At 34.7% G+C, this 58,723-nt stretch overlaps 2 protein-coding genes across 2 annotated transcripts; one reads left to right on the forward strand and one right to left on the reverse strand.

Moving 5' to 3' along the window:
- Positions 1-27,152: 27,152 nt before the first annotated feature.
- On the forward strand, positions 27,153-30,719 carry LOC132056991 (chlorophyll a-b binding protein CP29.1, chloroplastic-like). The gene is made up of 3 exons (XM_059449410.1): positions 27,153-27,365; positions 28,052-28,380; positions 30,223-30,719. Exons 1-3 carry the CDS (start codon positions 27,203-27,205, stop codon positions 30,586-30,588), a joined length of 858 nt encoding a protein of 285 aa, XP_059305393.1. The 5' UTR covers positions 27,153-27,202; the 3' UTR covers positions 30,589-30,719.
- A 2,737-nt stretch (positions 30,720-33,456) lies between these two features.
- LOC132057884 (UPF0481 protein At3g47200-like) lies at positions 33,457-35,960 on the reverse strand. Its single transcript, XM_059450474.1, has 3 exons — positions 35,366-35,960; positions 35,190-35,313; positions 33,457-34,057 (listed from the first exon to the last, which is right to left on the reverse strand). Exons 1-3 carry the CDS (start codon positions 35,958-35,960, stop codon positions 33,457-33,459), a joined length of 1,320 nt encoding a protein of 439 aa, XP_059306457.1.
- Positions 35,961-58,723: the final 22,763 nt, after the last annotated feature.

The raw sequence follows: 58,723 nt of genomic DNA on the forward strand, positions 1-58,723 counted from the left end.
TGCCCTTTAATCTCAAACCCCTTTTTTTCCAAAAACCCCACTCGACATCGACTAAATCCTTCTCCCCCCCAATTTTCCTCTCACAAAAAATTGAAAATGATAGGGAAGGGTACAAGTCAAGACAAAGGCATTAAAGTTATAGGGTCCAACGAGGGTGATGATACAACTAAAGAAAGGGTTGCGGAAAAAGCTGAACACCCCAAATATCGGTAATCCCGGTCCTTCACTTCGCATCAAAAAGTAGTAAGTGCTTTTGAAATAGATGCTATGGAGTAGTTGTGAAAAAGAAATGAATTTGTCTGGTAAGAGTGTCATTTTAGACTCTGAAAATAAATCTATAAAGGGTATGTGTCACGACCTAACCCCGTAGGCCGCGACTAGTGCCCGAACTGGGCACCCGTACACACCCATTAATCAGAAATAGCGCACGAATAACTTATACAAAATACAAATAACATACATCTACGAGAAAGGTGGAACGTACGCCCCGAAGGCCACAAAATATACATATACATAACGCCGTCATAACTTCCGGACAATATCATATAAGTAGGAAGGTTATCATAATATAGGGAGATGTCCAAATGACAAATCCATGGAACCACAAGCCCCGATCGATGAATTACCCATAACCCACACATAGGTGTCTACGGACCTGCAAGAGTATTAACAAAAATCATGGGACGGGACGGGGGTCCCGGCCCATGAACAAACATATAGTATATACATATGCATCGGAAGACGCAGAACATAGGCTCCGAATAAAGGAGCGCTCCTAAGATACTGAACAAAAAATCTGAGTTCGGTGGGATCACCCAACAAGTGTACGTACCACGCGGCATGAAACGCGACCCCGAAGAAAGGGGTCGGTCTTTAAATATGTACCTCGAGTATGGCAAAATACGACAAGAATAGGATCATAATCGAACAAATGCAGTAAATGCAATATTCCGAATACCAAATGCTTACTTATTAAAAACACAAATCATGTGGGGCTCTTGGAATATGGCCGCCGCCGTCGTTGGCGCCATAACACGCCATCACACCGAAGGTTTCATATCTCCGTATCCCCGTCACACAACATAACACATCATAACACCGGAACACGTATAACACCCAAATATACACGGTGCCGAACCCTCTAACGAGGGGGCTCGGCGGCCGGACACATCATACTCCGGAATATAACATAGTGCGCACGATAACATAGCCGGCCCGGGACTCGGCGAAAGAGGTAACAACCATATGCACAAGCAGAGTCGTGAGCAACTATATGCAGTTTAAAACATTTTCAAAGACTCGATAGAATAATCGAATGAGCCGTCGTTTAAAAAACCAAGGCGATAGTCAAATAAAGTTTCTTCCGAATGTCGCTCGAGAACATATCAAGTAGAACTTTAGGAATCACGGATACGTATCAAACCATACGAAATAACTTATGGAATTTAGGGCATAATCGTCATTACAAACTTGATAAGGAAGTAATCGACGCTCGGGGTTAAGACGATAGTCACGCTAAATCCCTTCAAAAGTCGTTAGCATTACACAAAGGAAAGCCTCGGGGCCACGGACGAGTATCAAACCAATCCGAGTCCATCTATAAAAGTTGGAGACCTTATTCATTATAGAATCTCCTACGAACGTTTCAAAGCGATCCGAGCTCGCCTATGAAAGTTATGATCGTTCGTAGTTACGGAACCCTTTAGGAATAAAAGTCTTTATGAAACATTTGAAATCAATTCATATAAAAACATAAGGATCATGGTTCGACTACGTTAAGAGAGCCAACATTAAGAAATGAATAAGAATCGCATACAAGCTCGGATCTTGAGAATGGAGTTACCGAGGCTCGTATCTGACCCTACTTACCACTAAGACATGCCAAAAGAAAGAAGGTTAGCTTTACATACCTCCGGGTCTTAGCTCAACGACTCAAGAGCTCAACTCGTATACCGCCCACAATCTATATCTAAAAACAATGATACTATCGTTAATTACACAAAACGATTCTCTTAATCATATAATGAAACTTTGACTTATCCTAAAATAAAATGGACAGCACCTCCCAGCTCTTCTCATTTTCCCAAACTCCATATATCATGACAACAACCAAAACAATCCAAAGCAAGACTAACAATAACAACTATAATCCCTTTCATTCCTTCTGGACCCAAATCAGCAACAACACAAGAGCATAATACATCCCAATATACGCTCATATACAATGTCTTTATACATTCACTTCTTTTCCTATTCATGAAGTATAACCACAATAACATCAACTAATATCTGAATACAAAGAAAATCCACCAACAACACATTAATAATATGCCCTACACGAGCTACTAAACCGCCTCCGATCTCCATGTCATAAGAAAACAACCCATAATCTACTTATGTACATCTACTATGACTTGAACTCACGGCTTCGGTCAACGTCCGTGAGTTCTACAAATTCAATATATCGATAAAATCCTTATGGTTATCTCTACAACGTTAACAATTACATACCTCGATCTACTTGTCTCCTTAATACTTTCAAAGCAGCCCACAATACAACTCGGTCTCGGATGTTTCTAAGTTGCCGAAGTCACGCGAGTATCATGACCCTAAGAATGCTAATTTCTTTCTGAGTTAAAGGCCGATGCCGAACTTGCTGTTCACAAACTACCGTAGTTACTTGAGTTGGGAGCTAAGAGATTGAGCAATATTCGAATATTATTGCCCAGCATGTTATGTATGAGGATATAAATATATTGATCTGTAAAATTGATCTTGTAAGATGGTGAAAGAAAGCCTGCAATAGGTATTTATAAAACGTTTTTGTTTTCCACTACATCATCTATCAAGTCTTATACTTATCCTTTGTCTTTTAGGCGGTTCGGATGTCCCATTGTTTTTTTTTTTTTAAATATACTTTTTACCGACTTAGCATTTAAGAAACCACAATTAAAAATAGGAATGTAATGATAGTGGGAATCTTTTGACGGTGGAAGCTATTAACATAAGTTAGAATCATACCAAACATATCTGTTAGATCATATACAATATTTAGTACTTTAATACTTAATAATTTTCGTACATAGATATCTCCACTAAAATATTAACAAATCATAAATATACTATAATTTGAAATATACACGGACACTACCTAAAATTTTAACATTTAGAAAATATAATACCATGAGTCCAAATTTTTGTACTATTAATTCTAAAAACGGTAAAAAGATAACTTTCTTTTCTTATGAGAAAATAATCTCTATCTTTATAAAAAGAGAAAAAAAAAATCTCATTTATAAACTCTCTCATATCATGTATATAATTTAATGCATATCCAAAAAGTAGTGACAATTATAACTATATAAAATCATATTTATCAAATCTTTTTGTCCAACAATTTCACTTAAAAGAAAAGACAATATCAAGACTATGTATAATGGTTTCGAAATTCGTGGTTTCGAAATTCGTCAATCTTATGGGTCTTACATCTATAACCTCACGTCAACCTTAATTTATTCCAACTCATATGAATTTACTATGGCATATCTTAACGGCCAAGGTACGAGGTGTTACATCCTTCCCCCCTTAGGAACATTCGTCCTCGAATGTTAAACTAGTCCTGTATAAGTACGTTGGTTATGGTGATCTTATAACGGATCAATTCTAACTAGAACTCGTCTATCATGTTGTGCCTCTCTTTGCTTAACTTAATACCATTCTCCACATGACTTCAGTTAATATTGAATTTCCAATGAAGTAGTCATAATTTAGCTACTTTAATTGACTACAACTTACTATATCCATCTATAGTTGAAGCTTAAGTCAAGTTTTTCTTGTTTTGGAGTCATCTTTCCAGTAAAACTATCGAATATGAGCTGTCTTTACCTTGTTAGGTTTACCATCGCATTTTGGTTCCTCTTGTTCTCTCTTCTAATCCTTATAGATCTACTTCCACTCTTTATTTAGGTCGCATCGTCTGCAGCGTATATCCTTCTTGGAGTCATCATTTCAATCCTCTATAATGCACTATCTATAACTTTCCCTTCGAATAGTTGAAAATGAGTTTCCTTCTTATAATGACTCTCCATTGCAATACTCCCTTGACACCTTAGGAATATGCTTTCAAGATATATAAGTGAGTCACTCTCCGGATATGATCCTCCTTGATACTTGAACTCGTCGAACCTTTCTCTTGCTCAGTTAGTCTAGATAGCTTTTGTCCTCATCGTTACTTCTTCTCATAATCTTATTTGTATAGTCATTAACTCTATACCCGCATTATTAAATCAACCATGCGAATCCTTTGTGACATACTGATACCATGTCATCTCTTAACCTCTCGTGATTACGTAATAATCAGGAAACTTCCTCTTATCTTTGGAATCCTATTCGGATATGTCTCTTCTCGCTTAACTTACATCTAAACAGGTTACAATACATGATGTATCATCTTAAAGGGTTCTAAATCCCATGTTAATCATGTCCCGTAATGAATCTCTCGAGAGCACTCTTTTGAAGTAAATACTCGCATCACATTTGAGTGACACTTATATAGGTAGTTTTCCCTATAGCACCCTTATCATCACATTGAGGTGAATACCTCTCTTCTATCACAGGCCCATTTTTCAAATCTATTTCACAGTTTGCATTCTGTACGAAGTATTATCTTGAACTTTCTGTCCCTCTTTCGTCCTTTGGTCCATACCTTTTACCACTTCATCCTTACGTCTCTGATTGACATATCACCTCATAATGCTGAAGGTCAATTTCCCTTTGTTGTCTAATGTCTATAACTCTTCCACCGTAGGATAGATCTTTGTCATACTCTTTTCTTTCCTTTATTTGTCCTTTGATTATCTCATATCCTACTATAGGAGATTTTCTATCCCTTCTCCTTTGTTACTTATATGTCGCAGTATCATCAGCGAGCAACTCTATTGCCAACATCTTAGCCTTTAATCCAGCATGGCATTGCTATCTGTTACAATATCTCTTAAGTTACTCGTTACCATTCTCTTGTCGTATTCTTTATTTTTCTATAAGCACCCACCTTCTAATGTCATATTATTCAAGATCTTTACAAAAAATTTCTCAACACCGTCTCAAGTACCATCCTGACTTCTATCCATTTATTGTTGGCTTCCAGATCTTACTAACTTGTTTCAGCAAGGAATCTCGCTTAAAGTTTTGGCATCCATATCAGATACATTGCAGTGTCAATTGTTTCCATCTTACACTTGCATTTTTCTCACCCGCTTCCCCCCTTAAGGGTGTACCTATACCATTGTCCGTTTATATTCTGCTCCATGTCTCTAATTCCAATCTCAAATTCATCTGATCCTTTTTCCAATTCACTTGGTACACTATACCATATCCATGTCTTTCTTTATAATTTATAACTCTGATTATTCACGTACGAAGCCTTAATAAAATCACGAAGCAACAAGAACCTTTCTATATATAGTACAAAATCTCATCTGATAACCTGTACTCGAGTAATGCGACTAATGTAACAACTCATCCAAGGCCACATTCCACTTACTCCAATCAATAATTAATTAGTACTTGTAGTCGTTCCAAATTCTCAATTAGATAACACTTATATTCCGACGATAAGTGTCCAAAGTTCTCTTGTAATATTATCTTTATCCCAACCTATATCATCTGTTTCCTTTGATAAATTTACAATACCCTATTTTTTTTTCTCAAGCCTACAGCCTTTGTCCTTTAAGGATTCCACTATTTCCGAGGTGAAATCGTGTACACGCAGTACTCCTTTATGCCTTATGCCCTTTTTCCCTTGTTGTGTGCTCAGTATTGACTTCTAACTTACTCAAAATCATATCAAGTTCGTCTTAATGGTAATCTTATTTTATAACCTTGTCGTTGTACTATACCTTTAAGTTCGTAGCTATATATTTCCCTTTCGTTCCATACTCGTACTCAATTAATTACGTCTATCTTGGGTGCTTCATTTAGAATTCCCTTACCATTTGTCAAATCTATGTCCATCCCTTTTTTTTTTTAGTACTCGGGAATCTTATGCTACCTCTCGTATCCTTCGTAAAACATTACTTCGCATAATCCCTTCCTTATTTTCAAAACGTGTTCTGTTCATCCATGTTTATTCTTAATAAACCAGTCATTTTCTAGCACTTATTCTACCTCGTTGCTCATCTTTTCGTAGTTTGGTCTTTCACCATTCCGTCACTTATATTACTCGTATCCTTGGCTTTACATGTCTGACCTATTACCGCACCGTTATCTCGCTTTCTCCTTATTTCCTTCTTTCAATTACTCTTTCTTTTCTTGTACTCGCTATCATTTTCGTTATTATATAACCTTTATTCTAAACTTTTCCTACAGAACTTGATAAGTCGTTCTTATTCGTTCTATAGCTCGCTTTTCCATTTCACACTTACCTTTATATTCTAGTCACATAGATCACGTCATATCTTTGGCCACTTCCTCGCTAGGCTTTACTTACTTTCATAGCAATCCTCGTTATATTACATTATATCGTTTCCGTATTCAATCCTAGTGTAACACCTCTTAACCTTATTCACGATTCTTACTATGGGTTAATTACCTCGTAGGTAAACGTATAACCTTTTACCCCTTCCAAGTAAATCTTATCCTTAATACCTCCTGGTTCTTATCAATACACTCATATCATCACAATTCTTTTCCTCCGTACTCTTGTCTTAATCATACTATTACTTCTTTTAACTATAAACTCATCATAATTTATCCACCTTATCAATTACTGTAAGATCTTAATATAACACTCTATCGAGGTTTGTCACCCCTTTTTTTCAATCATCTCTTAGTATCACAAGCCCTTCCAATTTATTTTTCATATCGATATCGACCTCCTAATTGCTACTACCATCAATTCAGAGATTAACTTATTTCTCGAGGTGGTAGTACTGTAACTTAGTCAAATCCTATCATTATTGTTGGCACGACCTTTCAAGACATATTACAAACCTATATCTCATTCTCTTTTTTATTTCTAGGAAAATTTTGGCGTAGTTTCCTCAGAATTCTTACTATCTCAAAACAGAAATACCAACAATGCCTCTTATACGTGGCCAACATATATATACATATATCATATCATATCACAGCCCAAGGCTCGATATCCCGATGCAACATTATGAAAATGATGAACTTACCTCGTATGTCCAACTCAACCGCACCCGTTATACTTTCTGTTTACTTTCCCTTTCAATCTTCAACTTTACATTTCAATCATACTTCAAATACCTTGCCCGACATACATCCGTTCGTACCGTTGCTTACCCGCGTACTTTGTAACTTCTAATATCATCGGTCGTTTTCTTCATCGATGCCGTTCTTCTGTTAAATCAAGGATTAGTATAAGGAATCTCATTTCGGCTCGGCTCTATCGCACGAAATTAGATATGAAAAAAGGTAACATCTAAATGTCCCGTAGCTTCGTTTATAGATGTGGTGCACAACACATCGATAAACAAGACTCTACTAGACACGGTCGTAGACACTCAGGATTTAACGTTCGATACCATTTTTGTCACGACCTAACCCCGCGACTAGTGCCCGAATCCCGGGCACCCGCACACACCCATTAATCGAAATAGCGCACGAATAACTTATACAAAATACAAATAACATACATCTATGTAAAAGGTGGAACGTCGCCCCGAAGCGGCCACAAATATACATATACATAACGCCGTCATAACTTCTGTACAGACAATATCACATATAGGCGGTGAAGGCTATCATAATATGATGAGATGTCCAAATGACAAATCTCACGAACCTGGTGATCATGTAATTACCCATAACCCACACATAGGTGTCCTACGGCACCCAAGAGTATTAACAAAATCATAGGACGGACGGTCCCGCCGTGCCCATGAACAAACATATAGTATATGTATACGTATCGGAAGAATGCGCATTCTAACATAGGCTCGAGAACAAAGGAGCGCTCCAAGACAACGGTCCGAACAAAAATCCTAAGTCGGTGGATCACCCAACAAGTGTACCGTACACGCTTGGCGCATAGAAACGCAACGACCCCAAGAAAGGGGTCGATGCGAAATATGTACCGAGTATGCAAAGCATGAAATACAAGTAAATACAGATCATAATCGAACAAGAAATACGTAAAGTAAATGCAATATTCGAATACCAAAATGCTTACTTATTAAAAAAACACAAATCATGCGTACGGGGCTCTTAGAATATGGCCGCCCGCCCGTCGTTGGCGCCATAACACAAGATCACACCGAAGGTTTCATATCTCCGTATCCCCGTCACACAACATAACACATCATAACACTGTAACACAAGATAACACCAAATATACACGGTACAGCCCTCCCTCTGTGGTGGCTCGCGAACTGGACACATCATACTCCGAATATAACATAGTGCGCACGATAACATAGCGGCCGGGGACTGCGAAAAGAGGTAACAACCGTATGCACGAGCGAGTCGTGAGCAACTATATGCAGTTTTTAAAACATTTTCAAAGACTCGATAGAATAATCGAATGAACCGTCATTTAAAAACCAAGGCGATAGTCAAATAAAGTTTCTTCCGAATGTCGCTTTCGAGAACATATCAAGTAGAACTTTAGGAATCAGATACGTATCAAACCATACGAAATAACTTATGGAATTTAGGGGCATAATCGTCATTACAAACTTGATAAGGAAGTAATCGACGCTCGGTGGTTGCGCACGATAGTCACACTAAATCCCTTCAAAAGTCGTTAGCATTACACAAAGGAAAGCCTCGGGGCCCACTCGATTGTATCAAACCAATCCGAGTCCATCTAAAAAGTTGGAGACCTTATTCATTATAGAATCTCCTACGAACGTTTCAAAGCGATCCGAGCTCGCCATGAAAGTTATGATCGTTTGTAGTTACGGAACCCTAGAATAAAAGTCTTTAAGAAACATTTGAAATCAATTCATATAAAAACATAAGGATCATGGTTCGACTACGTTAAGAGAGCCAACATTAAGAAATGAATAAGAATCGCATACAAGCTCGGATCTTGAGAATGGAGTTACCTCCCCGAGGCTCGTATCACGGCCTACTTACCACTAAGACATGCCAAAAGAAAGAGGGTTAGCTTATACATACCCTGTCTTAGCTCAACGACTCAAGAGCTCAACTCGTATCGCTCCACAATCTATATCTAAAAAACAATGATACTATCAAGTTAATTACACAAACGATTCTCTTAATCATATAATAAAACTTTGACTTATCCTAAAATAAAACGGACAAGACCGCCCCAGCTTCTTCTCATTTTCCCAAACTCCGTATATCAACAAGAACAACCAAAACAATCCAAATAAGACTAACAATAACAACTATAATCCCTTTCATTCCTTCGACCCAAATCGCAACAACACAAGAGCATAATACATCCCAATATACGCTCATATACAATGTCTTTATACATTCACTTTTTTCCTATTCATGAAGTATAACCACAATAACATCAACTAATATCCGAATACAAAGAAAATCCACCAACAACACATTAATAATATGCCCTACACGAGCTACTAAACCGCCTCCGATCTCCATGTCATAAGAAAACAACCCATAATCTACTTATGTACATCTACTATGACTTGAACTCACGGCTTCTGGTCAACGTCCCGTGAGTTCTACAAATTCAATATATCGATAAAATCCTTATGGTTATCTCTACAACGTTAAGAAGCAATTACATACCTCGATCTACTTGTCTCCTTAATATTTTCAAAGCAGCCCACAATACAACTCAGTCTCAGATGTTTCTAAGTTGCCGAAGTCACGCGAGTATCATGACCCTAAGAATGCTAATTTCTTTTCTGAGTTAAAGGCCCGATGCCGAACTTGCTGTTCACTAACTACCGTAGTTACTTGCGTTGGGAGCTAAGAGATTGAGCAATATTCGAATATTATTGCCCAGCACGTTATGTATGAGGATATAAATATATTGATCTGTAAAATTGATCTTGTAAGATGGTGAAAGAAAGCTTGCAATAGGTATTTATAAAACGTTTTTGTTTTCCACTACATCATCTATCAAGTCTTATACTTATCCTTTGTCTTTTAGGCGGTTCGGATGTCCCATTGTTTTTTTTTTTTAAATATACTTTTTACCGACTTAGCATTTAAGAAACCACAATTAAAAATAGGAATGTAATGATAGTGGGAATCTTTTGACGGTGGAAGCTATTAACATAAGTTAGAATCATACCAAACATATCTGTTAGATCATATACAATATTTAGTACTTTAATACTTAATAATTTTCGTACATAGATATCTCCACTAAAATATTAACAAATCATAAATATACTATAATTTGAAATATACACGGACACTACCTAAAATTTTAACATTTAGAAAATATAATACCATGAGTCCAAATTTTTGTACTATTAATTCTAAAAACGGTAAAAAAAGATAACTTTCTTTTCTTATGAGAAAATAATCTCATCTTTATAAACGAGAGAAAAAAAAAATCTCATTTATAAACTCTCTCATATCATGTATATAATTTAATGCATATCCAAAAGTAGTGACAATTATAACTATATAAAATCATATTTATCAAATCTTTTTGTCCAACAATTTCACTTAAAAGAAAAGACAATATCAAGACTATGTATAATGGTTTCGAAATTCGTGGTTTGAAATTCGTCAATCTTATGGGTCTTACATCTATAACCTCACGTCAACCTTAATTTATTCCAACTCATATGAATTTACTATGGCATATCTTAACGGCCAAGGTACGAGGTGTTACGGTATGTCTGACTTTGAAACAAATGAGGGTGATCTAGTAGACAAAGTTAGTAAAAACACAGATAATACTGCTGTTAATATTGGTGGTAACACTGTTAAAATGGCGAGTGAAGATGTGGATGTTGGATTAGGAAATGTTGTTGATAACCTCGATGTCTTGATACAAAGTATTGTGAGTGATATTGCTGAGAAAGAAGTTAGTGAATAGCAATTTGAGAAAGTAAGTATGGAAGCACAAGAGATACCTGGAGAAACTGAAAAGGAAATGTTAGAAAAAGAAGTGGAACAAGAAAATTGTGATAAAACAGAGAATGTGAGGAAGGGACCTGGTACTGAGGAAGAATGTGGGAATCTTATGCCCCTGTCCCCTATTACTATGCTTTTGGAAGGAGTCCCAGAAGAGGAACCTGGTTCCTTAAAACTATCTAAGAAGGGAAAAGCTACCAAGACTAAGCATGTTTCCAAGAAGAAAACTTCCTCCAGGCTTAGTAAGAAACCTCTATCTGTCAGACTTGAAACTCAAACACCACGTACTTTCACTCTCCAGTCTGAAAAAGAGAAGAGTACAAAGAAGAAAAGGAAATTAGTGAAAACTGCTGAATTAAGTTAGTCAAAGGACCAAAAGGTAGTGGTGAATGTGGATAAGCTTCAGGAAAAAGAAGAAGAGGAGGCTCCCCTGGAAAGAACAAGCTCTTAAAAAAAAGGTGAAACGAAGTTCTAAGAAAGATGCAAGTAAAGTGAACTTTTCTCCAAAAATTCCTAAGTCCTCAAACAAAAGGAAGAGCAATGAAGTTGAAGGAACAGACTCAGCTAAATAGAGAAATGTGGATGTTAAGAGGGGACCGGGTCCTCCAGTCAGGAGGGACTTATGAAAATAAAGAAAAAATTGAGAGTTGAAACTTTGAGGATGCAAAAGGTGCTGCCTGGTAGAGTGTTTCACCTTGAATTAGTTGGACACCAAGGACTGGATGAACTCATGGAAATCTTGAGAACTCAACAATGGGATCATCTACTTGAAGAGCCTGTTTATATCACGACCCGCCAATCCGTGACGGGCACCCGGGGCTGACCACCGAGCACCACATATCATACTACTATCGTCTTATCCTGCACGTAAATAAGCTCCATAAAGCAAGTACACATATATATGCATAAGCCCTCGCGGCAACAAAAGAATAATATACAAAATATACATCGAGGGTCACATAACCTCTGTTACCCACATACGAGTATCTACGAGCCTCTGACGGAAATACTGGAATCATACTGACGGGATAAGACCCCGCCGTGCCTGAGTATGTACACAAAAGAATATATCAGAGACTGCACCTCCGGTCTATGGAAGTGCTCTGTGTACGAGCCGGCCTAACTCCTAGGAAGCCGGGTCGTCCCCCGTCTACCCTGGGCATGAGCACGGCATCCAAAGGAAAAGGATGTCGCACGAACAATGTGCGAGTATGTAAGGCATGCATCATAAAGTAACAGGAGAACAAGAAGATAAAATAAAGATGAGAAGATAATGACGGTGGCTTGCCTCTTAAGGCGGAGCCATGCGTACGTACGCGTAAAATATCATGTCATGTATTGCTGCGGAACGTGCAGCCCGATCCATATATCATCATATATCAATATATTGCCGTGGAACGTATGGCCCGATCCATCACCCATATAGCCCGCGTCCGGGATAATATCATAATATGCCAGCTGATCAGGTGGCTATGCGTCTATAGCGCCTCACCTTTCCCCATGTCCCCTATATACATATATATATATATATATATATATATATACATATATATATATATATACATATATATATATATATATACGTAGCATGCATGAGAGCCCAAACAAAAGTGCGCTCTCTCGGAGTGACGTAAGGTCGTAAACCTCCGAGCACATTATGGCGACATCATCATTATTGGTCGTGTCTTGGGCGACCCATGACATAAAGCGAGGCCATATGTTATATAGCTCACTCGGACATAGTCTGAAGCCATATGCTTTATAGCACGGGGCCATATGTTATATAGCTCGCTCGGACATAAGCTCGAGGCCATATGCTTTATAGCCCACTGATCAACGTCATGAAATCACTTAGAATTTTAAGCTTGAAAATCTTTCGAATTGGAGTCATCGTAAGATTCTTCCGAAACTATAGACTTCTGGCATTTCTAGGAGTAAAACATGGAGAATGACATGTATGGAATCAAAATACAGGGGGGTCATGCCTTGGAGAGGATAAGGGGATAGCCTTACATACCTCTGTATCTCCTTAGCGACGTCGACTAAAAGCTTTCCTCCCGACTTATGATTCTACATACAAAGGGGTTCGTACGAAGGTTAGATTATTGAAGGTATACTTAAGTTTAAACTAAGGCGGATAAGGCTAATGAAAATTGGGCAGCATTCCGTTTGTTTCGACAACTTTCCCTCATATAACAAAACAACTCCCAAACCATACAACAACATCCATAATATCATAATACGCAAATTCCCTCAAGTTAAATATTATTCAATTTCCAAACTCATTTCCGGAATTCCCCATGACCATAACTATAATACATCTTCATGCTTATTATTTACATAATACTCCCTCAACATCATTAGTACCAGGAAATAATTGCAAAACTCACCTTTGTTTACGTAAAGATGGTCTTTGGATGAGGATACTTCACTTTAAAAGAACTCCACTTCAATACCGAAGAGATTTTTCAACTTCTATTAACCCTTAGGAAGCATTCACACCCTTGATTCTACCAACTTTTGGTGTTTGATTCTTTAATTTCCCTCCTTGGATATGTGTTAGTGTGGTATGGAGAAAATTCTAGAGGTTTAGAGAGTATTTGAGAAGTGGAAAATGAGAAAAAGAAAGAGAAACCGTGCATATATAGAAATTAAGTTCGGACCCGACCCGAAATATACGGTCCACTATACGGACCGTATAATTTATACGGTCCGTACATTGGACCGTATGTTTCCTCCAGAAGACCACCCTTCACTGGAAGGGTTCTACGGCCAGATATACGGGCCGTATAAAATATACGATCCGTATATATGACCGTATAATCCCCAGTTTTTCCGATTTCGTTCTCGTCGCTTCGTTTGATCTCGGATCCTTATGGAACCTTCTTGGTACTTGTGTAACACTTCCTTAATGATATAACGGACATTATAACTCGTCCTCAAGACCTTACTAAATATTCGTTAGTTCGATAACCATGAAATCCTTCCCAAACATAACTTATGCGTCGGTTTCATGACGAGCCTAGTTTCGCCAAGTCCTATGACTTAAAAATCTCATTGCATATATATTAAGACTACCAATAGCCCTCTTTTAGTCGTGAAGGTCTCGTGTCCGACTTGACCGACGCTAGTCCATTCACGACGCAACGACATGAAATTGCCGAGGTGTAACAGTTTATGTCCATGAGAATGAGATAGCTGATTTCTTTGTAAATTTGCAGTACATAGATGATTATACTCTAGTGTGCATGGTTGGAAAGTTTGACTTCACCTTGGATGAAGTCCAACTGGAAAAGATTCTAGTTGTCCCCATTGATGGAATGGAAAGATTGGGAAATAACGAGGATATTAAGGCCTCTGTTGACTTCTAAAGCTTCATAGTCAGGACTGAGGAGGAGCAAGTGACCACCAATACTTTGTACAACAAGAAAAATGAAACCTCAATATTAGCTCCTATTTGAGTTGGTCAACAAGGTGATACTACCCAGGATTGAGAAAAAGTGCATTGCATTTCAGAAGGACTTGTACATGATGGAGGTATTGGATGAAGGACACTTGGTCAGTCTACCCTCCATCATGATTGAACACATGATGAAAGTGGTAAATGTGAAAGATGAAAATTATGGTCTCCTCTATGGTTTCTTCTTGACAAAGTGTTTGAGCACTTCAAAGTTGTCACTGGAAAAGTCACCAAAGGGACTAAGACACAGATATTTTCCTTGGGTACACTAGGGGAGTGTGATTTTGTGAAAAAGAAAGGGTTATCTAGATCTACTTCAACTATCTCTAGTCTCATTGAGCTTAATAAGAAGACCTTGGCCGAGGTGGAGAGGCTACAGGTTGAAAATGCCGTGTTGAAAGCTGAAGTTTCTAAGTTAAAGGCTAAAGGACCTGGTCCCGGCAAGGTACAGATATCAGAGGTTGTTGAGCTGAGGGAAGACATTGCAAATCTGCAAAAAAAGATTGACAAACTACAGGAACAGATCTTGAATAACCACAGAGCTGGAAATGCCAAGGTGGACATGATCCTCAAAACCTTCAACCTCGTGAAACTATGGTTTTAGTCCTCTTGAATCCTTTTTTTAATCCTAGTTCTAGTCTCTTTTTGTGATTTTTTTTTTTTGTGGCTTGTAATGATGACTTTGGCACAAAGGAAACTTTATTTTGTATATTTATCTTTTTCTTGACTGTTACTTCTTAATTTAAATTGCTCTATTTTGTGCATGCATTGTTCCTTCATTCTTTCTGGTTGTTTCTGTAGTTGTTCATTGTGAGTTGGCCATATAGCCTAAGTTAATATTTCGGAACTTTTTTAGGCGTGTTCTAATCTTAATTCAATGATGCCAAAAGGGGGAAGTAAATTTGATGTTGATGATTGAGGGATGGTTGTGCTAACCTTGTTTAGCTGATGCTATGTTATTAACATACTCTTTCTTGTGGCCAAGTGACAAAGTACAAATGTCACATGTTGTCTAAAAGGACAAATCGATAGGGGGAATATAGTCCTAGTTGCTAAAGGATGTGAATGTCAACATAAATGGTTGGGGGTCTAATCCACAGGAGGAACCTGGTCTCTATGCATTGATGAAAGATGCAAAACGTTAACTTGCGGCATCCTATGAAAAGGAACCTCGTTCTTAAGAGGAACATCAATTGCAAGTTTTTCATCATCAAAAAGGGGAAAATTGATGAGTTATTACATATTGTAGTTTTGATGATTTGACAAACATGCCAAGGACCAGGTTCCCCGGGCTGTACGTTCATGACAGCTGTAAAGCTATGTGTACTGTTCCGACAGGCAGTACCACAGCAGCACAACTGCATACATGCCATAAAGCAGAACATCAGTGCAACGTCTCTATCTAGGGTCACATGCCTCTCACATGCTCTCCTTAGGTCACTATTTAAACAACATGATGAGATTGTTTTAACCTAACACTTGAAAATTAAAAAGGTCCAATTCTTTGCAAGTGCAGCCGCCACAAGTTTACTTATTGCTTTTGAAGAACAAAGCTACGACAAGCTCAAGGACCATATCTCACAATGGAAGATTTATTGAGTCTTACAGTTGCTTAGTTGTGTGTGTTTATGAACTTTAAACTGTAAACCTACACTTCTTTAAGAAGAGCCTTTGTAGGTATTTGTTTGATCAAGCTTTTGTTGTAAACACTTGGCTATAGTTAGTCACAGTGAGGTTGGGATTCAGCTATAGTTAGTTGGATCAGTTTGGTGCTTGGCTAGAGTTAGTCAAGGGTGAGCTTACAATAGAGTTATTGTAAGGGGAAGGATTAAGAGTTTGATTGTGTTATAAAAGTTTGTAACCGAAACTTTCGCTTCGCCTTTAGTGGAGTTGGAAATCCCACTCTGGTGGGTCATGGTATTCTATCCCTTGAGCAAGGAATTTTCCACTTAAATATCTAGCCTTATTCACTTTCTGTTTTTATCTGTGAAAGCAGTTCAGGGATCTGGTCCTTTAGACTGTTTGATGGATTCATAGGCTATATCAATATATGTGAACTTAATAAGATCCAAGAGAGGGTCATGGTTAGCCATTTTGTTTCAGTTAGACAAATCATTATAGGGCTGTTCCATTCTACGATAGCTTTAAAGTTTCTTTTGAAATCAGGGTTATTGCAACCCGTACAACTTCATAATAGCACTTTCATTTCTAGGTTTGTAGCAGAGATCGAGCTTCCACCCTGAGCCAGTGACATCTCCAAATGGGCTAAGAGTGGGTGCGATGCTCCTTTTGTCATTGGGATATCCTGTTCTGTAAGGTTGGGATCATTAACAGTGCATATTTGTGTAGCAATGTTAGGGGTAACTCCTGATGTTGAAAGTTACTCTCAATGCCTCCCTCGGAATATTAATAATGAATTTTCTTGCCTCGTTTTCGTGCAGTGACATCGAGAGAGAGCTCCCCAAAGTCAAGTTTTGAGGAACCCGATCTAGAGTGTTTGGCTCCTGCTCGTCGTTAACGAAAAGAGACTCCTTAAATACATAATTATAGGCTAATCCTAAAGTTGTTCAACTATAATTATTCTTACTGCAACATTAAAATTAATCATTGAATACAGTTGAGAAAATATAGTTTGTCTATCAATAACATGTCTTACTCTATTTTTCTGGTCAGAATTGATATGGATAATTTTCAGTATTTAAAGGTCAACTTAATCTGATAATGTATAAAAAGAATTACACAATCAATGCACAAAATACATAACTTCTCGTTAGGAACAATATATATTCCTACGTATGTTCTTCCCTATTAAAGATATGATCTAGTGTATGGTTGTGTCGGTTAAGTGAGAGGACCCAGGATCCTTCAATTATTGGATGTGTCAATGATATTTATTTGATACTCCTTCCAGATCAGAAAAAGTGTCCACTTAGTTATTTGCACACACCTTAAGAAATTACTAACTTCTAGACAAAATAGGTAATTTGATTAAGCTGCCTCTAATTAAATATGTACTGAGATTTGACCACATAACACTTAATAGGGACAAATTTGAAAAAATAAGGTTAATTCTTTCTTGATTTGATAAGTGGACACTCTTTTTGACCAAAAAAAAGAAAAAAAGCTAAGTGAACACTCTTTTTGATCCGGAGAGAATATCGTGTAATAAGCAAATTAAATCCAGCGCAACAATTATATAGGGAATCAAGTTTTTTCAAGCTACTACCCACCTTTTAAAAAGAAGTCATTAATGTCAATAGTATAATGCACGCCTTCAGGACATCGCACTCAAATATTCTTTACGAAGCTTGATAGTTCGTGCTAGAATAAATTCCTAGTTCGAAATGCAATTATTGATATACTTTTGTATCTCACATCTGTTTAATAAACTATTTCAGTGGCATATATAGAAACATTTTTAAAAAAAATAAAAAAGCTATTTCACGAGCATCTTATGAGTGAAATAAGAGGCAATTTTGAAATTCAAAGAGTTGCTCTTGAAACATATCTACTATATAATATAATGTATCTCTTGTTATGCTTTCTTTCTTTGTCCCGTCAAAAGCGAGAAATGGTCAGTGTTATATTCTTCTCTGGATTAAGAACATAATTACAAAATTATTTATCGACGCAGATGAAATAAAACATAAAGTAAAAATAGTAGTATATTTAAGAGAACTTGTCTATGCTTTAAAATTTGGTTCTAGTTGATGTGAAGACCATGAATGACATAGCTGTGAATAGAGGCAAAAAAATATAAGACATTGATAGACACTTAAAATTGATTTTAACGGCTTGATAAACACCTTAACGTTACTTGTGAATGATCGATAGTAAGATAAATTTCATTAGAAAAAGCATGTATCTTAGAATCCCAATGTTGACATGGCTAAATATGTGTGTTATACTTAAATTACACTTAAAATTGATTTCAACGACTCGATAAACACCTTAAAGTTATAGGTGAAAGATAGTAAGATACCCTTTATTGGAAAAAACATGTATCTTAGAACCCCAACATTGACATGGCAATATATGTGTCTTATACTTAAATTAGAGCACGTGAAACCCTTTAAAATGTATTATTTTTTAATATTAATGTCAACCCCACATCCTTCTTCAATTTCTCCATTATCCTGGAAAAATATCCAGTCAAGACAATGTGTCGAAGTAATGTTTAATTGCTGTAGATTAATGTCGCAATGTCATATAAAACAATCAATGGTTGAGATCCATTTCAACTCATATGCTTAACAAAAGAATTAAAAATGACAAAATATACTAACGAAAGTTGTTAACTATAACCCATTTTTCTTACCACTTAAAAAAGATATACTTTCTGGTCAATTGGACTTGACTAGATCTTTTTCCATCTTGGACCTTGACACAATCCTGCGCCCACCTCACCTTAAACCACCACTATTCTGCCACCACCATAAACAACCACTATTTTGCCACCACCTTAAATCACCACATATGGTGTCATCTTCCAACATGACCACTTTTAATCTCTTCACTATTAAAAAAAAACTGCAAAAAAAAAAATGAAAAATTGACACAAATAGCTGTTCACCAAAATAGTAGTCAATAAATGTATATTTTTAATGTATGATATACATAAAATATACATTTTTTATGCAAAATAGTGTGTGTAGTTGGCTAGCGAATGTAATTATTTTTGGCAGATCACCCAAAATGTGTAACTTGCCCAAAAAGGAAAAAGTGAGACCTTTGGTCATTTTCTATGGTCAAGATTACATAGAAGTTAAATATCTGAATATCTTTAGATGGTTATAATACTCAAAAATGATACCTGGTGAGCTACCAGATGAACTGCCATTTAAGAAAGATACATATTCTTTGAAAATTGTAAAATGGGTTTGAATCAAATGCCAAGGAATAACAAAATTGAAAAGGAAAAATAGAGAAAGATTTGAGAATATGAGAATTGAGAATCATTGTGAGAGTGGATGTGTACCATTTTATAAAGAAGATGGGGGAGATCTAGGAGGGGCGGGTGTTTATGTTTCTTTTTATAAATTACTATAAGAGTATTATTTTGTAAAAAATAATACTACTTAGTTATTTAACAAATTAAAAATTATTTTGTTTTTAAAATTACACACATCGTTCATTGATTTGCTTGACAAACATATTTGTGGCAAATGCAATTTACGCATATGGTTTGTTGGGATGAGGGGTTCACGATTCACGAAACACAATATCGCCAAGAAGAGATTGCATCTGATCACTATTAAAGTTAATGTGTCAAATTAGCAATTGATGCCAATTTTGCGAAAAAAATAAACGTACAAGTCACAAAATAAAAACCACATGTCGAGCTTATTCAATTCACTACCACAGAAAGGATTAGGAATAACGATATCAAGTCGTTGACGGCAAATGTTGATATTCGACTAGAAACGCACGTCTTTAGTTATATTTAGCCTCAATTGAGCAATGGAAAATCCCTCTTGGCATGGCGTGTCGGACACCGTGCCATGCATTGTGGTGGTATCGTTTCTAGCCTGACTGACGAGAAAAATAAGCCAGGGACATATCGTCTTGACACGACACATGACACGTGACACGTCGTGCCTTGTGATGATGTGTTGGGCCATTTTTTGGGGCGACTTTAAGGAAAACCAAGATTCTGAAGATCAGACTTGGCACGACGTGTGGGACGTGATGCCATGCGACATGGCTATGCAAAAGTCTCCCAAGCTAGTCAATTTTGATTCATTAAGGGCATTTCGATCCAAGGATATTCCAACACAGTATAAAAACACCCTAACACGTCTTTTGAAGGGACTTTGATCCGGAGATATTGGACAAGGGCTAGAGAGCTTTGGAGCGGAGATTCATAGAGTTATTTCTCACTTCATCTTTTCTTGTAGTTTATGCTATCAACAGTTTGTGATTTGTATGCCATGAGTATGCATGACTAGTTTTCTTGCTTCTCGGATTGTGGAATATTTACAAATGTCGTCGTTGAAACTTGAATTGGTGTTTTGATTATCATATTGGGTATTTATTAATTCAATCTTATTCTTAATTATTTTATGCGTAGCTAATATTGAAATACTATCTAAAAATCTAGAATTGAACTTGGAAAAAGGAATTCTAGATTGCGTATAGAATTGACTAGGGCAAGCTATTGAACTCGGACCGCGGAGAATTAATTCATGGTTAAGGATAGGAATACCTATTCGTCTTGCTTAATCATCATACATGTAATAGAAATGCATTCTTGTTATCTTTTCTACAGGAATATAAGCATTATACCTGAATGGACGAGTAGGAACTCGAAAGATTCCTACGGGCAAAATTAATTTTGTGATCAACAAGAGATAATCAAGCATCATTTTAAGCTAATACTTGCAGGATATGTAATAAACTCATCACCTTGGAACATTAGCTCTCATTGAATTCTCCTTCAAGCGTACAAACATTTTCTAGTGTTCTTGATTAGTTGATATTTAGTTTATAATTTCTGCAATAGGTTCATAAACAACCATCAACTTTGGATAAAGTCGCTCGAATTGATAATGCATATTAGTTTGATCAATAAGATAGCTAATCATAAGTTCTCGTGGTCATACCCTACTCACTATTTTATTACTTGTCGACCACATATACTTGAGTGTGTGGTTGATCCAACCAAAGATCTACTTTTTTGTTTATTTGTCCTTCATCCATAGCAACTAATCCAAAGATCTTGCCATCAGTTAAAGCTATTCCTCTAGCTAAATGTATAGATAGATGAAGTAGTACTCTAAAACCCTATAGCATGGTAATGAGAAAATTCTTGTTGGTGCAATAAGAGTCCAATTGTTTAATTTAATAAATCTCTTGTAAAGTTTAATTTGATCTCCATGATTTACACTTAATACCTAATTTCGTCAATATGCAATTACTAAAGATCGGGCTTATGGCATGGAACAATTATAAAAATGTTGTAATATGTATTGCAACGCTACTACTAGCTGGAAAGTTAAAACTAAACTCTCACCTTCTTCTAATATCTTTCTTCTTAAATTTACATTTTCTATAAATTTATATCTTCCGTCTAGTGCAGAACCAGGCAACATTGCAAAAAGGATCAACTATGAACATATGTAATTTTAGATCTAACCCATCTATAGGATTAATTAAAGTTCCTACTTTTATAATCCTCCTTGGTGCTGGTTATTGGGTTAATACTAATAAAATTACCTTATTTATAAAATTACCTAATTCATGATGATATTGACTTGTTTGCCTGAGTGGATGTTGCTACTTTAACAAACAAAGGTTTAAAGGTTAAGTGTTTGTCTTGTCATGATAAACTGAGTAGCATGGTTCATTTATGGTAAATAATGAAGCTATTCATGATCACCTAAGTATAAGGGAACTTAAGAGGTTGTCACTTGTCTTGTAATGAAGTAAGGAGTGATTTACCTAGGGCTAGGGAGGGTTTAGGAAAGGCTTTGAGTTTCACTCAGCCTAGTACTTCTTATCCCAGTCTGCTGGGGTTCCTTCTTATTGAATTGCAACTCATGGGATCCTATAAGGTCCTAGTAAGTATAAAAGGGGAAACCATGTGTGTTACATGCTAAAATGAAACCTGGGAAGTTTAAATGCAATTTGCCTGTGCAGTTTTGCCATTTAATGTTTTGTAGTGTACCCTGCCTTGAATATTTCCTAAAGCAACCCGGATTCTTCTATGTTCTCTTCAAGTGTGAAAATGACAAATGTGTGATTAACATATAGGATCTCAAAATGCTAGCACATTTTTAATGAGTTTTAAAACTGAAATAGAGATGACATTAGTTTGAATGTCTAAAAGACTTGCCTGGTTCAACTAGACCACACTTCTAGCTTAAATTCACAAGTTAAATTGAAGGAGAATTCCTTGCCCATTGTCTTTTCCTGACTTTGCTCCATCGTGATGATTGCTACATTGTTATTCACTTGTGCATAATCTTTGTTTATACCAGGATTTGTATGGTTTCTTGGGCTTTGGAAAATGCTTTGTTCTTATGCGATTGTCTTATTTCTGAGTTGTTTCAATTGGACCTATAGCACCCTTCACCCTTGCTATACCATGAATTTGCCTGAACATGAACTACAATTTGGATAAAGATTTTTGTTTGTTTCCTTAGGTTTTGAGAGGCTTTGTTTTAAATGATTTATCCCTTGTTGAGTTAAAATGAGTTGTTCACTGTGTGTTGAGTCTCTCTTGATGATCCTCATGATGGTTTCTTTTTGAGTAGTGAACATGTTGAATAAGCTAGTATATATCTTCTGTATATGTGCGTATACATATACGTTTAAGGCTACTTCAAGAGGAGTGATGTGTTCTGTTTGCCTATATTGCCTCTCCTCTTCCCTTTTTTATCCTTGTTGGCATTGTCGCGATTAATTATGACATTGTCGCGATTAAGTATACACCAGATATACATAATATATATACTCCACATACTCTAGTGTATATTGGGTTGTACATCGTGTATACCCATGGTATATGATGTTATTTTTTATAAAATGGGATTGATATGTGTTGAACTGGGTTGGTCCTTTAATACCACATCCTTAATCATTGGTTTGGGATTTTCTCAACAATTATTTGCACTCCACTACATATTGGGCATGTTTTGTTTCCCTTTTCTTTAGGTATATTTGGGCTGTTCCTTTACCACTTGTTTTGTTTTTTTTTTGTTTTTTTCGATTTTCTTTATATTACTACAGTAGATACAACTATGATACATTTGATATATATGTTTGTAAGTGTGATCATGTTTGAATGCCTTTCCTTTAAATTTATGTTGAATTGGTTACTAAGTATAGATGTCTTCCAACCTCAATTCCCCTTTTCCATTCTCCTTATTGCATGAAACCCGCACGACGTGGGCCACTTGGGTTGAAGCTGCATAATTCTCTGCTTGTTGGGCCAGAGGTCCAACCCTTTTTCCTTCTATCAAGTCCGAGCCAAAGTTTGAAGGTCGAACCATGGGTGAAATTGGTTAACTGGTGGGCTCGGTAGGCCCACCCGCCTTCCTCTCTCTTCATTTTCTTACACGTATTTGTGAATGATTGTAAATGAATACTTGTAAAAAATATTGAAACCCTGTTGGTTATGACTTAGTTGAATTAGGCAGATAGTGTGTACATCGTTTAGAACTGATAGGAACTCGGTTACTATTTTCAAACTTAGACCTCCCACAAAAGATAAATGATTATATTCTCAAAGATTTGAACAAGGAAATAGCTTTACAATTTTCCTTTACAAAACTGAAACTGGAAACTAGTAGAGTGTGTGTGTGTATATATATATATATATATATATATATATTTATTATTTTTTGAGAAAAAGATCAACTCCTCCCTTTTACAAAACTGGAACGGGATAACAATTTATCTAACTTCAGAAATTTCAGAAAAATCTGGACATAAACAGTGAATATTTTTCAAAAAAGATATAACTCCTTTTGAAACTGATTTGCAAAAGACAATAATACAAAAATCTGATCCTTAAAGTAAATATCTTTAAAATGAATTTCAAAAAGTTTCCAATGACTTAAAGATTTTTCAAACCCTTTGGGCCAAGCCCACTATAAGTTGAAACAAACAAGAAGACTTATACTTGGGCCTTTGTTTGAGGGAAAGGTTCAAAAAAGGGGATATGATTGACCTCCAATTAAATAAAAATGGAATAAGCATTTGTTGATTTTGAAATATTTGTATAAATCTTGTGGCATTTTGCAAAGTGATATACTTAAAAAAAAAAAAAAAAAAATTCATGAAACATGTAAGGATAAAAAGGACATAACATTTGGACCAAATTTAAGTTGAACTCTACTTAAGAGAATTCTTGAGTGTGTTTTTGGTCGAGAAATGAAATGACCATTTTAAAACCTTATACGCACTTTCCAAAAAGAACTCAACTTCTTTTCTTCAAATATAGAGACTTTTTGCCAAATTATTTCAAAATGATATGCATGACATGATATACAAGATTTTAAACTATTTTAACAAATAATTACAAGTCACACATTGAAGCTCGAAGATTAACCGTATTCCACGGATTCTTAATATTGGGGTGTCTTAAAGCCTTCCCCAAGGAATCACCAGAACTCATACCTCGAACTCTGGTTTTAAAGGATTTTTCTCTTGTTTGAATAAACCCTTTTTACTTGGTTTTTCTAATTGTCCTTAATAAATTAAGTGGTGACTCTAAAAAAATAAATAAATCCAAAGGAGTCCACAAATTCAAAGTAACTTTTATGCCTTGCGTAAAAGTGAACCGTAACAATAATCAAGCATTATCTTAAGCTAATGCTCACAGTATAGATAACAAACTCGTAACCTTGAAATCTTATCTCTCATTGAATTCTCCTTCAAGCGTACAAACATTTTCTAGTGTTCTTGATTAGTTGATATTTAGTTTATGATTTCTGCAGTAGGTTCATAAACAACCATCAACTACTCGCTCGAATTGATAATCCATATCAGTTTGATTTATAAGATAATTAATCACAAGCAGTGTTTTAAAAGATGTGGGCGTAAGGCGAGGCGTTTTACATATCTTACTCGCCCAGGCGTAAGCCACGAGGCACGGGGCGTAAGCCCCATGGGTACTTAATTTTTAATATTTTCTAAATTAATAAAATAAAAATATAAGTAAAAAATATATTAAATTATATAAATAAAAAAGAATTAGTATAAAAATGTATATATTTATTATTAACATGCTAACGTATGCATGAACTATTAAAAAATTCTTGAAAAAGTGAATGTAAAGATGCATTATACAATAACATGACTATGATGAAACATAATTAGAGTTGACAAAACGATATCATGTCTAATAATTCAAAGATAAAATTGACAATAATATAAAGTTATTATTTTAAAACCTAAAACTAGATACAAATTAATACTCATTATAATACAAATAGTCAGAGTAGAGTCTTCGAAACATTATTTAAACTAGAGTGATATCAAAAGAAATTCTAAAACTAAAAACTATCTTGAAAAAGATAAATTGAAGAATGCTAAGAAAATCTTAAAGAAAATAAAGCATAAAGAAGGAAAATGCAAACATGGAAGATAGTAAGAATTGGAGGACAAAACTATTTGCTTTGTAGTTTACTTTACATACAAAGATGTAAAGTGTATATGTTACTCCGTAAACAACAACGAGAAAAACTTACGAAATTAGGATAAATGATTAGAAAAAGCTTTTGACTTTTTGAGATATTTAGTTTGAGAATTTACTATGAGTTAATTACTAGATATTTAACTTTTTTTTAAAAAAATATTAAGCAATTTTGGCTCAAATTTGTAAAAGTTCCCGGGGCTTACGCCCCAAATGAACGCCTCAAATATTGGGCCTTACGCTTAGGCGAACACCCCGAAGGTTGGGGCTTACGCCCCAAGATACTTACGGCCCGCAACATGTACGCCATGCGTTTTCGCCCCCTTTAAAAAACGCCTTTTAAAACACTGTCACAAGCTCTCATATAAACGATACCCTACTCAATATTTTATTATTTATCAATCACATATGCGTGTGCGGTTGGCCCAACCAGAGGTCCAATTTTTTGTTTATTTGTCCTTCATTCATAGCAACTAATCCAACCATCTTGCCATCAGTTAAAGCTATTTCCCTAGCTAAATGTGTAGATAGGTGAAGTACTTTAAAACCATATAGCAGTGTAATTAGAAAATTCTTGTTGGTGCAATAAAAGTCCAATTGCTTGATTTAATAAATTTCTTGTAAAATTTAATTTGATCTCCATGATTTACACTAAGCTAATTTTGTCAGTACGCAATTACTAAAGATCGAGCTTATGGCATGCAATAACTATAAAATTGTTGTAATATGTATTGCAATGCTTCTACTAGAAAGTTAAACTAGCTCTCAACTCTCACCTTCTTCTAATATCTTTCTTCTAAATTTACATTTTCTATAAATTTATTTCTTCCGTCTAGTCCAAAATAAGGCAACATTGCAAAAAGGATCAATTATGAACATATCTAAATGCTAGAATCCATCAACTTGATTAATTGAAGTAATTCCTATTTTTATAATCCTCCTTGGTACTGGTTAATACTAATAAAATTACCTTATTTATAAAAGAAAAAATGTATGAGCAAAGCTAAATACTACATATAAATGAACATAAGGAAAACAAATAAGCAGCAAGCTAACAGATCAAACAACAAAGAATTAAGTTTGAGATCATAGTACTAAGTAGGGTAACAAACTAACTATATGACAAGAATTCTCTCCTTTTCTTTTCTTTTTTAATTTTATTTCGTTTTTCTTTTCCAAGTATATGACAACTCATCAATCTTACTAAGATGAAAAATCAGAAACCCACCAATCCCAAAAGACTGAAAACAATTGAAGATATTCACTAAACTCTAATCTCCAACGTTACATGTCAACCACAAGACTTCAAATCCTACGTGTCCTTCAAACACACCCCTGAAAATCAGCCATGATAAGAATCAGATAAGGCCTTATTCTCTTTCAACCATCAGATCAATTCATCCTCTCATCCAACGGTCAAAATTCCCACCTCCATATATCAAAAAATCAGTGCCTTGTTCACCAATATAATCACTATAGGCTCTACATTTCACCACATCAATTATTTCACAATATTTCCATAACGTACGTAGCTCACATTAGCCATCATGGCCACAGCCGCAGCTACATCCTCCTTCATTGGAACGCGGCTGCCGGAAATTCACTCCGGTGCCGGTAGAGTCCAAGCCCGATTCGGATTCGGATCGAAAAAAGCAGCACCCAAGAAGGCTCCGAAGAAGCAAATCCCAGACAGACCTTTATGGTATCCAGGTAAGGATATCAAATGAGCGAATTGAGCTGAATTTAGTCATGTCAAAACATGCCGAGGTAATAAATGGGCGGGTTACTCGAGCTGAAACGTGTTGGGCTTGCTGAAATGGATTAAAAATCGGATCATAACCCAACCTGCTCAATTTCTAATGTGCTTTAAATTCTTTTTTTTTTTTTTTTAGAATTTATTTAAGTACCTAATAAAACTGTTTTCTTTAGATTATAACTATGTATAAAATATCAAATTAAGAAAACATCTTTTTAAAAATATTTAAACAGTTCTCACGGGTCAATCTAGAAGAAATTGCACCGTTTGCCCTTCAAATGGTCTGGTCTTTAAATTTTGCCTTTAGCAATTGAATTTATATCTAACGGGGTATAAATTCTTTAACAGCACAGACATGTTGTGCTGACATGTGGGATATTATGATGCAAATATACAAACTAATGCTCCGCAAAAAAGCTAGTTTGTTATGAGGGGCAAGATTTATAGACCAGCACAAAATTGGGCATAAGTGCCAATGACCTGTCAATCTATGCTGCATATCAGCCCGGTTTTTCAATGGCTGAATTAAGAGGATCAAATGGGCTGAATTAATAGATAAGCGGGTTATTAACCCGCTCAAACCTAAACAGAGTTGTGCAATCATTATTTTATAGACTGATTTGGCTACCCCTATATCCAGGAGCTAAGGCACCGGAATATCTGGACGGGAGCCTTGTCGGTGACTACGGATTCGATCCGTTTGGTTTGGGGAAACCCGTTGAGTACTTGCAATTCGATTTGGACGAGTTGGACCAGAATTTGGCAAAGAATTTGGCTGGTGATATTATTGGGACAAGGACTGAGGTTGCTGATGTGAAAGCCACACCATTCCAGCCTTACAGTGAAGTGTTTGGGCTACAAAGGTTCAGAGAATGTGAGCTGATTCATGGAAGATGGGCTATGTTGGCTACACTTGGTGCACTCACTGTTGAATGGCTCACTGGTATTACATGGCAAGACGCTGGAAAGGTACTACGTGCTTAACATTCTTTCCTATTGCATGAATAACGTATAAATTAAGATTAACTTACATGTTGCGATAGTCAAGGCGGATTTATGATTTTAAGTTTATGAGTTTCTACGTATAGCTATTTCAACTTATTGGGTTCACGTGAACACATAAGACATAACCATTGTACTAGATCCGTGAGTGATATACATATCGTATACAACTTATAGGTTTTGTATGTTCAGTATAAATATACATATCATTTACATATCATATATAATCAGTATATATATTTTTGTATATTTTGAGCTAGTGCCGTAAATAATTTCAGGCGACGGCCCAAAATAAAAGAAGCCCTATTTTTACTGATAAAATAAAATAATTGTACCGTCACTTAGTGACATAAATTGAATTCGCTTTACAATTTACAATTACTTTCTTTGAATATATGTGTGTTTATTCCATGTTAATGCATACTTCTCACTTTTTTAAAATAATACACTAGGGGAAAATGAGCAAACAGGCTATTAGTGACATAAATTGAATTCGCTTTACAAATTACTTTCTTTGAATATATATATAATCCATACGCTTAGTGGTACTTGAATTATATAATCCATCATGTAATGGAAAAGTTTTAATAGATTATACTTGTTTTATATGAAATTTTTGTAGATTGTCACTAAAGAATAGTAGACGTAGTGGTAATGCACTCCATTAATTTCGAAATCTGGGATTCGTTTTTCAATTTCAACTTTAATTTCTTAAAGTCGTCAGTGCATTTGTGCATATGCTTCATATTTTGTTGTTTCCTCATGCCAATTTGTTGTTTTTTTTTTCCCTTCTCATAAATGGTTTAGCCAATAAGTTCTTCTTCATCGGAGTCATATTGGCAGTTAATTACTGTCACTCGTTTTAGTTGCTTGTTACTATTGCTTCTCTTTTAACAAATAATTACACGATTAAAGGGTATAATTTAGATATATAACGTAATTTAGATCAAGTTTGATGCCTGAATAGTAGGTTAATTACTGCTCATGTTGCTTGTGATTATTCTCTCCTCATTGTCCATGGTTGCCTAGTTTTCAAATTTGAGTTTATTATGTTGCTACATAAGGAATTACAACTCCATTATCATCAAGTACGAATAAGTTTTTACCGAAAGGAACATTTGATTGTGACCTTGTTGCACCTAGAAATATTGTTCTCCTATTTTGTGATAAAATGGTTTGGCCAATAAATCATTAAGGGAAAAAATGAAAGCAAATGCATGGAAAGAAGTTACAATGCTTCTTGGATTTATCTTTTATGCTTCTTGGATTGAAATTATAAGTATAAGATAAAAGGACAAAGAAATTTTACAGTAGCAGTATAATTTTATTTGTGATAGCACGTACGATAGTTATCATCTCTGACTCATTTAACTCTTTCTTGGATCTCCATAGGACGAGTTACAATAACTCGTGCTTTATATGGACATTTAAGCTTGAAATGTGTAGTACAGTTAAGGAACACCTATTTTGTGACTTTGCCCACCTATTTTGCCAATAAAAGGAAGTTCCAATGCTTTTTGGACAAATTTATATTGTAGGATAAGATATCAGTATAATAGTTGAGGTCTAAATGAAAACATTACTATGAGCCTGTTTTGGCCCAAAAAAAACAAATTTAACTTATTTTTTATTGTAGGATAAGATATCAGTATAATAGTTGAGGTGCTAAAACACAGTTATAAGTAACTTATAAGCCAATCCAAACGGGCTCTATATGGATAAACATACTAAGAAATTTTGTACTATCAGTATAATTGTTGTAACACGTTACCTACCATCTCAAATAAAAAAATTGTTGGATTTGCATAGGTTGAGTTGGTTGAGGGATCATCCTACTTGGGGCAACCACTCCCATTCTCCATTACAACATTGATCTGGATTGAGGTCCTTGTTATTGGATACATCGAATTCCAAAGGAACGCTGAGCTTGACCCCGAAAAAAGGCTTTACCCTGGTGGATCATTCTTCGACCCATTGGGCCTTGCCGCTGACCCAGAGAAAAAAGCCACTCTTCAACTCGCTGAGATCAAGCATGCCCGTCTCGCTATGGTTGCCTTTTTGGGCTTTGCTGTCCAAGCTGCTGCTACTGGAAAAGGCCCACTTAACAACTGGGCTACCCACTTAAGTGACCCACTTCACACTACCATTTTGGACACCTTTGGCTTCTTCTCTTAAAGTTGAGGGTTTTTTACGTATATTAATTATTATATTCATCTTCATCTTGTAAAAATTGTAACATTTGACACTTCAAGGGAGAAGGCTATATCAGACTTATTGTCAATCTAAGTTTGAGTTTATCATTAGTATCACTAGCTCGCATATTTCATTATTGTTTTATTTTTCTGGTTGCAATATTCATTTTGAGATATAGGGAATCGGTAGAAACACTTAAAGATGCACATTTGGAGAATTCTATGATATAAGGATCAAACGACGATCTTAATTTTCTTAACATATATATTTCTTTACGAACAAATTAAGCAGTACTACCAACTAACCAAAATGTAAGAACTGCCACAAAAGAGTTACGATATTTTGTGGACTTTGTTGGTTAACGAAACTTTCGATTTTTCTGACATAGTGTCGTGCTTTATGCATAAGGAAAATGATATCAAATGGTAATTGGTTCATCAGAATTCAAAATATTATCCTAAAAAAGATGAATGTTGTAGGGTTCTAAATGGATGATCTAAGCATGTAACAAGTTGATCAACAAAATTTGCACAAAAGAGAACGAATTGTAACTTTTTGTGTGACCAGGTTCCTTGATAACTTCGAATTTGTGGTGAAAGTGATAAAGTTTGATATGGTATTTCGTTGTGCATCGATGAATTTTCCCAGTTCAAGTGATCACCCCGAACAGAGCAAAATTAAAAACTGATTTATTGATTGTTCGCGATGAGCATATGGTTTAGTTTAACATTGAGTCAATAATAATAATAACCTTATAATTTGAATTAGACAACGATAGCTTCGCAAAGCTTGATTCACAGAATCAGCATGGAGATGAAATATAAATTTCGAATTTGGATGACTATGTTTTTATACTTTAGGATTGGGGGTGAAGGTGATAAAGTTGATGTGGTATTTCAATGTAAATTGTAAATCATCTGCCTTGTTCGAGTAATCACCCCAAGCCAAGCAAGATTGTAAACTGGCTTAACGATTGTTCACAATGGGCATATAAACCATCAATTAAGTTCAGTATTAAGTCAACGATCTTATAATTGGAATTAGACAACGATGGCTTCACAAAACTTGAATGAGAAAGATTTACTTTTAGTTCATTTTCTTGTTTCCATTAGACTATATGAGATAACTAATGTAAAGTTAAGAACAAAAATATTAAAATAAATTATTATTAAGTTAAGTTGTAAGGTTCGTAATTAATAATTTGAATAGTAACAAAGTGGGATAATTAGTAAAAATTACTACCATATCGTACTTGAGTTAAATTAAATAAATGTTGTGTTTTAGTAGTTTGAACCGTTAGAGACTAGTGATTCACAAAGTAGACAAATTTACAGATTATATTTAGCTTTTACACCTATACTATGTGTAGTTTGATTTTGAAACTCCAAGTTTTAATTAACCTGCAAATATGTATTTAGGTTGACACTAGTTAGAGTCGTTGTTGAAATTGCAATTTAGTAATTGTTCTCCTGCATCATTTCAATTGTAGAGTTCTAATCTCGCTAAAAGTTTTGCCTCCCTTTAATTTTCTAGGTTTTTAAATGTTATTTATTTTAGTTTGATATTTTACAATACCCACAAATGATATAGTTTGACATTATTACAGTTTAGCTGGGAATTTTTAATTTCTACATTTTTTTGTATTATGTAAAAATAAAAAAATAAAATAAAAAATAAAAAAAGGGTTTAACCTTGCGTAGCTATTGGGCTTGATTTGCTTAATTCAAAAGGTAGAATCACCTATATATACAAAATTAGACCCATATTTATGCGCCCGTAAAGTTACAGTGCTAAAGTGAGTTTTGGGAATATGTTAGAGGGAAGAATTTTATGCATGTTCCCTAAAATCTATATAAATTGTATGTATACTTTGATTTGATAAAGTATATATAAATTGTAAAAAAACTGATAAAGTATGTATAATAATTGTATTGAAATTGTATTCTTCAAACATATGGTTAATTATAGTTTGTTTATCATGCTTCATCCAATATCATACAACTTACATACAATTTACATATAAATTACTTACAAGTATGTCTCGGTATGTATTTTTTATGTAGTTTGTATGTATCTTGAATGTAGTGTATTCTTCTTTTTCTTTCGATTTTCATTTTGAAATTTCAATCAAAATCAAGTCTAATCTTTCACCAAATGTAATGTTGCAGTAAAAGACTGAACTAGAAAGAATTAAATAAGAGACTAGATCAACGGCTAGTGTTCAAAGAAGGGACAAGCGAAGCCACAAAGTACACAAAGAAGGCGGTGAATAGAAATCGCAGATACTATTTCTAAATTTAAGCCCAAATAAAAGAGGTTACGCACAGGAGAAATCTCCTACTATTGGTAAAATCTTGTTATGTTTGGTAAATACGAAAAAATGGCTATACATTTAATACACTAATATAGAGTCTTATTTAATTATGTGGTGTGATTTTCTCAACTCTAATCATGAACTGATTTCGTCACTCATTTTCTCAATATGTTGGGTGTTTTATGTGACCAAAATAAGCTAAGATTCAAATTGATAGATATTATGAACTTTATTCATCACCATGTTGAAGAAAACCACAAGCAACAGGAGCCTTTTAAAACAAATAATACAAAAAAAAAAATAAAAAAATTTCCAAATACACGAGAATAATGGATACATATATTAATAAGTGAAGGGATTTGTAGGAATGGCCTTGGAAGTGGGTGGTCTTGAATTTTTGTCCTCACTTGCCTTAAGGGCAAAACTTCAAGTTGAACAATTTTTTACTTTTGACCTTGAAGTTATCCGTGACGCAAGTGGGGATCAAAAGTTCAAGACCACTGATTTTCAAATTCATTGGGTGGTATTCTTGTATTTTACTTCCTAGGATATATGGTAAAATAGGTTTGGACAACAGTTAAGCCAAGTAGTGCAGTTGCTACAAGCAAACCGGTAAATGACCATGGACTACGTAAATAAGTCCAATACAACTCTGCCAGAAGTATTTTTTTGCTGCCAATATGCTGTTGAATTTTCTCTCTAATATCCAGAAGGTTACCATACGAATACACCATACCAGCGGGAATCTCTTGCAACGCTTTAACGGCTTCCTCATCTGTTCCTATTGTGTTGAAAAGTATCTTTTTCTCTCGTAATTCTTTTACATCCTCAGCGCTTATTACCAGCGATTTCATAAAGTTCACGTAACTTGTTATCTCATAGCTAGATTTTGTGCCAGGGCTCATCTCGTAAGCTATCATGTTTGCGTACCTTGCCATGGCACCGGTGCTGATACGAAAAGAAGGAAGATTGAGCTGCCCAAACAAGTAGTAAGATTTGAATTTGATTCCTCTGAGAGTTTTTAGGCTACTTGGCTTAAATGAAATGCATTTTGATTTTAGGTCTCTAACTGAACGAAACGAGTGGAAAAAATCATTCCCTTCCAAATTACTATTTCTTCTTTGTTTTTTGAAAAGTCTGCATTTGAAAGATGTACGTGACAATATTAAAAAGATGGAAATCGTCATGTTAAAGAATATTAAGGATCTAATATTGTGATTTACTCTAACAGTTAAACGAGACACACTACTAAAAAATCTCTATTTTCCCACTGAAAAATGTTCAGTGGCTATTTTTGAATGTCGGTGGGAAAACCTAAATAATAGTGTTTTCACGCGGAAAAATCATGAAGTTTGCCAACGTTTCGATAGGAATATGTTTCCCACCATGCATTTTCCCATTGAGTTGGTTCGGTGAGAATGAAGTGGGAACATCATGTTTTATAGCACAAATTTCCCACTAAATGTCCGTGGGAAAACATTCTGTTTCTAGTGGTGACAAACATATTGCAATATATATAGATAAGTTTAGAGATCTCTTGTCAAGTTTAATTTAGTAACACGGACTTTTCTTGTGGTTACAATGTTTATCTTACATCCTTGATTTAATGTTAAAAAATAATCATGTTATGTAGGTTTGTTTTTGCTCCATATCACAACAATATTGAAAGCACGATATCATGAATCACGAAGATTGGGATTTAGTTACGCCTAATATCGTAAACCACAAGAAAGATTAGTGTTATAAAACCAAACCTCAAAAAAGATCTCTAAAATTATCCTCTAATAAATACTCCCCGTTTCAATATATGTGGCAGCGTTTAGATTTCGAGAGTCAAACGAGTTTTTCTTTGACCACGATTGTTTCGTATGCCTTTAATTATTTTAAATTGTTAATTATCGTGACCTATAATGGTTTTGACGTAATTTTCAAATAAATAAATTTTATTTCAAAAATAAAGGGCAGTCTGGTGCACTAAGCTCCCGCTATGCGTGGGTCCGGGGAAAGGCCGGACCACAAGGATCTATTGTACGACCTTACCTGCATTATCGCAAGCGCTATGGCTCACGTGACGAATTAATTTAATTTCACATGGAAACAACTTACCAATTACGTCAGATTACCCCTTATAAATTTTATTTCAAAAAAAAAAAAAAGGTTCTATATCTAATTCGAGATTAAGATTTAGAAATATGACTCTCGAAATCCGACACATAAATTGATACCGAGGTTGCATGCATGCACTTGTCTGCCAAATATGAATTCCTACCTGAAACACTTTGGGAAGGTTGATAGGAATTGGTCTGTTGGTCGAACCGGTTCAGTGTTGCATTCAGAGATAATCAGAGTCCGATATAGTTCAAGAAGATCAAGACATTGCTCGTCTCTCATCCCTGTTTCAATTGGCTCATCCATACCCAAAAATCATATATGCGGTATAATTGCCTAGCAATTCCTTCCAGGATTTTTCGCCTTGAATATTTGCTGCATCACCAATATTGCCATACATCGAGGTGGCCAACCTCTTGAGAATCCAGAGTGGAATTTGGTTCTCAAGTAACAGTACATCACTGTAAATCCGAGTGAAAGTTACCAGACCAAGATTTTCCATCATGAAAGAATTTTCAGTGTTGTGTGTAACGGTCTCCATAAAGTTCAAAAGGAAACACGTATCGAGGAACATAATGCGAGCTAACTCAGCATCACTATAATGGTCTGTAGAACCTTCAACATAACTCTCTCTGATATCGCCGATCACATCGAGGAATATCTTATAATATGGAGTTATGTCCCGATTTGTGTACTCAGAAACCAAGAATTGCATCGCTTTATATTTGTATTCCTCCACAAATTGAAACTTCAGGTTTCCATGATGATAAGGCCCAATAGAGACAACCTTTGGATCGTAATAGTGGTCCTTATTCTCATCTCGTAAAATTGGTGGAACTTTATGAAACTTCCCTCTACTCGAGGCAGGAGATAACCTCGGCCTCTCCAAATCTTGAAGGATAACCTCATACGGGTTGACACCGTTTTCCATAGCTAGTCTGCTAGAGAGTGCTGAAGTTTGGTTCACTCTTGTAAAGCCCCGAACTATTTTAACTCTTTCAGAATCCAAGTTGATGACTATATAAGGAAGGAACAGAATTTCCTATGTTCCAAAAAAAAAAAAACTTTGAGCTCAATTTAAGTGTTAAGAAATGAATTGAGATCAAGTCGAGTGAATATAATGGTTTATAAAGTAGTGATTTGGCAAATAAGTGTTTAGCTACATTATTGAATAGAATAAAATATATTTTATTCTTGTACTATAACTATTATATATATACACACATACTCTCTCCGTCCCAAAAAGATTGTCTTACTTTCCTTATTAGTTTGTCCAAAAAAATTGACACATTTCTATATTTAGAACAATTTAACTTTATGAGATGATTTATAGCCATATACAAATATAAGCCCTTGTTTTAACACACACATTTCAAAAGTCTTCCTTTATTTATTAAGTTCCGTGCCAAGTCAAACTAAGACAATCTTTTTGGGACTGAGAGAGTACTACATTTTTAATAAATATTTTATATATAGAGTTAACAAGGTATTATAATTAAATATTTTAGAATCATTTGAAAAAACCCATAAGGGCATTCACGTAGGACAAACTAGAAAAATAAAAGAGAATCACACTTTAAAGATGCCAAGGAAAGAATAGAATAAGCATTCATTTGGCTCTTCTCTGAAGCAAAGGGAGAGACTTCATGTCTCTGCAAACCCGATGCAACAATTCACTCTTTATTAGGATTTTTTTTTTTTTCATATTCAGAGCTCAAATTTAAATTTTTGCTTAAGGATGGAGAAATTTTATCCAACTCACTTCGATTCTTAATTATTACACGGGACATTGTTGCTTCATGGATTACGGAGTAACAATGTTGATTCAAAGGTGATTTAGGATGTATATTTCAATAATTTGTTTTTATAATTCAAGAAAATTTGAAACGGTAGGATCTAAAGAACTGTTTCCAAAGATAAACCTCAATTATCTAGACTGTTAAATTAATGCAATTTAGATACCAGTGACGAATCCAAAATTTTACACAAACAAATTCGATAAACATTAAAAACAATAAGGACACTACCAATCCCGACAAGTGGGTGTCCCAATTTTTTTTTTTTTTTTTGGTTGATAATGCTACTACAAACTGAACAATTTTAGAAATTGCTCAAGAAATTTAAAATGTTTAACAAAATCAATTTACATTAACTAAAAACAGTTAACAATTAATCAATTTAATTTAACAGTCTTATTTCAACGAATTTAACAATTTATTGACCTTTAACAAAAATATATATTTAACCAATTTATAGAAACATTGTCAACTAATATTGAAGCTTCTAATAGGTACAAGGGTCAATTGAGGTGTTAAAATGAAAATGGGAATTAGCTTTAAAATCGGAATTAGCTTTAAGGGGTGTCTATGCATTTGGCTTTTATTTAATGAAGATAACTTAGTAAATTATAACTTGTTTTTATTATTTTCTTAATCGTGAAAAAAAAATTAGGTGACAAGGGAGTACTTATCTTTTGTATTGATAGATTAGTCACTAGTGGAAATGTTCGCGCTTCGCGCCGGTTATATTTCTTTTTCAAAATTCAAATACATATAAAATTAAATTTAATGAAGAATGAGTAAAATTGCAAAAGTATCATAGTTAAGTAGATTTATAATAACACTATAATTTTATCATCATTAAAAGTATTCATATTTTGGAAACTTGATCAAAGAGTTCTTTATCAACCACCATCTAGTTTTGAGAAATTGTACGGTGAGTTTTTTCAAAAGTATCATAGTTAATTAAGTAGATTTATAATTCCTACGTTTAATTTAAAACATTTGTTTTTTTTATCAAAGAAATGAAAATTTACAACATAAATGATCAAAAAATAAAGCTAACATGCTAATAAACATGAAGTTGTGGTTTTACCGAAGATGAAGAAAAAACATGGAAGAAAAAAAAAAGAAGGGAGTAAGAACACAACATGTGTTTGTTATTGTTGAACCTCTCTCTAGGAGCATGAACTTGATATGAAAAATAACGAAAATTAAAATTTCAAAAAATAAATAAAAAAATACAGTGCCGATGATGAAATAAAAATAATTAAGAAAATAATAAAAATTACCTGCGGATTAATTACTAAACGAAAAGGAAAAAAAGGGCATATCATTAAAGTAGTACTACTCCACTATTAACTAACACTATAATTTTATCATCATCTATAAGAACATAGCATTTTGGACTTGTTAATAAGTATCATCAAAAATTTATGACAGAAATTACATCATCGATAGTTTTGATTGGAAATTGTTGAGCAGTTGTTCTTCCAATAACTTTTTGCAGCCTTAAGATGATAATTGAAATCTTAGATTAGTTCTTTGACTAATGAAGAAAAAAAAGAGAATAAAGCAGAATATAAAGGCAAATTGCATTCACTAAACAACTGTGATGTGTTTTCATGATAATTAACCATACAAAGCCATTGAATAGCACAGGAATTAGAAATGTTACATGAGATGCCCTTTTCGGGAAATATAGCTAATAAAATAGGATACTTGCTCTAAATTAATTATCAACCATAAGGATATAACTATGGTGTTTGTTATATACCTTGTAACCTCTTATTGAAAGCACCACCTAGATATGAAAAATTAAAATACCAAAAATTGCAACCTAAAGAATAAAAAAAAGAAATTTAAGAAAAATAATAAAATATCACCTGGCAATTGCCCAACGAAAAGGAAACATTAGGACATTATTAAAGTAATGCTACTCCCGTAATGACTAAAGCCACCATTTTGAATCAATATATCGTAAAAATCCTCTTGATGTTTAACTACACTAAGCATTGAATAGATTTTCTATTGAAATATGTTGTTGAGTCTAGAGAATTTGCGCAGATGCAACAGAGATCCAACAATCACAAGCTTTTTATATTGGCATACCACCATATCTCTCCAACTCTTCATCTTCATTGTCTAGACCATAACAGCAAAATAATTTAATACAAATAAAAGCGTATGTCTGAATATTTGCCTTAACTTCAAATGATAGTGGAACACAATAAATGATTTATTTTTAATATTGAGTAATTGCAAATGTGAGTAACGTAGATTAAGCATTACTTTAAGAAGTGTTTTTTTAATTATTTTTTTTATAGCTCATAGGTGAAGAAAAATAAGAGAAATGCCAAAAATTTGAAAAAAAAGATAAATAAGAAGGTTGGTCACAGAGAGGTGCCACATCACCCTGTCTATACATAACTTTATATTATATATAGATTTTTATGTATGTGTTGACCATAATAAATACCTCAAGTATAATACACTTTCATTTGTGTCATTATTCTTTTCTTTGTTAAAGTTCGTTAATTAATAGATAATAAACACATATCTAACACTTTGGCTCAAATAATGATAAAAACAAATAAGTGACAATTATGGGTATGCATTTGATTTTTCGGTTCGCTTTTACATTATTCGATTTCAATTTTTTGGTGTTCGATTTCTAAAAAGTACAATTATCCAATCCGAACCAAAATAAGTTTGGTTTGGTTAAATTTATCTCTTTTCGGTTCAATTTTTTTCGATTTGATTATTCGGTTGCGTCATATAAGATAATTAATAAAATCAAATAGTAATATTTTAATGACAAAAAAAAATATTATAAATTATGACAAGTAATCATGTCAAGTCTCTTATTTTCTAATATAAGCCACAGATAAAATTTTAAGAACACAATATCTAAAAGTATAGTATGTGTCCATAACCTAACAATTGGAGTAAATTCCCTAAAAGGTCACTCATGTATTGAGAATTGCCTCTTAATATCACTTTTGTTTCTTTTAGGACTAGAATATCATCAACTATCACTATTTTTCTCAGAATATACTAAACACACAAAACCTCCCTCCCCCCTCCTCCTTCTTCTAGTTGGCACTCAAACCCATTTAACTAACCAATCTGTGTCTTATACCCATTTAACCCGATTAGAAAACATCAAACAAGCTAACATAATCTCAGCCGTTCATATTCCACATAGAGGAGAGAAACCATGGTTGTTGCAAGGCTAAAAGTTTCAATTTAAGAGGGTGTTTGGCCAAGCTAATAAGCTGCTAATTTATAAACACTTTTTGGATTTCTGATATTAACATGCATCCAAACAACAAATAGCTTATGAATTTCTATTTTTCTACTACTTCTAGCTAATCTTCACTTTGTTCCTTCCTCTTATTCTTTTCCCCAACTCAATCATTATTAGCTCAATGGATGCCTCAACTACCACACCTACATTATTGAATATAATAAAATATATTTTATTCTTTTACTATAACTATTATATATACACACACATACACATTTTTAATAAATATTTTATAGAGTTAACAAGATATTATAATTAAATATTTTAGAATCATTTGAAAAAACCCATAAGGGCATTCACGTAGGACCAACTAGAAAAGATAACGAGAATCACACCTTAAAGATGTCAAGGAAAGAATAGAATAAGCATTCATTTGGCTCTTCTCTGAAGCAAAGGGAGAGACTTCATGTCTCGGCAAACCCGATGCACCAATTTGCTCTTTATTAGGATTTTTTTTTTCATACTCAGAGCTCAAATTTAAATTTTTGCTTAAGGATGGAGAAATTTTATCCATCTCACTAAGATTCTTAATTATTACGCGGGACATTGTTGCTTCATGGATTATAGAGTAACAACGTCGATTCAAAGGTGATTTAGGATGTATATTTCAACAATTTGTTTTTATAATTCAATGAAAATTTTCTCTCCTCTGTGTAATATGAACAACTGAGATTATGTTAACTTGTTTGATGTTTTCTAATCGGGTTAAATGGGTATAAGACACGGGTTGGTTAGTTAAATGGGTTTGGGTTGGGTTGAGTTAAATGACTTGGATGAGTCAAACAAATTTATTAGTAAGAAAATAAAATTTTACGTGACATGGTTTGCCAACTAGGAGAGAAGTAAGTTTTTGTGTGTTTAGTATATTCTAAGGAAAATAGTGATAGTTGGGTGATATTCTAGTCCTAAAAGAAACAAAGTGATATTAAGAGGCAATTCTCAATAAATTGGTGACCTTTTAGGCAATTTACACTAACAATTGACAATAAATCATTTCAAACTCTAATACAAATAGGTCACTAGTAAGAAAGGTTGAAAGTATGTATAAATATATGTATATATAATGTGTATATATACATATATATTAAAATTCGGTTTTCAAGTTTCTCGATTTTTATTTTTTCAATTCCGAAACCAAACCAAAAAATCGATAAACCAATCCAAATTAAAAATTGATTTGGTTTATCGATTTAATCTGAATTAATGCACACCCCTAGTGACAATAATTGCTTCATAACTCCTATGTTTTGATTTGATCTAACTTGTTGATGCCGAACGCCATAGGTAATCCTACTGTAACACCTCAGACCCTTAACTTAAGCCTTGACCATGATTTTAGACTTAAAAAATCAGCCGGAGAATGTTGGAGTTGGAATTTTAGCAGATGGAGTTTTACGCCTAGAATTACGGGCTGTAAAATAGCTTACGGACCGTATCTCGGTCCGTAAAAGTTCATGGGAGCCAACTTCACTTACTGGAAATTTACATTGTTAATTACGGACCGTAATTGGAATTACAGCCCGTAACTTGTGGACGTAATTAAGGAGGCAGTAAATGCAGTGCACTGTTTTGGGACATTGTTAATTACGGTCCAGTTTTACAGACCGTAATATGAATTACGGACCGTAATTTGGTCCGTAAAACCCAACCCACACTAGAACCTATAAATACCTGGTTTCAGTTCTAATTGTTATTTTTCAAATTCCTGAACCCTAGAACGACCTGCTTTCCTCCTCCATCATCAAGAATACTAAGGTAAGCAATCCTAACCTATTCCAAATGGATTCTAACATATATCTATGAACATTAAGCAAGATCTCAATGTTCCTAACCTAGGGTTTTCAAGAAAACTCATCTAAGGGTTCAAGACTTAGGCTTCTGGGATTCTTCTCAATTTCAGACCAGTAGTTACAAGTTTTGGAGCATATACAGGTATGTGAGGCTAACTATCCACGTTAGGGAATGTTCATGATTCTCCCTAAGCCTCATTCAACATGTTTATCAATAATTTGACTCATAATACAGTCTAGCCCTAGTTTCTTGAATAGTTATAGAACTGCTATCTTCTAAGGTTATAGTTTTATAATTCGTTCATGGTGATCACTTTGAATATCATGAACTCAGTACGTAATCATTATAGACTTGTGCATTGACATCACATGAGTCTCAGTCAGTGTATAATCAGTTATTTGCTTAAGTTCCTGTCACGACCCTAATTACCGATCGTGTGGGCACCTACCTTATTATCACTAGTAGACGAACCCTTACCCGTTAACCCGTTAATTATTAGCCAATACTTCTTTAATCATTTATTGACAGTCAATAGATAAGTGAACAAATAAAGAGTCTAACCAAGTTATCATTAATAAATAATACAAGTGCAGAAGTCTTAACTATTACACCCCCAAAATATGAATGTCATCGTACAAGGACTCTAACCAACAATGTCTAGAGAATGAAAGATATTTCAATTATAATAATAAATAATGTCTGAAATTTGAAGTAGACATTTGGAAAGAGGGATCTTCGGGTGGCATGGCATGGGTAGAAGCTCACCATCCGGATACGATCGAGCAAACTAGCTTAAATCTAGATATGTAGCACGGATGAAATCTACGGAACACAATCTGCACTCAAAAGGGTGCAGCAAGGTAGTATCAGTACAAATACTATGTACTTAGGTAAGCATCATGGGCCGACTAAGATTAGTTCACACATATAAGTATAAAATTAACGGGATAAACGAGATAGACACTTAATACTCAAATCCAAGTCACGAATATCATACTTGATCGCCTAAGATGAAGCTTCTAAACCACAAGTCTGTCGAGTTCAATAATCTCACCTGATAATCACAAGTTCAAGTTCCGTCCCTTGGTAGAGTCACAAATCCACAACTTAACCCAGTCAATGGTCATATTGATATCACAATAGGCATTCAACATCCATATCAAAATCAAAACCAAACGAACATATAATAATGCATAATAAAATGTAATGATGTGCAATGCAAATATGATAATCTGCAATGCAATGCACTGGCCAATCACTCGAACCGTACATACATGCTAACTGATTGCATTTGCTCAGTAGTCATGGCCCGCAGAGGACCCATGGTGTCCATGTACCACTCGTTCCGGATTCACTCCTCGGACCCCAGCATAAACCTCCGCTCCGGAAAGAACATCGGACGCGAGCCACATTAATGTATCCCTCATTTTCAGAACGAACCTCGAACCACGTGCCATAATCTAAGCCACATATTTGTCTTTCCATATATCTGTACATAACGGTATTTCCTGCCCTCTTATTATCCATGCTCAAATCATCAAGTACTATGTATCAAATAGTATCACAAGTTCAACAAGAAGATTATATTAACTTCTTCACTAATTTCACATCACAATGTATGTCTCAACGTATTCCGGTTCATTAGTATGTATGGACTATGAACAATTAGCAATATCAATGTCAAACACAAGGCATCATGCCACAAGTCTTCCAAACCATTTCCATCACATGCATGAGTGTATGAATGCATAAATGAGTGTAAACGTGGTAAATCAATGCAAACCAATAAAGCAACAGTGAAGGTACAAGTCACAAAGCCACAAGTCATAACAAGACTTGGATCAACTCAGCCATGAAATGAATTATGCAATCGTCTCAACCAACATAATAGTCTATGTCCCTCTTTACTTCACATATAGCAAGTACGCCTCACAACTAAGTCTTGTATCACCAAGAAGCTCCACTTTTCTATATATTATCATCAACAGTAAATCATACATCAAGTATTCATCTACGTATTATCATAAATATATAAATGACAATTCGGGTCTAAACTCGGTACTCCTTCCTTCTCTCCGATGATATGTGTCACAAAGAGAGAATTGAGTACAACACGACAATTCAGGTCATAAGTCTAATCACAATAACGGGGCAACGAGCCACCATCAACAACAATCAACCTAATAGAAATCCATCCCGAATCGCCACAGTATGAATACAACTACACCTCATATTTCAGTAGATAAAGTAATGGCGACGAGCCCACAAAATCAGAACCATACCAACCTAACTAATATCCAACCAAAACACCATGTCCGAAGACCTAATCATGCTTTCTCCCGTCAATTCTACATAATACATACGTTTCGCTAATCAAAGTCTAACTAAAGTAAGCCATAACCTACCTCGACTGCAGAACATGAGCCACGAACTACTCCACACGAGCCTTCTATTTCTGAAGTGCCTCATAACGGTCAAAGTCTAACAATATGATGCTAAGCAAGCAACAAACCATGTATTTAAACAAGAACAACAATTTGGGGAAGAAGACCCACTTACTTCTACCCTTTTCAATTGGTGAAACCATCCTTTAATGGTGAATTTATCATAACTTCTATCCTACAATCATTAACCTTCAATCCATGGGTTTCTAATTAATTTACTCTTTCAAACAGATTTTTAGACAAAATTTCCATTTTTATCAGAACCCTAAGTCTCAACATGCAATTTCAACCATAAAAAATCAAATTCCCGTCCTAGAAAGTGATAATCCACACTCCTAGATGATTAATCAACAACAAAATCCACCAATTATTTAAGGGATTAACTAATTCTAGGGTTCTAGGATTTTCACCCACCATTGATGGACCTTAAAATAATTATGGAACTTGAAGAAGAAAGGAAAAGGAACAAAAAAAAAGATGGAGACTTACCCTCCGAGATGCTTTCACCAAAGAATGGAATGAATTTTGCCTCTTTCTGTCTTGAAAACTGACTTTGGGGTCTTGGGGATAATGGTTAGGAGTTGGAATATCAAAATAGGGCATTCTGCCCCCCATCAGCCATTGTAGCGGCCTCCAAACCTGCGGCGGTACCGCTATAGCGGCCTCTTGGTCGCTATAGCGGACCTGCTGGAATAGTCCACACTAAAAAGGGCATAACTCCCTCATCCGGAGGCGAAACGCGACGATTCCTTTGCTATGCCTTTGTAATTTCGATATGGATCTAGTGGTTCAAACCTCACTCAAAACAAAGGTTTTTTGATCAATGTGGAGCCATTTCTATCCACAGACCTACGACGAAGACATCGAATACGAGCGCGACAAAACCCAAACCCATCTGAAACTCTTCGAAACCTCACCAAAACTTATGGACAAGTACAAAATCAACATATTAACATGTTGGAACTTCCAAAACATTGACACAGGGTTATCCTAACCCGGTGTTGACCGTGGTCAACTCTAACTCATCGACTTAACTAGTTCCTCCATGAATGAATCAATTTACATTCGAACCTTGCGGAAACCAACCCAATGACTTCATTAAGTCATAGATCATACTAATGGGACTTGGGGAAGGTTCAACAAGGTTAAATGGGTCAAGACACTATAACGACTAAGCGGGTCGTTACAGTTCCATAATCAGAAACAGTTATCATGCTATCGAGTATAGCCGATCTTAGTTTTGTAAATTGTTTAATGTTGAACACCTGTATCTGTATTTTTGGGCCCTAGGCCACGATTTATGCATACGTATTGCTTGGGCCTGAGGCCACAGTTGTTTTATGCACATTATTTGGGCCCTAGGCCACAATTTATATTTACAGTTATACAGGTGATTCTTCATTCAGGACAGGGAGTACTTCAGATCCTTGCCTTCCTATTTAGTTTAGATTCAGTTTCAGTTTCAGTACTTATATTTCTTCTTTTAGTTACTTTACATACCAGTACAATTCAAATATGCTGATGTTCCTTTTTATTGCTTGGGGGCCTGCCAATCGCGATGCAGGCAACGATATACAAGTTGACGATCCAACTTTCTAGTTTTAGACAGTTATCTTTCCAGTATACTTTAGAGGCTTCATAGACATGGTCCAGTCAGTCAAATGTTAGCAGACTTTGATGTGTTAGCCTTGATTGGCATTTATTTCAGATGTTTTAGAATTTAACAGTATTTTCGCATTTTTAATATATTTCAGTCAGACTTTTAGTAGATCAGTATGTGTTAGTCTTATTTCCTTATTAATGCATGTTTTGATATCACGTTGATTCAGCCAGCCTATGGGTTCGCTCGGTCACATGAATTTAGGCACTGAGTGTCGTGTTACGCCCAGGCCATGGTTCGGGGCGTGACACCTACAACTTGGAAATTACAACCACTTGTGTGTGTGTGTGTGTGTGTGTGTGTGTGTGTGTCTGTGTGTGTAGAACAACAAAATGCTTCTGTTGTGATTGCTATTGGCACTGTTGCAACAGCTATTACTTCATCAAGTCGCACAACACATGCACCAAAGAATGGCTCAAAGCAGAAAAACCTTAAAACTTCTCTAAGATTGACCTAAAATGCGGCAAAGAAAAGATGTTCTTTAATCTGACCCCCTCAGTTTGCAGATATCAATGAGGATGTTCCAGTCTTAACAGAAGGAACTCCTGATAATGAGCGTTTTGTGGTGATTGAAGCGTGAAAACATTCGAATTTTCATTGCTAAAACTATATTCTTAAGGATTTGGAGGATGATTTGTATAACGTCTATACTATTTGTAAAACTTTGAAAGAGTTATGGAACACTCTTTGAAAAGAAATGCAAGACTGAAGATGTTGGACTAAAGAAATTCGTGGCCGCCAAATTTTTGGACTTTAAAATGGTTGACAGCAAGACCGTCATGTCTCAAGTCCACGAATTAAAAGTCATCATTCATGATCTCCTTGCCAAGGTTTGATTAAAATAAATATTTTTATTAAAATTATTGATTATGTTCCTATAATAATTTTATTGTTGTTGAAAGAACGGTCATTAGCGAAACATTTCAAGTAGCGATGTTTATTGAAAATTTTCCCCCTTTGTGGAGAGACTTTAAAAATAACTTGAATTATAAGTTCAAGAAGATAATAGCATAGAATCTAATTGTTCGTCTAAGGATTGAAGAGGACGACAAATCTGGTGGAAAGAAGACTACTGAAAAGTTGAGTGACCATTGAGACAACCAACTCATTTGTGTAATATACATATTCTAAGCCTTTTTTTTTTGTAACACTTCTATTCTTTCTAAAAGATAGCCAAATAATCTGCTACTGAAAATTCTGGCTCAACTTTATATCAAAGAGTACTTAATACGTACTTATAGTTTTTATGTCATTATATACTTGCTAAATCCGTTTTATCGGGAAGCACGACCCTAAAACACAAACGTTTACTTGTAAGTTGTATTCTAGTTAAAATCAAACCATAAAATTATTTACATTCACGGGGTGCTTTATGGATGCCCCGCATAAAAGGACCTTTTTGGCAACAATTGCATTGAATGTTATGTGAATGGGGAATCTTAGTAGCTCAGTTGGTTGGCTACCTAAACTATCACCTTGTTGGTGAGGGTTCGATTCCCCACCTTGTAATCTCCTCCCCTATCCCCATTTTTTAAAAATAAAGCTATGTGGATGCGACGCATAAGCATAGCATCCAGCCCAAATCTATATATAATATAAAGATCAGCATAGACAAGGTGATGTGACACCTCTTTATGGCCTCCATTCCTATTTATCTTTTTATCCTTATTTTTTGGTTTTTTTCTATAATTTTTTCTATTTTTCTTCCAACTCACTCATTTTATTCAATCAATGTTGAATAATTTATTTCATATTGATTAGATCTTAAAAGCTCTTCAATAACCCTCATCAGCACGTCCCTTTGCTTTCTCAATGTATTTTTTCCCTTCTCTAGGCATAGACAAGGTGATGTGGCACCTCTCTATGGCCAAGGATTCTATTTATCTTTTTTCTCCTTTTTTGAACTTTTTGTTCTCTATTCCTCTAAATTAAAATGTCTAAAATATTATAATTAGGCAACAATTACTGTAAATAAATGAATAAGGCTTCTGTAACATGAAAAAATGAATAATGTTTTTGCTCATGGAAAGTCATACCCAATTAACTAACAAAAATGAGAAATGATTCTTATAACGTAAAAAAAAAAAAAGGTAATGCCTTGCTTTTGGAGAGTCAGGGCCAGTTAATTACATGTGTTTTATTAGGTTTCCAGAACATTACATTTCGGTGAGGTAAAAGATTTAGTTGCACCGAAATAATGTTCAGCTAAAACCCCTCTTTTCTTTTCATTATATATTTAGTTCATTTTGACCACCTCATCTTCTTCTTTTGAATTTCAATGATAAATCTGGCTTTAGGTTCATTATGTTTGACCACCTCATCTTCTTATTTTTAATATCAATGATAAATCTGACTTTGATGTATAGTCTCCCGAGAACAAAACTAACCAATATTGGTGAGTACCTTTAATTTTACTGTTTATTTATGTTGTTGAATTTTAGTATGTTCGTTTCTCTTTCATCCTCCACTAAATAAGTCACAGTTATGTCTATTAAATTGAATTTTGTAGAGAGACAATTGACAGTATTGTTATGGGATCATAGAGAATACAACTCGGCCTCGTGATGACAAGTTCAATTATACTCTTTTCTATTACAATTAGGGCTGGGCATATTTCGGTTCAAACCAAAAAAACCGATCGAACCAAACTTTTTTTAATTTCAATTTCAGTTTTTTGGTGTGTTCAGTTCGGTTCGGTTTTAATTTATAGGATTTCAAAAATTAGGTTCGATGTTCGGTTTATGCAAATTTTAATTCGGTTAAATCGAAAAATCAAATTTTAGCTAGCCATGTTTGCATATGGTCTGTGTGACTGTGTGTTATATGTGTGTGTGTGTATCTTTTTGGTCTCTCTATATGTGATGACTTTGCTCTTGCGTGGATGCGTTATCAGGCAAAGCAGCAGCAGAATCATATAGAAAAATGGAGGTTCAGCCCAGTATGAAGAACGGAAAAGGGCCAAATATGTACTCTATTCTTTTTCACAATTTCTTGGTGAAGTGTTAGATTTACTATTGTTTTGAGCATCTTGGTATAACCTACACAATTTGTTTACTTTGTGGGATTGTGTAATTCTACTTAATAAAGATTGCATTTTATTACCATGAAGAATGAGGTCAACAGAGAGTAGAAAAGGGAATTCTTGGAGGGTGGTTGCTTTCTCTTTTTGCCTATGATTTCTTTGACCCATTTTAGATATACTAGCAGGCAGTAGTCTAGTACTGTATGTTGTTTCTTGTGAGCTTAGCAAACATCGCTCTTGTTTTAGCTTACGTTTGTTAAAAATTGCTAGAAATTGTCTAAACTCCTACTTGTGGCTGTGGGACAGTTTCCATATCTAAACTGAAATTGCAAAAACTGAACTGAACCAAAGTTATTTCAGTTCACATTTTTTACAAATCGAAAATCAAAAAACCGAATCGAATTTGTGAAACCAAACCGAACCAGCCGAACGCCCAGCCCTAATTACAATAACAATGATTATGTCTCAATCTCAAATAAATTGAAGTAGGCTATATGAATCCTCATTTCCATGTTATTCCATGTAGTTCATTTAAAGAATTTTCTTAATGTAATAACATTTGATGATCCAATGGCTATGATATTGTCTAAGATTTCCTATTGTTTGCTTCAACAACCAATAGGGAAATGTTTAAATTGTATGTGAAGGATCTCAATGGCATAATATTTGGAGCCATTGATTCCTTATGGATTATTTAATTGCAGATTCATTTTGTTATTGTTGTTTCTCCTGCAAATGAAGATCTAGAGATCGCAGATGCAATGCAATCTAGAGCTCTCCTAAAGTAGACACAAGAGGTTATAGTTTAAGCTCATGTTTTTCCTTTTCACCCTCTATTCATGTTATATTTGATCAACTTGAATTGGGAACAGTAGAAACTCTACACAAAATTAATCAGCTCATCCTTAATGATATACCAGTATTTCAGCGAACATATTTTCAAAGTATTGTACTGCTGTATCTCCATAATTTTTTGTTTCTTCTATCTCAACTAAATTTACAAGAAGAATAATAAATAGATTCATTAATTCATTATGACCGCGCAAAGCGCGGATAAGTTAACTAGTTTATAAATACGCAGGGTGGAGAGAAAAAAATGGAAACTTTGAGTATTGAATTTTAGAGAGAGAAGCTCTCAATTGGTTACCATAAACAAATAAATAAACAAATATATATATATATAAAGCTAGGCATAGACAAGGTGATGTGGCACCTCTCTATGACCATCATTTCTATTTATCTTTTACCTTCTTTTTTTGGCTTTTTATTGTTGCTCCCAAATGCACACGCAAGTATACGCAGTCGTACAAGTAATATAGAACTTTTAAGTCCAGATATCGATCTCACAGAGACTTATTATAACTATTTATTAAATTAAACTAATGCTAATTATCTAAACAAGAAATAAAATCCAAATTATATTTGTAACTAACTAAAAATAAAAGAAAGCAAATAATGAACTTCAACCAAGAAAGAGAGGATTTTTATCGGAGGAGATAGATCTAGGGCTATGACCACTAAAAATCCAGTTGCGTCTTCAAATCGTTCTACCTATGGGTTATTAGTTAACGGGTTAATTGTAACTTTATGATATTCTCTCGAACTACTCACAAGCCTATAGATGCTACTATAACGCCTATATCTCTATGGTCGCCAGAGGTAACAAGAACGCATTTATGTTTCCGTATTCAACTAAGTAGGGCTAAAAGGTATATCTCTATCCTCAGTAGCGAAACGATAATATCGAACAAACTCTATTTATTCTTATTACGTACGTCAATTCCCTCTCTTAAGTCCAATTCACGCACCACAGATAGTGTTCAATTAGTGATCAAGTAATTAAACAATTAAGCACAAGAATAAATAAGCATCCCAAAAATATGGAAATTTAATAGATAGAAACGATAATCAAACGTCAACTTTCATGTTGGAGCCAAAGCCCTAGAACTAAAGAGTTTAGCTCCACATAGAAATGGAAGAAAAACAACAAATCATCCGAATAAAAACATCAAAATAAGTATTACAGAGAAGAGAAGTTAAAACCCCGAATCGTGGCTTCCACTATGGTATTCCAAACTCTCTCAAGGTCCAAAATTCTGAACTAAGGGTTTCAAGTTATCCAAAGTTATATAAAAATTGTGACTTATGGAATATTTATAGGTGTAGGAAAAATTCCAGACAAAATAACCAAGTCCAAAACTAAATAGGAAGAAGTAAATATCCAAAAACTGCACAGTGCGTTGCACCAATTACATATCAAATTTGACGTGTCGACCAGTGCCCTTTTGTTTTGCTTCTCAGTTTGCTTCCAATTGATGCTCTGGTCACATTAATAGCCACTAATCATTGGTCATAATGACCAAAACATTAAGCCACTATTCCTTGTCTCCCTTCTTTCTTTCTTTTCTTTTTCTTTCCACTTTAATTTAATTTTGCTCTAAATCTCTTCATCTTCACATCGCTTTATTTCTACATAGTAAAAATATAATATTAGCCCAAATCACTTTAATTAATACTCAAAAGACGAGTAAAAGTACTAGAATGTGAGGCAACAATGACTGAATATAATGCATTTTTGGCCGAACATAATTTATCCATTTTATTTGAATTATATGATAATTTTAGAAACCAAAAACCACCTCATTAATTATGCACATCATTGCACATTTATATTCTCATTATTATGGTTAAGAGAATATCAACGTTTCTCGTGAGAAATATCTTCGGTCTACGAACCATGAATAACCGTTTCTTCTATTATAGCAACCCTACAATCGTTTCTTTTTGTTAGTAAAACCGCTAAGCCTCAGAAGTAAACCAAAAGTCAGTATTAAAGAAATGTTTCTTTCCTGTTGCAGTATAAATAATTGAAGAAATAAGAAAAATCTGCAGCAGACCTTAGCTTCCCTTTTCTCTCACTTTTCCAATTTTCATAGTATTTGATTCTGTGGAAGTTGTTCTTGTCCAATGCTTAGATAGAAATTATACTTGTATGTTGCATGTATGAAATGTGTTTAAATACAATTATTATTAATCAGATGATTATATTGTATGTTTGTTATGATTGTTATAGAAATCTATATGTTTGTTATGGTTGTTATAGAAATCTATGTATTATTCAATATCTACTGCTATTGTTGTACAATTACGAAGATTGGTGAAGAGTTTTTCTGTTTGTAAAAGAAATACAAATGAATGTCGCTTCGATTTTGTGAACTTTTTAGCCTTTCGTCAAGCAACACTCTTTTTTCTCTAGCTTCTTCTTTTGGAATCTCTTAAATTACCTTATGTGTTTCATTATCTGAAATGAATTTTTACGTTTTTGAGCAGGTCCCCTCAAAACTCGCCTTAAGACAATTAACAATATTGTTCATATGCTCTACTGAATTTGAAAGTTTAACGGGACTCACTTAGCTACTACCAGCAACAGTGCATCAGATGTTTAAGTTGCAATTTTTTCTTCTTCATATAACGAATATACTTACTTTGTTGGTTACTTTAGTTTTAATCTAAGAAAGTAAAAAAGTGCTATTCATTTTGCACAACGAATTTATTTGTTTTGATATTTTCTTTAAAATTTTTGTTATCTTTTCTTTTTTTCTTTCTGTGGGCAAAGCACGGCTTTTATTAGCTCTCTAAATTTTTTATTTATATGGACATGATATTAATGTCACATAATGTCCCTTAATTAGATAGCCACAAAACATTATAGGCTGAAGTACAAGGCAGTTTGATTATACTTCCAAGAATTGGTAGATAGAAGTGGGTGAATCTTTTTAAAGATTTTTATTTAAGCTTTTTGTTGTGGTTCCATCGCGTTTTTTTTCTTTTTTTCTTTTTCAAATCGAGATTAAATATATAGCTGAATTAAATGAGTATATTTAAAGTTTAAATTGATTCCGCACAAAAAGCAAGTTCAGAACAAGAACTTGTTCGATGGCACTCAACTAACATGGACAAGTAGTGGACGTAAAACCCACATTAGATTTGTACGACTTTCACTTTGGGCCAGAACCAACCTATTATATAGATGCTTTCTTAAACGCCTCATTTAAAACTGGGGTCATTTGCATTTTTGTCGTCAAGACAAACAAATTTTTTGTCGGGTATAAGTTTATATTCTCGCATCATAATATTTTAAAAGTTATGCTGGAATATTGTTAGCTTCTGAATGTGTTGACTTCAATTTTTAATGCTAACCAGTTAAAGTGTGTTCAACTACTCACTATTATAAGTTGTTACCTCGCAAAATGGACAAGAAAAAGAGTCTAGCTTGTGTTAATAGTTGTATATTTGTCTTTTTTGTTTTATTGATGATTTTAATCAATTCCTAGTGATTATTATTTTACCTAGCGCTAAATTCATGCTTAGATACATGACAGCTATGCAGGCTTGCTTTTGTTAAACCCAAATTACATTGCACATGCTACATTGCTGTTGCTGCAACTATTTTAAAGAAATTCTCCCTCCGTCCATTTTTACTTGTCATGTGTACTAAAATTAGTTAGTCCATTTTTACTTGTCCAGTTTAGAAAATCAAGAGATAATTTACCATTCTATACCTATTTTACTCTTAGTATTAATTATTGGGTTGGAAAATTCTAGGAATTCTTTGTGGCTGCACAACTTTTAAAGTATGCTTTATTGATTTCAATTATTAGATGACTTAGTTATAATTAGGGGTGATATAGTAAAATTGTCATTTTATTTATGGCTCCTTAAGGGGTGTGCCAAATCTACACGACAAGTAAAAAATGTAGGGAGGGAGTACTTATTTGACAATGTGGGATGAGATCAAATTGGCCCAAACAGAGAGGTATATAGAGGATTCCTATAGCCGATCCCGACTAGTATGGGATGAACGAGGAGTTGATTGAAGTCTTTCACAAAAATAGGATTAATTAGCATGTCTAGTTTTACTTGCTTCAACATGGGTAGAAGAAATCAAGGAAATTAGCACAGGGATGGAGGTCAAGTATACATATATTTTGAGGGAAGGAAATAAACTAGCAGATGAATATAGTGAGTGTTGTTGGATTATGTTGAAAGAATATTTAATGTTAGAATGCATTTTGAATTGATTATTGATATTGTTAGTATGGTTGTTGGTTTGGTTGTTGTTGATTTGGCCGAGTTGAAATCTCGGGGATGTTGAAGTTATAGGGGAAATGCTGCCGAAATTTTTGTAGACAAAGTGTTAATTTGGATTTGGATTTTTAAGCGTTATGGCTAATGGTTGATACCTAGGTAAGGGTCGGGTGCCCATCACACCCTATCGGATTAAGGGTGTGACAAACGGCAAAGATTTCGGGGAGGAAACGGGAGCTCGCCAATCCACCGGAACAACTCCCCGCTAACATCACTTACTCATCCGCATATACTCCGTGCTGCATGAAACGCAATTTCCAATAAAAGTGGCCGCATGGAATATGTACCGCATGTAAAGCATGGCATACATAAAACGAAGTCATAACCGAATAAGGAGTACGTAACGTGAGCACAAGCAGCGTAATACCAAAGTGTTTTCGTATCCGACCTACAAATCATACCTAAGAGATACAAAAGACAAATATGATAATCGTAGTGCCAAAATGCTTCGCTAGCAAGATATAGTTGTTCTCCTACAAGGAGACACTGGAATGGAATTAAACACATATTGAGGTATCTAAAAGGGACTATTGATTTGGGCTTATTTTATTCTAACAATTGCAATCCCGATCTTGTTGGTTATACCAATGCAAGGTATTTATCTGACCCACACAAAGCTAGATCTCAAACAGGCTATATGTCTATATGTGGGGGTGCTGCCATATCTTGACGATCTATAAAGCAGTCTATCGTAGCCACCTCATCAAATCATGTTGAGATAATAGCAATTCATGAAACAAGCCTAGAAGTTGTGTGGCTGAGGTCAATAATACATCTCATTTGAGAAAAGTGTGATTTGAAATGTGACAAAATACCCACAATCATACATGAAGATAATGTAGCATGCATTGCCCAATTGAAGGGAGGATTCATCAAAGGAGATAGGACAAAGCACATTTCACCAAAATTGTTCTTCACACACGAGCTCCAAAATAATGGTGATATCAACATACAACAGATTCGTTCAAGTGATAATATGACTGATTTATTCACTAAGTCTCTACCAACTGCAACTTTCGAGAAAATGGTGCACAAGATTGGAATGCGAAGACTCAAGCATTTGGACTGAAGTTCTTATCAGGGGGAGCAAATACGCGTTGTACTCTTTTTCCCTTAACCAAGGTTTTGTCCTAATTGGGTTTTCCTAGTAAGGTTTTTAATGAGGCAACCCTCAATGCATATTACAAGATGTGTGTACTCTTTTTCCTTCACTAGGCTTTTTCTCACCCAAGTTTTTCCAATAGGTTTTAACGAGGCACACTATCAATGGACATCGAAAGGGGAGTGTTATAAATCAACTGAATGTGGATGTCCTTTTCGTAACCTTTCTTGGCCATTCATATATCAATTAAATGTAGCCATTAATTCTTGTAGTTTGAAGAACGCTTTTGTACAGTATAAAAAGATTGTCATAGTCTTATGACTAATAGACTAAAAACACACAGAATAAATGCTTCCCACTTCTCTTTCAGTTCTTGTGTCAATAGTTTTGGGGCTTTAGTTTATAATTGGTGCATTTCTTTACAACAGAAAGGATTAAAGTTGATCCCTCATTCATGGATGACGGAGAAAGGGGATGTAACTGTTAATAATAAAAAGAAACCAATCCCTAATTTTGGGGACATTATTAATCACGTTTAAATGTTGGCTTTATCTGTTATATATATACTCTAGTGTAGTATTATTTTTGAAAATTCTTATTAATGTTAATAACTTTTATAAATGACCTATTATTAATGATAGGTAGAAAAGGAGAATTTGTAGGGACAAATTAAGGAAAAATATAACTTGTATAAATTTATTACCATATTTATACTAAATTGACCATATTTAAAGATTTTTTCCTTTTATCATTTATAGGGTATAATTTGTAAATACTGTAAATTAAAAAATAGTTATAAGTTCTGTAAATAGTTGTATATTAACTAGTATTTGTGTAAGTTATCCTTCCTAAATTCAAGGAAATGGGCAGATCCTATTTTTAAATTTAAGCCCAAATAAAAGAGGTTGCGCAGAAGAGAAATCTCCTACTATTGGTAAAAATCTTGTCATGTTTGGTAAATAAGAAAACAATGGCTATACAGTTAATACACTAATATAGGGACTAGGATCCCCTCCAGTCCCATTTTCGTCCAGTTCATCCAGTACATATCTAGATATTGGACACGTGTCACTTAAAAATCAATCGGTCCAGATTACTTCCCTTCACTTATCACTCTACAAACGCGCAGTCCCTTCTTCTACTCCCTTCATGCTCACATAAACAATCCACCTACTTCTAAATCCACAGTACTTGCTTTCAATGTTAATGAACAACAACTAACTTGTAATTTGCTAAAGTAAATTTATTTTCAAATTCCTATAGAACTTAATGTAGCAACAGATTTCTACTCATTCTTTTCCATTTTTAATATAGATTATCAAAGCTTTTAAGATATTGCCACACTAGTTGATAAAATCAACTTTTATTTAGAAGATATCTTCTCAATTCTCAAATAACCTCAAAGAATTGTGAACGTGTTTACAAACCAAATTGGTTGGGTTTGGTATTAAGAGTGTTAAGAAGACAAGGTAAGAAGAGGGACAATATGCGACTTAATTAGGATGGAGCCATTATAGATTTTCTGGCAAAACTTGACAAATTTCAACTCTGTGTTTTAAGTAGAGCAGTAAAGATGGGCCAGCCCAACCCAACCCAACCCAGCTCTAAAGGGCCAAAAAATTAAATGGGCTAAGACGGGTCTGATCTTTTAACTGAAGGGGTTCGCAAAATGGCATAGCTCAACCCAAATTCTAAGCGGGCCGTGAGCTAGGATGGGCTAGCCCTTTAAGTTTTTTCGTCTTTCGAAATAACATTTTCTAAGTGATTTTTAGTACAATTTATACATGAAACGTTTGCAATATGAAATATAATCTTCTACCACCCATTCTTGCGCAAATCCATATCAAGAGAATAAATATAAATTATTATTTTTAATCACTAATTCAGACATGCTCAAAAGAAATTAAACATAATATAAATTCTAAGACTAAAAAGTATTACTTGCTTTAATTACTACTTAGTAGTAAGTACATTCTTTTTTCTCATTACTTTTTATCTTTTTGATTAATTTACTTATTTATTTTTTAAATATTTATTTATTTATTATTCTTTTCTCTGTGTCAAAGCGAATCCAAATTCAACCCTTGATACGGCGGGCCCGCAGAGGTTGGGCTTTTGAGCCTCACTTTATACGGCCACAAAGAATCTTAGCTCAACCCTACTTAAATAAAGAGTTGGGCCTGGCCACGCGAGCCAAGCTCATATCGACAACTCTAGTTTTGAGATGTTTTATCAGATATAGCGAAGAGGAGTGCTGGCGTGTTTGTAGAGTGATAAGTGAGGGAAAATAATTTGGACCATTGATTTTATAAGTGACACGTGTCCTATATCTAGACGTGAACTGGACCAAACTAGTACTGGAGGGGATCCAAACCCAATATATAGAGTCTTATTTAATTATGTGGTGTGATTTTCTCAACTGTAAATCATGAACTGATTTCGTCACTCATTTTTTCAATATGTTGGGTGTTTTATGTGACCAAAATAAGATTTAAATTGACAGATATTGTGAACTTTATTCATCGCCATGTTGAAGAAAACCACAAGCAACAGGAGCCTTATAAAACAAATAATTACAAAAAAAAAAAAAAAAAAAAACAAAACAAAACAAATTTCAAATACACTAGAATAATGGCTACATATGTGAAGGGATTTATTGGAATGGCCTTGGAAGTGGGTGGTCTTGAATTTTTGTCCTCACTTGCCTTGAGGGCAAAACTTCAAGTTGAACAATTTTTTTACTTTTGACCTTGAAGTTATCCGTGACGCACGTGGGGATCAAAAGTTCAAGACCACCGATTTTCAACTTCATTGGGTGTTATTCTTCTATTTTACTTCCTAGGATATATGGTAAAATAGGTTTGGACAACAGTTAAGCCAAGTAGTGCAGTTGCTACAAGCAAAGCGATAAATGACCATGGACTACGTATATAATTCCAATACAATTCTGCCAGAAGTATTTTTTTGCTGCCAATATGTTGTTGAATTTTCTGTCTAATATCCAGAGGGTTACCATGCGAAAACACCACACCAACGGGAATCTCTTGCAACACTTTAACGGCTTCCTCATCTGTTCCTAATGTGTTGAAGATTATCTTTTTCTCTCGTAATTCTTTTACATCCTCAGCGCTTATTACCAGCGATTTCATAAAGCTCACGTAACTTGTTATCTCATAGCTAGGTTTTGTGCCAGGGCTCATCTCGTAAGCTATCATGTTTGCGTACCTTGCCATGGCACCGGTGCCGATAGGAAAAGGAGGAAGATTGAGCTGCCCAAACAAGTGGTTAGATTTGAATTTGATTCCCCTGAGAGTTTGTAGGCTACTTGGCTTAAATAAAATGCCTTTTGATTTTAGGTCTCTAACTGAACGAAACGAGTGGAGAAGATCCTTCCCTTCCAAATTACTATTCTTCTTTGTTGTTTGAGAAGTCTGCATCT

The sequence above is a fragment of the Lycium ferocissimum genome, chromosome 5 (genome assembly GCF_029784015.1).
Source record: "Lycium ferocissimum isolate CSIRO_LF1 chromosome 5, AGI_CSIRO_Lferr_CH_V1, whole genome shotgun sequence".
NCBI lineage: Eukaryota > Viridiplantae > Streptophyta > Magnoliopsida > Solanales > Solanaceae > Lycium > Lycium ferocissimum.

Excerpts from the sequence above, each read along its gene's own strand:
- LOC132057884 (XM_059450474.1), bottom strand. The coding sequence starts at position 35,960 with ATGGAAAACGGTGTCAACCCGTATGAGGTTATCCTTCAAGATTTGGAG. Across the intron at positions 35,314-35,365 it reads ATCCTGGAAGGAATTGCTAG|GGATGAGAGACGAGCAATGT; the intron begins GCAATTATACCG and ends CAATTGAAACAG. Across the intron at positions 34,058-35,189 it reads ACCTTCCCAAAGTGTTTCAG|ACTTTTCAAAAAACAAAGAA; the intron begins GTAGGAATTCAT and ends TTTCAAATGCAG.
- LOC132056991 (XM_059449410.1), top strand. The coding sequence starts at position 27,203 with ATGGCCACAGCCGCAGCTACATCCTCCTTCATTGGAACGCGGCTGCCG. Across the intron at positions 27,366-28,051 it reads CAGACCTTTATGGTATCCAG|GAGCTAAGGCACCGGAATAT; the intron begins GTAAGGATATCA and ends CCCTATATCCAG. Across the intron at positions 28,381-30,222 it reads CATGGCAAGACGCTGGAAAG|GTTGAGTTGGTTGAGGGATC; the intron begins GTACTACGTGCT and ends GGATTTGCATAG.